This window comes from Triticum urartu, chromosome 5 (assembly GCF_003073215.2).
Source record: "Triticum urartu cultivar G1812 chromosome 5, Tu2.1, whole genome shotgun sequence".
Classification (NCBI taxonomy): Eukaryota; Viridiplantae; Streptophyta; class Magnoliopsida; order Poales; family Poaceae; genus Triticum; species Triticum urartu.
Window position 1 is genome coordinate 516,990,330 of NC_053026.1, and position 72,089 is coordinate 517,062,418.

At 46.4% G+C, this 72,089-nt stretch overlaps 3 protein-coding genes across 3 annotated transcripts; all 3 read left to right on the forward strand.

Annotated features, from left to right (window-relative positions):
* The first annotated feature begins 26,059 nt into the window (after positions 1-26,059).
* LOC125510265 (putrescine hydroxycinnamoyltransferase-like) lies at positions 26,060-27,784 on the forward strand. The gene has a single exon (XM_048675387.1). It carries the CDS (start codon positions 26,274-26,276, stop codon positions 27,597-27,599), a length of 1,326 nt encoding a protein of 441 aa, XP_048531344.1. The 5' UTR covers positions 26,060-26,273; the 3' UTR covers positions 27,600-27,784.
* Positions 27,785-32,293: 4,509 nt separating this feature from the next.
* Positions 32,294-34,035, forward strand: LOC125556519 (putrescine hydroxycinnamoyltransferase-like). Its single transcript, XM_048719237.1, has one exon. It carries the CDS (start codon positions 32,472-32,474, stop codon positions 33,789-33,791), a length of 1,320 nt encoding a protein of 439 aa, XP_048575194.1. The 5' UTR covers positions 32,294-32,471; the 3' UTR covers positions 33,792-34,035.
* A 24,056-nt stretch (positions 34,036-58,091) lies between these two features.
* On the forward strand, positions 58,092-58,328 carry LOC125507267. The gene has a single exon (XM_048671903.1). It carries the CDS (start codon positions 58,092-58,094, stop codon positions 58,326-58,328), a length of 237 nt encoding a protein of 78 aa, XP_048527860.1.
* Positions 58,329-72,089: the final 13,761 nt, after the last annotated feature.

Consider the following 72,089-nt stretch of genomic DNA (forward strand, 5'->3'; position numbering starts at 1 on the left):
TCTTCTGAGCTTTTATCTATATGAGTTGTGTTATGTTGTGATGCCATGTTGTACCTCACATACTTGCATGTTATGCATACGTGTGACGTGTATTGCTATGTGTGGGATCCGACAATCTAGTTGTTTGTCCTTGGCAGCCTCTCTTATGGGGAAATGTAGTCTAGTGCTTCCTTGAGCCATAGTAGTCCGCTACAGCCCGGTTCACCGGAGTCCTGCTAGCCCAGCACTACTGTTCAGGACACTTGACTGGCCGGCATGTGTTTCACTTCGTTCCTGTGTCTGTCCCTTCAGGGAAATGTCACGCGGAGACATCCGGAGTCCTGTTAGCCCAGTGCTACAGCCCGGATTCACACGCTGCTGACCGACACGCTCGATGTGAATCATGTATGCCTGTTCCCATAGGTTAGTGCCGCTTTGGGTTCACGACTAGCCATGTCGGCCTGGGTTCTCTGTCATATGGATGCTAGCGACACTATCATATACGTGAGCCAAAAGGCGCAAACGGTTCGGGCCATGGTAAGGCGACACCCGTGGGGATACCGTGCGTGAGGCCGCAAAGTGACATGAGGTGTTACATGCTAGATCGGTGTGACTTAGAATCAGGGTCCCGACAGCTTTGGTATCAGAGCCTGACTGCCTGTAGGATTACCAAGCCAACCTGGTCGAAGTTGAGTCTAGAAATTCTTTAGTTATGTAGGGGAATTGATTGTGGAAGGGAACGTAAGGCTCTTTTTAGTCCTTATGCCTCATGCCTTCTGATCTGAGTCATCCTATCTTTCCTACGGGGTTAAGGAACTAGGCTTTCTCTTCCGTCTATCAGGATCACGTGTTACTACTCCGTAGTCTCTAAGGTTTGGTTGATCTGAGTCATATCCCAATTCGAGTATCTCCGGTGTAGCCTGTTTAGTAATATCTCAGAACCTTGAGTGATGATGTTGAGTATGGTGCTACTCCGTCTTTTGCAGAATGTCTCATTTCGAGCATTTTACTGCCGTTATGCTGCCGGAATTGTCCTAGGACTTCAAGAGATAGTATTTTCCTCGTACTATATTCTACATCCTTATGATGATGCTGAATCCATCCTTGTTTCCTTGGTTGGTTCTTCAGGATGTTGCCGGTTAACCGAAGTTCTGTTGCTCGTATCCGGATCCACGGAGATGGTAGGGATGAGGATCCTCCCGACCAGTCTTCGTTGGTAGCATTCATGTTAGAGGTTGAGAAGAACAAGCGAGAGTCTAACCGCTTGTTAGCACGTATTGAGGAGAACACCTCCCATCAGCACAAAGAGTTTGTGTTCATCCATGACTTCATCGGTCTGAAACCACCTACCTTCCATCATTCCATTGAACCACTCGATGCAGATGACTGGCTACGTAGTATCACACACAAGCTGCGTTCTGCGAACGTAGCTGAAGGTGACAAGGTCACCTATGCTGCTTATCACCTGGAAGGTCCTGCTAGTATTTGGTGGCAGAACTATGAGGCTATGCTTCCAGCTGGCCAGAAAACCACCTGGAGAGATTTCACTGAGGCTTTTCGCGAGCATCACATTCCTCAGGCTCTCATTGACCGCAAGAGAGAAGAGTTCTGTAGTTTCACTCAGAGTAAGATGGCTGTTGATGCTTATAGTAGAGAGTTTGAGAACCTCGCCCGCTATGCTACAGAAGAGGTGTCCACGGATGCCAAGAAGCAGGCTAGGTTCCGGAAGGGTCTCAACCCCAAGTTGCGTCGTGATCTCCACTTGCATCATTGCAATACATTCCAGGCTCTTGTGAACAAGGCCATTAACGCAGAAACAGCTCAACTCACTTACGAGGAGTCTCGTAAGCACACCAGAGATCTGGGTTCTTCTTCCGGTTCTACTTCACAGAAGCGCCAGATTTGGGTTCCGAACTCCGCTCTTCCACCCGGATATTCACCAAGGCCATCTTACGTGGAGCCTCACCCAGTTCAGTTACATACTCCACCCAGGCCTATTGGTGGACCGCTTGTCAATGCGGGTCCACGTCCTACTTCAGGGACTTGTTTCACATGCGGAGAGCCAGGACACTATGCACGTGACTGCTCTCAAACCAACTATGCTCCACCCCAGCCTGAGAAGTCTGTTGGCCGTGGTAAGCCATCACGCAATATGATTAGTGTCAAGTCAGCTCCCACTGAACATGGATGTGTGCATCACGTCTCAGCTAAAGACACTCATGATGATCCGGATGTCGTTCTTGGTACACTCCTTTTCAGCTGTCATCCAGCTTCGGTTCTGTTTGATACCAGAGCATCTCATTCCTTCATTTCTGAAAGTTATGCCAGCTTGCACAACATATCCTTTTGTGATATGCCCTCTCCACTAGTAATTCAAACCCCTGGATCCAAATGGCAAACTTCTAGTGTAAGCCATGGTAATGAAATCCTTGTTGACAGACTTGTATTCCTTGCGTCACTTATAGCCCTCAAGTCTACGGATATTAACATCATCTTGGGTATGGACTGGATGAAAGCTCATTATGCCAAGATTGATTGTTACACAAGGTCTGTTCAGCTTACACACCCATCTGGCAAGATAGTCACCGTTTCCACTAGAGTTGCAAAGCGTCAGCTCTATTCTCTTAATGCCAACCCTCTTCCAGACCTTGAAGATATCCCGGTAGTCCGTGACTTTCCGGATGTTTTTCCAGAAGAACTGCCAGGTGTTCCACCTGACAGAGATGTGGAATTTGTTATAGATCTTATCCCAGGAACCGCCCCAATTTCTAGGAGACCTTACAAGATGGCACCCTTAGAGCTAGCTGAGCTTAAGAAACAACTCAATGAATCCTTGCAAAAGGGTTTCATCCGTCCTAGTTCTTCTCCCTGGGCTTGCCCCGTTCTCTTCGTCAAGAAGAAGGATGGTACGGACCGAATGGTTGTAGATTATCGTCCCGTTAATTTGGTCACGATAAAGAACAAGTATCCGCTCCCCAGGATCAACGACTTGTATGATCATCTCGCTGGATCCTCGGTCTTTTCCAAGATGGATTTGAGGTTAGGCTACCACCAAATCAAGATCAGAAATGGGGACATTCCTAAGACGGCTTTTGTCACTCGTTATGGCCAGTATGAGTATACCGTCATGTCCTTTGGTCTAACCAACGCTCCAGCTACATTCTCCCGCTTGATGAACTCGATCTTCATGGAGTACTTAGATAAGTTCGTCGTGGTTTACCTCGATGATATCCTTATTTACTCGAAGAACGAGGAAGAGCATGCCGAACATCTTAGACTTGTGCTAGAAAAACTCAGAGAGCACCGCCTTTATGCCAAGTTCTCCAAGTGCGAATTTTGGTTGCCAGAAGTGACCTATCTCGGCCACGTAATCTCTGGTAAGGGCATTGCTGTCAATCCCGAAAGAGTTCAGGCCGTTCTTGATTGGACTCCGCCTGAAACAGTTAAGCAAGTTAGGAGTTTCCTTGGTCTAGCCAGTTATTGTCGCCGATTCGTTGAGAACTTCTCCAAAGTGGCCAAACCTCTCACGGAACTTCTCAAGAAAGATAAAAAGTTTGAGTGGTCCCCACAGTGTGAGCACAGTTTTCAGGAACTGAAAAGACGCCTGACTTCTGCTCCCATACTTGTGCCACCGGATTTCACTAAGGACTTTGTTATCTATTGTGATGCCTCACGACAGGGACTAGGTTGCATTCTTATGCAAGATCACCATGTGATTGCCTATGCATCTCGACAGTTGCATCCACATGAGGAGAATTATCCTACACATGATCTAGAGCTTGCAGCCGTAGTCTATGCACTTAAGACCTGGCGACATTACCTTCTTGGTAAACGTTGCGAGATTTACACCGATCACCAGAGTCTCAAATATATATTCACCCAATCAGATTTGAACCTTAGGCAAAGACGTTGGCTGGAGTTGATCTCAGATTACGACTTAGGGATTACCTACACCCCAGGCAAGGGGAATGTCATGGCTGATGCGCTAAGTCGTAAGTCCTATTGCAACAATCTCGTGTTGCAGCAGGGCCAACCACTTCTCCATGAGGAATTATGCAAACTTAACCTTCACCTTGCTCCTCACGGATTCCTTTCTACCTTGGTGGCGAAACCTATTCTTGTGGATCAAATCATCTCTTCTCAGAAGCAGGATACGGGAATTTCCCGAATCAAGAGAAACATTAACAAAGGATTTGGTGGTAGTTTCTCTATAGATGATCGTGGTGTTATTTTCTTTGAGAGTCGCTTGGTGGTTCCCAAGAATCAACATCTTCGACAATTAATCCTTAAGGAGGCGCATGAATCTCCTCTCACGATTCATCCCGGTAGTATTAAGATGTATCAGGACCTACGCCAGAGGTTCTGGTGGACTAGGATGAAGAGAGAAATTGCTCAGTTTATTGCTAACTGTGACGTTTGTCATCGCGTTAAGGCAGAGCATCAAAGGCCTGCTGGCACCCTTCAACCTTTAGCTATTCCTGAGTGGAAATGGGATAAAGTTGGTATGGGCTTCATCACCGGTTTTCCCAGGACCAAGAAAGGGAATAACGCTATCTTCGTAGTCATTGATCGTCTTTCCAAAGTGGCTCACTTCCTACCTGTTCGAGAGAGTATCACTGCTAGTCAGCTCGCTGACTTATATATTTCTCGAATAGTGTCACTTCATGGTGTTCCACTAGAAATCAATTCAGACCGTGGTAGTCTTTTCACTTCTCATTTCTGAAAGAGTTTCCAAACTGCCATGGGCACCCATCTTTCTTTCAGTACCGCTTTCCATCCTCAATCAAGTGGTCAGGTGGAAAGGGTCAACCAGATTCTTGAAGACATGCTTAGAGCTTGTGTTATCTCATTCGGTATGGATTGGGAGAAGTGTCTTCCCTTCGCCGAGTTTGCTTATAACAATAGCTATCAATCCAGCCTCAAGAAAGCTCCTTTTGAGGTTCTGTATGGACGAAGATGTCGAACACCTTTGAACTGGTCAGAAACCGGTGAAAGACAATTCTTTGGACCAGATATGATCCAGGAGGCAGAAGAGCAAGTTCGCATCATTCGTGAGAATTTGAAAACAGCCCAATCCCGTCAAAAGAGCCAGTATGACCGTAGTCATAAGGAAGTGGCTTATGAAGTTGGCGATAAAGCTTACCTTCGGGTTACCCCTTTGAAGAGTACCCATCGATTCGGTATCAAGGGCAAGTTGGCTCCTCGTTACATTGGTCCCTTTCTCATTCTCGCTAAACGAGGAGAGGTTGCCTACCAGTTGGAACTACCACCACATCTTTCTCGAGTTCATGATGTCTTCCACGTCTCTCAACTCAGGCGTTGCTTCTCGGATCCCATCCGCGGAGTGGACCACGAAACGCTTGATCTCCAAGATAACCTCACATATCGAGAGTACCCTGTTCGCATCCTTGATCAAGCAGAGCATGTCACCCGACGTCATAACATCAAGTTCCTCAAGGTTCAGTGGTCTCATCACTCCGAGAGAGAAGCTACTTGGGAGCGTGAAGATCGTCTTCGACTGGAGTACCCCGCTTTCTTTCCGCCAACCCCTGAATCTCGGGACGAGATTTCTTCGAGTGGGGGCGAGTTGTCACATCCCTAGTTCTGGTATGTCCTAGACCAGCTAGCCATTTGTGCATCATGTTTAAATTCCATTTAAATTTGAAATGGGGATTTGTAAAACCCTTAGAATCATTTCTGGAAATGACCCAGATAAAAATTTCTCCAAAAAGGTCCAAGAAAATGTTCATGTCTCTCTCTGAAAATATTGGGCAGAGGTAAAATTCAAGCCAATATTTTTAGGGGCTCATAAATATTTATTTTGGCCATTTGGAATTAATCCGGTAATTATTTGCATTGGATAAACATATATATATATATATAATATTGTCCAATAATTCTGAATTTTGGTGAGGGGCTTTGGAATAATCCCTTAGGCCCCTGCAAAAAATTGTCAAAATTAAATAAAATGATTTAGTATTTTTATTAAATCAAAACAAATGTCAGAAAAATAGAAAAGAAAAGAAAGTAAGGGAAAGGCTTACCTGGCCTTACCTGGCGGCCCAGCTGGCCAGCCCACCTGGCGGCCTAGCCCACCAGGGGCAGCCCCGTCTTCTACCTCTTGCCAGTAGGCAGAGGAGAAGACGGGCACGACGCATGCCGCGGCCACGTCTTCCGCCACCTCCTGCTTCTCCCCCTCGTCGCCTGGATCGCCCGCAACGTCGCCACGACGCCCCGCACCTCTCTCCCTCTCTCTTCCCCGAACGCTCTCCCCTCCCCTGTTTCTCTCGCACACAGCCACCGAGCTGAGCCGTCGCCACCATCGCCATTCGTCGTGGCCACCGACCTCCCCACGCCCAGCCATCCCGACCACGAGCTCCGCCTCGCTGCCGTGCACCTCTACGCCGAACCACATGACCCCGGACGCCCTGAAGCCTCGTCATTGAGCTCATCTTCTCCGCACGGCCGCCGGAGATCGCCACCGACGTGCCTTCTGCTCCGAGCCTCCCCCGAGCCCATGGCGACGCCTCTGCAACCACTGTGAGCTCTTGCATCGGAACCCCCTCTCCCCGAGCTCGATTACGCCCTCTAGTCGTGCCAGCCGCCGTAATCGAGCGCCGCCATCCGCCATGGTCGTTGCTCTGGCAGCCACCGTGCATCTCCGCTCAAGCTTGTGCCTCCGGCGTGCTCCTGGAGCAACGACGAGTCCAACGCAGCCCCTAACTAGCTCTCCCGTGCGCTGGAACCACGCGCCCGCACTTGCCCGAGCTCCGGCCGCCGCCGCGAGCTTCGCTCCGGTGAGTTCCGGCCATCCCCGCTGCTGTTGCATGCCGCCCTGGATGCGGGTGAGCCTCAGCTCCTCGCCCGTGGTCTTCGCCGCCCGAATGGTCGCCGGAGGGCGAATCCCGCGCCCTCCGCCGCGTCTGCTGCCGCCGGCGGCTAAACGCCGGCGTGTTAGCCCCAGTTGACCAGGGGGTTTGACCTCCCCTGGCTCAATGACAGGTGGGGCCCGTCCCTGCTAATTCTAGTTTAGGATTAGCTTAAATTTAATTAACCTCTGTTAATTAACCATGACACTGACGGGTGGACCCCACGTGTCAGATTTGACCTGGACAGCCGCGTTGACCCGCTGATGTAGTGATGACGTCATGCTGACGCAGTTATTCTTTTTCTGGAATTATTTTTAAACAGGAAATTCCAGAAAATGTTCAAAACTTCACAAATTCATATTCAACCATAGCTCAGATTGAAATAATTTATATATGAAAAATTATCATAAAAATTCAATCTATCCATCTGTACCATTTTCATGCATGACAAACCAACCTATACATGCTGTATATGTGAAAACACACTTATGGCATATTTAAGAGCTTATTTTGGAGTTGCATCTGAATCTTTAGTTCAAATGGACTTTAACCAAATGAATGCTAGTTGCATTAGCTCAAACAACATCACATCTTCATGCCATGTTCATGCATCATAATGTTGCATATGCTTGTGTTTGATTGTCGACACCGTTCCTTCTCGATAGGTACTACTTCGGAGACCGTTCCAGAGTACCTGTCTGAGGAGCAGTGTTTTCCTTGTTGATCTACCAGGCAAGCAACCCCCCTTGTTCATTCCGATACAATCCTACTCTCTTGCTCCTGCTCTCAGTTATTGCATTAGGACAACAACGATTCAACTGCTACTTTATGCTGCGGTAGTTGAACCCATTCCTCTGCATGACCTGTCATTGCCACAGTAAATAGTTAAAACCCACTAGCATGTGTAGGAGTTGATTGAGCCATGTTGTGTTCTTGCCATGCCATGCCTGCTATTGCTTAGAGTTGTGTCAGGTCTGATTCATCGGGAATGAATTGGAATGTTATGATATGTTCTGGTAATGAGAGTTAAGCGTTTGAACACGTTTTGGTAAAGGTAGCGGTGAGAGGCCATGTAGGAGTACATGGTGGGTTGTCTCATTGGGACCGTCCTTAAGAACTGAGTTCTGTGTAAGTTGTCCAATGACTAGCTACTACCACACATTGGGCTCCGGGCGCTCCAAGCTCTCTCGGCTTATTAACCGCCTTGATCTCTGTCCAGGAGTTGCAAATAGTTTCTGGTGTTTGTAGGTAGTGCTATTTTTCTACCGAGTGGCACCCGGCAGGGTGGGCTCGGGACAGACTAGGCACAGGTGGCACGGTGTACCAAGTGGCACCTGGATGGTGGGCTTGGGAACCCTGCTCACATCGTTTGGGGCCGTGAGCGACACCCCGGCCGGATCTCCTTGCGGATGGAACCCAAATAGGTGATAAACCTGGACTAGAGTCTTGCGTGGTTAGTCAGGTCGTGGCCGACACCCTCGCCAGGCTTTCGCTTGAAGGTTTCCGAGATACATGACGTGTACATGGTGATAAGTGGTGAGAGCATGTGTGATGAAGTACACCCCTGCAGGGTTATCATGATCTATTCGAATAGCCGTGTCCTCGGTTATGGACTTCTTGGATGCTTACGTGGTACATAGACAACTTAAAGTGGATACTCTAAAATGCTCAAGATAAGTGTGAGTGCTATGGATGGCCTTCTCGTAGGAGAGACGGGGATGAATCCATAGTAGTGTATTGATGTGGTGATTAGTGGACTCGTGTGCGCTGCCTCACCTCAGAGGAGTTTCTCATAGTCGTAGAACAGGATAGCCACTGAGTCAAAGCTGGCTTGCTGCAACTAAACCCCACATTACCTTCTTGATACAAATGCATGTATGATAGGATCTGACGTAAGTCTTGTTGAGTACCCTTGTACTCACGTTTGCTTTATTTACGTTTTGCAGATGAGACATCTGTCTCACTAGTAGTACCGCTTGGACTTCGACGAGTAGCTTGTTACCTCAGCTATGATCTTGGTCCGTTGGGATGGACTTGTGGATAGTCAGGCTCCTCGGCCTTTTTCTTTTGTAGATGTCTGTACCCAGACATGTAATGCTTCCGTTGCTTGTATGCTTTGAATGATGGGTCATGTGACCCCTGTTTGTATTTATGCTATGTGGCTCTTCTGAGCTTTTATCTATATGAGTTGTGTTATGTTGTGATGCCATGTTGTACCTCACATACTTGCATGTTATGCATACGTGTGACGTGTATTGCTATGTGTGGGATCCGACAATCTAGTTGTTTGTCCTTGGCAGCCTCTCTTATGGGGAAATGTAGTCTAGTGCTTCCTTGAGCCATAGTAGTCCGCTACAGCCCGGTTCACCGGAGTCCTGCTAGCCCAGCACTACTGTTCAGGACACTTGACTGGCCGGCATGTGTTTCACTTCGTTCCTGTGTCTGTCCCTTCAGGGAAATGTCACGCGGAGACATCCGGAGTCCTGTTAGCCCAGTGCTATAGCCCGGATTCACACGCTGCTGACCGACACGCTCGATGTGAATCATGTATGCCTGTTCCCATAGGTTAGTGCCGCTTTGGGTTCACGACTAGCCATGTCGGCCCGGGTTCTCTATCATATGGATGCTAGCGACACTATCATATACGTGAGCCAAAAGGCGCAAACGGTTCCGGGCCATGGTAAGGCGACACCCGTGGGGATACCGTGCGTGAGGCCGCAAAGTGATATGAGGTGTTACATGCTAGATCGGTGTGACTTAGAATCGGGGTCCCGACAGAGTAGCTGCAATATTTGAGCAGTTCACTCAGTTTCATGAAACATGCGTTATTGGGAAACTCACGTGCAACAGCAAAATGATTTGGTTGAATATATGTGGACACATGTTGGCAATCAATAGATGTATCTTCTTTTATTTGTTTGCAAAACTATGTGAAACATTTTTATTTTTATTTGGCATGTAAAACTATACTATTTATTCAGGCGGCTAAACTATTTTGCTTATTAAATTTTCATTTCACAATATGTTAAATGCAATGTAAAATTGGGCGGCTAGCCGGTCACGCCTACACATATGGGTCGGTACATTGAACGCGCTGCCGATCCATATGAAAAATAAAGCAAACGCCGAACGGACGGCCGATCCAAACGAATAAAAAAATAAACGAAATCGCAGTCCGTTTGGATCGACCCGTTGGAGTTGCTCTAACAGACCAGACAGGGAGTGGCGCGACCGCGCGCATTGCAACGACGACCATCCCCCACTTGGCAACATGCATGCATGCAGAGAGAAACGGGACAAACTGAACCTACTACCTCAGTCGGCCGATCATCTCCATCCTTGCTCTGGTCGGACATGCATGTTCCCTCGTTCAACGATACTGCTGGCACACTGATTGCTAGTCAACAAGCTGACAGGACTTGAAGCTGCAAAACCTACAGCATGCTAGCTGTAGGAGTATACAGGTGCACCGCTGCAAAGTAGTGAATCAAACTCGCCGACTTTGGCGAGAGTCGGAACACGCAGATCATTCGATGGATCGACATTCCTTGACCTCCGGGCACCAAACGAAAAGGTCGCACTCACTCGTCACCTAGCTAGCAAGCAAGCAAGCAAAATATCAGGCTTCACGGGTCAAAATGGATACAATTTATATTTAGTAGTACTAGTACAACATGGGGACGCAGCTAGTATGAGCTCGAGCTCAAATGAGCTTGCATGTACAGTAAAATAATAATAAAAAGTCTGATTTTTTTTTGTGTGAAACATTGACAAAATTTTTGGGTACTTGTAAAATCTCATCATGAAATCACATTCGTGAAAGTGATGGTAAAATAACAAAATCGATGCTCAAAAATGCCATTTCCAAAAACATTTTGAAGTGCTGATTTTGTTTTTTTACTGTGACTTTCACGAATGTTGTTTCGAATTGAAAATTTACAGGCTCTTAAATCATTTGTTAAATTTTATCACAAAATAATTTTAGATTCTTTTTTCTAAAACATTACTGTTTACCCAAGCTCATTTTAGCTCGCGAGTAGACGGACACTTTGGTAGAACATGCGTGCTTTGGTTCAGCTACCTGCCTTATCAAGATGGGTAGCTTTGGTTCTTCTGGATAAGCCACCTAGCTAGCTAGCTGCGTACCATAACACAAAGTGAGAGCCTATAATCGCGATCCATCGATCCGAAAGATAGATGCACATAGCTGACTGGCACACGTACCGCTGGCACCTAGGGGCCGAAAGCACCAATATAGTCCAGAAGTCGTGCGTCGCCAACACTTGAAAGATCGATTTCAAGCAAGAATGATGCGAGTAGTAAAGTAAAAAAGCGTGTTGTTATCTTGCTTGAACAGTCAGCGATACATGCTTACTCTTTGATTTCGCGTAAATATAAATATATTCCGTGTCCTGTCCGGAACGGTCAAGATCTAACCACCACCTACGTACGTTCTCGATCTTGTCTTGGAAAATGGAAGCACTTGGTTCACACCTGCCCGGCCGGGCCAGCCAGAGCCAGGAGCGTCGGTCCGGCACTGCTTGTTTCCAGAGCGGCGGCGAGCAACGACAAGGCCACGATGGGTGACCCCGGTGCTGTGGCCGCCGTTGCCGCGACCGCGATCTGGCCGGCCAGGAGAGGCATCTACAGTCAGTCAGACTTTGTAAATCCCACTCCTTATACGTTCTGCGTGCGCGTTTGTTAGAGCAACTTCAATGGATAGGCCCAAATGGATGACGATTTCGTTCGTCTTTTGTCTATTTGGGTCGGCCGCCCGCCCAGCGTCCGCCCTGTTTTCATATGGATCGGCAGTACGTCCAACACGCCGACCCATATTTGCAGGCATGGCCGGCTGGCCGCCTAATTTGCATTGCATTTAACAAATTGTGAAATGAAAATTTATAACAAATAAAATAGTCCGCCCAAATAAATAGTATAGTTTTACAGGCCAAATAAAAATAAAAATGTTTCACATAGCTTTATGAACGAATAAAAAAAGATACATCTATTGGTTGCCAACATGAGTCCACATATGCTCAACCAAATTATTTTGTAGTTGCACGTGAGATTCCCAATCACGCATGTCTTCATGAAACTGAGTGAACTGCTCAAATGTTGCCGCTACTCCATGCTCAGGCACAACATTCTCACCCTGAAACTGAAAGCCTTGATCGTACAGACGTTCCAGACGCTCGTCTTCTACGATCATATTGTGCATGATCACACAAGCAGTCATCACCTCTCATAGTTTCTGCGTGCTCCAAGTATTAGCAGGATACTGAACGATGCCCCATCGAGATTGCAGAATACCAAAGGCACGCTCGACATCCTTTCTAGCACTCTCTTTACTCTTGGGCAAATCTTTTCCTTTTCTCCCTAACAGGGTTGGGTATTGTCTTTACAATAGTGGTCCACTGAGGATAGATACCGCTACCCAAATAGTACCATTTGTCGTAGTTGTGGCCGTTGACAGTAAAGTTCACCGGTGGGCTGTTGCCTTCGGCAAGCCTAGCAAACACCGGCGAGCGCTGAAGCACATTGATATCATTGTGTGATCCAGCCATGCCAAAGAAAAAGTGCCAGATCCAGAGATCTTGAGACGCCACTGGCTCTAGTATGACAGTGCAAGCCCTGACATGTCCCTTATATTGCCCTTGCCAAGCAGAAGGGCAGTTTTTCCACTCCCAGTGCATGCAGTCTATGCTGCCAAGCATCCCCGGGAAGCCCTTGCTAGCATTCATCGCCAGCAAACGGGCTGTATCTGCAGCTGTCGGCTCTCTCAAGTACTCAGGGCCAAACACAATAATCACAACCTTGCAGAAATTATACAGGGACTCTAGGCATGTAGACTCGCTCATACGGACGTACTCGTCAATGAGATCATCGGGCACTCCGTATTCAAGCATTCGGATGGCGGCAGTGCATTTCTGATAAGAGGAGAAACCAATCTTGCCGACGGCATCCTCTTTGCACTTGAAGTAGTCATCATAGCCGACCACTCCCTCTCTAATACGGTTGAAAACATGCCTACTCATACGGAACCGGCGGCGGAATTTGTGATGTTTGAATAGCGGGTTTGTTGTATCAAAGTAGTCCTTCCAGAGAAGGAAATGCCCGCTCTCTCGGTTACGATTCAACGCCGGAAGGTGGCCCGGAATGGAGCCACAGAACAACGGCCGCTGGTTGTTGAGGTGGTGATGGACCAACACGGCAGCCAATATCCCCTCCTCGTCGTCGGACGACGAATCGTCGGAGTCGCAAAGGAAATTGTGGAAAAAGAACTCGTCGGCGGAGTCCATTTTCATACCTTGGCAAACTGTCGAACATCTTGCGGGCGTCGAAGAAGGAGACGGCTGGCGAGGGGAGATGAGGCGCCCACAGACCAGCTAGCTGCCCGGCCGGCGTCCGACGAGCGTGCCGGTCGTATGTGGCGGGGGCGGCGAGGCGCCTTCTTGGTCGTGGGCGGCTGTACGGTGGGGGAAGCGGCGGCGGGAACTAGTTTGCTCCCTGGAGGCGGCGGGTGACTGGGGACAGGGGCGGCGTTGCTGGGCGGATGTGGAGGTGGCGGCAGCTGGAAGAGTCGCCGCAAAAATGGGCGGCGGCGTCGGTGACGGAGGAGGCGGGGGCGAGGGTTGCTTGTTGGCCGGGGGGAGGAAGGCCAATGTGCCACAGACCAGCAGGCCCGGGGACAGGAGTAGGCGACCGCGCGCGCGTCCGTCGCTTGTTCGCGCCGACGCAAATCAGGCTAAAAAATGGGCCGAGAATGGGTCGCCCGCGGACGAAAAACAGACGCGCGTCTGTTTGAGTCGGCGCGTTGGGCCGCCTTTTCTGTCCGTGCCGACCCAAACGGACGGCCGCGGACGAAATGGGTCGCACCATTGAAGTTGCTCTTACGCCCGTCATTCACATATACGAGTATTAAATCTGAACTTTCAAATTCATGTAAATATATGCATGTCCATCACACATGTCAAGTTCATATTCTGATTTGCATCTTGATCTTTCAGGTTCTAAACTTGTTCTTCAAGCGATTCAAAATCATTGTTTGAGCAACACCGTCATCCTTATTCTTGATAATCATATTGTACAAAATAACACAACATGTCATCATCTGCCACAAGGTTTGTGATTCCCACATCTTTGCAGCTCAACGAACAATTCCGCAACGAGCTTGAAGCACTATGAATGGCCTCTCCACATCCTTTCTAGTTGCTTCATGCATTGTTGCAAAGTAGCTTGTTTGCTGCCGTGTGGTTCAGATATTGTCTTCTCATTGCTTCCTGCATTATTGCAAATTAGCTTTGTTTGTTGCCGTGTGGTTCAGATATCGTCTTTTAAACACCGCTCATTAAGAATAGATGTTATTGGCAAGATAATTGGCATCAATATTGGTTTGCTAACAATATTTAGCCAGCCAATGTTCGCATTGCAAAATATTGACAATACCAATACTCGCCAAATATTGACATCTTTATGTGACATAGGCAAGACAACTTGATAATCAACCAATTAGTAGCAAATATTTGTCACAATGCCAAACTTTGGCATGTCCATTTTTGGCACCAAATCAACTACGCTCCGTATCACATGTTGTACTCACGGTCATTGACAGTTTAATTGCACTACGACAATTCCTCATTACAAAGTCTTTTGAACATCAGAGATCGTTGAAGCACATTAATGTCTTTGCCATAACCCAAGAATTACGAGTCGATGAGTCGTTCCGAGATTGAGACTCATAGACTAATCGGATTAGTCTTAGACTAGTGCTGGACTAGTCGACATAGTATTGTAGTACTCAACTACTAATACACAGTAGCAGTATGGAGTAGTATGTAATAAACTGTACAACACATTACAGGCCAGCAGTGCTAGCCAACACTAGTCAGGCCCAGCCCAGCCCAGCGCCACACAGCACGCCCCCACCAGCTGGCTCATTTGGGCCCAAGTGGCTAGCCTATACTTAACTCACGTCCCAGCCACTGGAACCCTAAGATCCCAATCGATTCCAACTCAGCCGCCAGTGCCAACACACACGGGAGCACGTGCGCGTGCCCCGCGCCTCTGGCCGCTTCTGCCGGCGAGCTCGCCGACCACCGCCGTGCCTCCTCCTTTCCTCTCCTCTCTCTCTTTCTCTCTCTCTCTCTCTCTCTCTCTCTCTCTCTCTCTCTCTCTCTCTCGTCTCAGGGCCGCACTCGCCTACGGGTCATGGCCACGGCCACCGCCCGAGCACGAGCTCCAGCCGGCGGCCGCGCCTGGCTGCGACATCCGCCGTCCCGGCGATGAGTGGCGGCGGCCTCGTCCAGCAAGCTCATTTATACCTCCAAAATTTTGAGTCGCTCGACTCGATTTGGTTGACTAGCCCAGACTAGTCGTCGACTAGTCCATCCACGGCTCGACTCGGTCTGCTAGTCTACACGAGAAATGCAGTCGACACTCACTTTGCGACTCGTCGACTAGTCGAGCGACTAGTCTAGACTAGTCGTTCGACTCGTAATCGTTGCCATAACCCCATATCTCAAAGAAAGCATACAAAATCAACAAATCATGTGATGTCACTGTTTCAAGTATGATGGTCGCCTCTTTGGTATGACATTGATACGTTTCCCGCAAAACTTTGGGACAGTTCTTTCAGTCCCAATGCATGCAATCAATTGCTCCGATCATTCCTGAAAATCATCTGATCTCTCTAATAGCCAACCACTTTTCTGTGTCCTACACATTTTTCTCTCAGATACTCTGCTCCTAACAACTACACCACGGCTAGTCTTAAGGCAAGTGCTCTCTTCATCCGGACTATCTCACCAAGTGCGAGCATCCCGGGCGTCCCATATCCGTCTCAGATTTGGCTGAATATAAAGGGTGTCCGTCAGCCCAAGCGTTTAATTAATGCATGATTAAGGAGCCCGTCTGGATCCTTTTTGTGATCATCCATTGACCAGGCCGTCCGTCCGAATGTTTGAGACGTCTTCGGATGCCCGGCTGTAGATGATTTAAGCTGGTTTAACACGATATGTACGTGCGCTTGGATTATACAGAAATGGAGCGACATGCACCAGTCGCACATGCACGGCGGTGCTAGCCTGATGATGATGGGTGGTGGCTGTAGGCTTCTTGTGCTTGACTAAATGGAAGTTGAGTACAAGTAGTGAAGTACAAACCCGATTCTTCGTCGGGCTACTACCACGGAAGCGTAAACGTGTTCGGGTCGCTGGCGCGGATCGCATCGCGATCGACATGTCTCGATCGGCGAGTCTCCCGCCACAGAACCGAGCGAAGAAGGCTACCCGCACTCCCCGGCCGTCGATCCTTTTGCTGCTCCCCGTAGTCAAGCCGCGGTTGGTGCATGCATGCGTCGGCCGACGGAGCCACGTCATGCACTATTCCACTCTTGATTTCGGTTCTCTCGGACATATTCCCAGGGACGAAGCCAGGAACTTAGTATAGGGAGGCGAGCTCCACACTTAAGCTCTTGCAGACCCGTGAGGACTGGCCAAGCCAAAATATTTCATATAGCATGCTAAGAAGCCTAGATTCGAACTCATGTTTTCATAGGTGTAATTAAAGACTGAAAAATTACTACCAAATCGCTCATTTTTGACACAAGAAATTTAATTCCCAAATAAGTTATATACTAACTGACTTGAAATACAATTTTCATGTCAATCAAATCATTCATATTAGGCAACAAAAATGTAAAGATTTGAACCCGAGGTTAATTACGGGAGTGGGCGTACCATAGAGACAGTAAGCCCTGTGGTCGGTCATGGCAGTGGTGGTGCTTCCCCTAATCTTCTCCATGATGGTTGATGACGGTGATCAATTGGGGATTCGTAAGGATAAAGACAAACCATGCACCAATGCAGCCATGAAGGATCATAATTAGTCTTCTTCTGATCTTCGCTTAGAGGCCGAAGCAAATTTTCCCTAGCGGCGGACCGGCGGTAGTAGGCAGAGACTCACACGGTGTAGGCAGATCGCGCGATGCATTTGGCAGCGATAAAATCGCGTTGATCGCAACAGCTGGGAAGCGAGCAACTGCATGCGTGGTTGCGTGATGTTGTGGGGCTAATTTTTCTTGGACCCTCGATGGGTGGTAGTGGGCTACTTCTTCTCTTATGTTTTGGTCCATTATCTGCTATATACGCAATGGCTGGGCCTGCTCCCAGGGAGGGCCTCGCGTTGTTACACGAGATGGCCTCGATAGGGGGGGGGGGGGGCAAAGACTAAAAAAACACGTCAGGAAGACGACTACCTAATAGCTACAAGGGATCAGGAAATCGTCAGGGGGGGTCTCGCCCCCCCTTAGATTCGTCCCTGCATATTCCTTTCGTCCGAAAATACTTGTTGGATATATGGATGTATTCAGACGTATTTTAGTGCTACATACATTTATTTTTATTCATTTTCGCGACAAGTAATTTCGGATAAAGGGAATACTATCTGACTATCTGCCCAACAGTAAATGTCAATGTCCTTTTTTTTCTTTCTACTTGCCACGTAAATACATTTGTGTTGTGTTTAAACTTGGAGTTCACGTGATAGTAATGGTAGTTACCATAGCGCCCTTTTAGAGTTCCTTAAAAAAAACTTTCATCATAACTTGGTTTCGGTGCAAGTACGTACGCAGCATGGATGTACATACTCTGTCCACTGCACACATACGAAATACAAGCAGCGTGATACTCTCTATCTTCAGCAACAATTGCTCGTGGCTCGCAGTAGCGTTTCGTTAGAACGAAGAAATAATAGCACGCTAAGCCACCGCTTGAATGAGTGAGACATCTTCTTTCTTTTCCAGGAAATGAGCGAGACATCTAATCGATCGATCATACTACATAAAGACAAGGGGCAATGGGATACTACTAATCAAACGTTGGGACTTTGACTGGGTTTGATCGACCACATTGATTGTTTGATCTTGATGGATATCCATCGCCGGACCGCCGTCAAATCCGCTGTAGCCGGAAGGGATCAAGCAACATTCCCCGCACTAGCTACGTACGTACCTACGTTTTCAACATGCCGGCTATATTTTGTTCTGGATAAGCCACCCATCATCTACGAGATCGGGGAGGTACATCTTCCCAATGGATCATAGAACATGGAAGAAATGGACAGATAGTGGCTTTGCATGCGTACACGTGAGGACCGAATGTGTTGGCAGCACTCATCAAACCCTGGCGGTGGCCACCGCCAGAACCTTCAAGCTGATCCGCAAAACCTGCACAGTTTAGCTGGAATCCATGATTAATGATTTGTTCAGTGTATAGTTAGCTAAAGATTTGGTGTTGAAAACGGGAGCACGTCGTTCACAAAATGGCCAAGGCCAACGTGCCAACGAGACGATCCATGGTTGGAATTTCCAGGGGGCAGGAGATTCGGCACTTGTAGCCGCCATATCCCACGACTCGTTGCGTGGTCGGAGTAGCCTGGTAGACCCATTGGTCATTCAGTCAGTTAGTGCAGGTAGGCGTCAACAAGATCACAAGGCGCTATAGAACCATCGAGTAGTTGCTGCTGGCAAGAAGTGTGAACTGTGAAGGCTTTCTCTCTTCTTTTAGGGGAAGTGAAGCCTTTCTCGATCTATTTTTTTCTTGGTTCTGAAGTATTAACTTTCTGGAAAAGTTAACACAAAATGGCGCTTCCCTAGAAATATAACCCCGTCGCAGGCCGGCTGTTGGCAAGGGAGGCCCGGATCACCCCGCAACGATGGCGGCGGCCACGCCTGGCCGCTGGAAGAGAACAACCACAGTGAGGACAACCATCCCGCACCTTGAGGGAACCACAACACATTGTACCAGCCCCTCGCCTCCGTGTTAGATGACACGGGGGACTTCTCATGTCCACATAGTATGGTTTCTTTATATGAACACCTAAATGATCATATTAAATAAAACCTTCATGAAATGAACGTTTTTACTTTTATGTTTTATTTGATATCCCGTTGAGCGCCTTCTCAATGGGTTCTCAAAAATTTAAGATAGAGTACAAGAGTAAGACTGCAAAGCCTATACAAATTTAAATTAGCAGCTGCACAACTGCACATTTTGTAGTGAATCACAAAGCACCAATTATGACAAAAAATTGTGCTTCTGATAAAGGCGAAGTCGCTTCACAAGTAAGCTCCAATAAAGTACAAGTACGAAAATGAAAAGAAAAGCCCCATGAGGCCACTAAAAACAGAAATGTGCAAGCATGCGATAGGACATACCCTGTTTCTAGTAGTCACCCTGTCACTGCACATACAAACTAGAAAAAGAAAAGTGAAAGCACACAATTGGACATATCCTGCTTGTAGTAGCAACTCCAACCGGCCAACCTAAACGGGCGCGCGTTTTATTAGCTTTTTGTCTGTTTGGGTCAGCCTACCAGACATTTTTCTTCGCATTTTTGTTTTGGGTCCATATATGCGCCCAACGCGAGCATACCTTCGAGCAGACATAGCATTTCCTTTGGAAAAAAAGAAACAACCAGAGCTGCCGGTGCTTCCTTGGCCGGGACGACCGGCGCCTGCATGCCTCCGCCTGAGGGGATGAGCGCCGCCGCGGAGGAACTCCTGCGGGGGCGAGAGCCCGTTGTTGTCATTGTTTTCTTGGAAGAGCAGAAGGCGGGCGGCCATGCTGACGCCGAACGAACTGGTGCGGATCGACACGACGCACACGGAGAAAAAGAAGGCAGCCAAGCACGAGAGCGGGATCTACCATGACGACAGCTTGCTTGCGCACGTCGAGAAGCACCGCCGGCGTCGCCCACTTCGTCGATGAGATCTGCCGGGGACCCAGCCGGCAGGGACGGGCTCCTGCAGGGATCCAGCCGGCGGGGTCGAGCTCCGACGGTCGTAGCAGCGGAGGATCCAGCCGGGGAAGACGAGCTCCTGCGGCTCGGTGGGTGGGTGATGACAGATGGGAGGGTGGGCCAACAAATAAAATAAGGAAGGAGAGAGAAGTGTGGGTGGGTGACAGACGGGCCAGGCCCGGCCTCAAGCGGATGAGGGGGGCACAGAAAACGTTCGTTTTATGTCCGCCTTTGATCCAAATCGGTCCTCAATTTAATACTGAAATGGGTCTGGACGAACAAAAACTGCACAGAAGATGAAAATGAGTCTGCGCGTTGGGCCGTTGTTTTTGTCCGTTTTGACTAAAATGAACATGCGCCGACAAAATTGATACGTGCGTTGGAGTTGCTCTCGCCACGTCACTGTACATACCAGACTAAAAAAGGAAGAGTGCAAGCACTCAATAGGGCGTACCCCGGTTTCTAGTAGTCATCGTGTCACTGTAAATATCAGACTGAAAAGAGGAAGGTGCAAACACGCAATAGGATCGCAAAGTCATCTTCTACTCACGAGCTCATTTAAACTTGTGATGAACTGTAAAATCCAAAAAAGAAAGAAAAAGAATTCAAACAATTATGTTTTTTGGGCGAACTACCATGCTTTCAGTGGCGAGACTACCACTTGTTTTCCAATTCTTTTCGGATTTTGGTTTTAATCTGAGCTCGGAAACACCACGTCCCAATAGGACATACTACTACTACCATGTTTCTAACAGTTAGTACCTGTCACTCTACATAACAAAAATACAACGTGTGGTATCCTGGGCGACAAGTAGCTCGATCACGCCTCGGAAAGAAATACAGAAAGGAAGAACAGAAAAGAATAGACGCAGGTTGGACCGGCTTGGGTGAGATGATATGATAAACTGATCATGCAAATTACTAATCAAAGCTGCGGACTTCGAAGATGGGTTGAAGTTTGAACATGTACTACATCGATTATACTGATCCATCCTCGGACCGCCGTCAAATCAATAGCAATTTTTTTTGAGAAATCAAAATCAATAGCAATTAAGCACGTATAGGACTGGGTTGCAAGCGATGACCGCCAGTGAGTAGGCAGATAAGTCAGAAGGGATTACTGCTGGTCTGCTTTGCACCAAGTACGTGCCGACCTTTTCAATACGTACGGCGGCTAGCTAAGCTATGTTCGGTTTTGGATAAGCCACCTACCACAATGCGAGCCATATTCGCTTCGGTTAATTGCCAGGCCGCCTACCAGAAAGCCACGGTTGGAAGAGCCATGTTCAGTTAGCATTTTTTTTTTTGAGACAACCATGTTCAGTTAGCTGACTGACTGTATTGTGTATTTGTGTCACCGGGTCGCTTCAACGGTCAACAGTTAGCATGGTGACTGAATGTACGTGTTGAAACGGGGGCCTTGATCGGGCAGTGTCCCTGGTTGTATCCGGAACATGTGCACGTTTTGGCGTGGAAATTAAAAGGGAAGCACATCGAGTGGACCACAAACAAGGGCGTGGGCATGGCCAAGAGCAACGTGCCAACGACAAGATGGACACTTGGAATTTTCTCGGGCCGGGGACGCGGCGGGAGATCCTGCGGGTCGCACTTGTAGCCGCCGTAGACAACGAGAGCTAGCTATGGAACTCGACGATGGTCCATAACCGGGACGAGATCAGCGCTGACGATGATGGTCCATCGTTATCATCATCGGCGAGTCGTGGTTGGCGGTTGCCTAATACAGGTCGATCTGTCGTGAATGGTGAAGCAGCACAAACCCGACTCTACTACTACGTATACGTTCAGCCGGAAACCGATGGATCGAGGTCCACGGGTCGGGAGCAGCCACTGCGCGCGCCGGCCGGACCAACGCTCGAGGTCATACTACGTGCTCGGGTCCCGGCCGGAGCGCATGCATCGTGCTCCAGCTTCCGCCACAGAACGAGTGAAAGCTGCCACGCCTCTAAAGTTTGTTTTCTCTCTCTAGACCCAAGCACAGGCAGTGGCACAGCTTAGCATGCAAAGAATCAGATACTACTCTACGAATATATGCTCTGGATCGGCTAAGTGTAACCTTTTAACGTGGCTAGCTTTAGTTTCGGATAAGCCACCTACTTAACCATAAAGCAAGTGATATACAATCACGATCTATGGGGCTCCGGACACAGATAGAGGATCAAGTACACGACACATAGTGGCTTTGCACCTGGGGACCCAACGTGTTGGCACCAACTTTAGCAAACCCTTGGGGTGGCAGCAGATGCTAGAACCTTTGAGATCCGGCACGATAATTAGGCCACGTGTACAACAAAGTAAAAAAACAAATGAAAATATGTACGCAATAGTTTTGAAGGATGGAATTTTTTATAGGGATTATTACTTTGGTACTGCCTAGAACAAAAACAAATCTATCGTATGTTCCTTTGAAATTCGGTAGTCACTAGAAAATTTGGAGGAAACCAAACATGCATGAGGGACCTCATGTTTCTCCTCCTGGGGTCCACAATTAGTGTTTTTCCTGTGAAACAATAGTCTTGGAAGTTTCATGTGATTTCAGTTTCCAAGGAATCTAGGATACATAACATTTCAGTTCCTAAATTTTCCTATCCCTGCATTTTCAGTCAATGTTTTAAAAATGGGGCCTTGGAAGCTTTGTATAAATTAGGGTTAGCTGAATCACTATCGACCTTCACAAGTTGCAGGGGCTAGTTCGAATTTCCGAGGTCCTGCAATACTAGCTCACAAGCTTTAAGAAACTGCCGGAATATGCATCAAATTATGACGTGTTTTCATAATTATATGTTTCCTTTTCAAAAACTACTTTTTATTCATCTGATTTTCTAAAAAAAAATCATATGCAACTAACTCAAGTTCATTTTGATATTTCATGTTTTGTCAGTCACAATTTATTTGCATGTGAGTTAATGCAATTGTACCTCGCCAGTTTTGATTTTTCACATCGTCCGTAAATCAGTGGATTTTTCTACAAAATTTTGCTGGCACACGACTCACTCCAATATCTTCACGCCTGATTGTTTTTGGAATTTTTCAAACTTTTCAACTTACTTTCTGAATTTAGGACGGAGGGAGTACATCTTGAAACGGCAGCCTTGATTTGTTATGTCTTTTTCTGAGGAGAAGCAATTATTCAGTGTTATTTGTTCTACTAGGAACAACTAAAATGGAAATGTAAGAGTTGATAATACGCTAAGCACGTTTCCCGAATTAATTCCTCGTCAACTCACAGCTCCAAATTGTATAAACAGATACGGGATCAGAACGGAAATCAAAATGTAAAGCCTCACTAACTAAACACTACACGTTCTTCATATACGACGATATACAATGTAAGATCTCACTAGAGAATACCCCACATTATCCACGATAGAGGACCAAATAAAAATGAAGAACTCGCTAGATAATGTTCCACATTCGCCACGATGCTTGAATCGTCAAAGGACAGCTGCTTAACAACATGTACTTGAAACACGAGGGATCAATTGGGTACTTCCTGTTCTATCAGGAAAGACTAAAATGGAAATAGGAGTACACAGGACAGGAGTAGCAAGTGTACTCCACGTCCGTGGTTCCCATAAAATGAAGCACGCGCTTGATTCAGCACATGCCGAAGCAAAATGACCAGGATTTTGTGGGTCATGAGAGATGCACCGGTCGGGTTGGGCAGTTGTTTTTAGAGGGAATGAACGATCGAGTGAGGCAACGAGCCAACGACAAGGTCGCGCGCCGTAACCGCGAGCGAGCTAGCCTTTTGTCCACAGGTAGGAGTACACCGAGACTGGTCTCTATATATGCATGTGCTGATGTGCATGCATGTGACTAGGTGCTACTGCTTGTCTGGTCGGACCCTTTGGGTGCTTCTTTTAAGGGTAAATCGTATTGGATTCGTCAAAGCATAGCTTTGCTTTGGGGGGCACTTTAGCATGTGCAGAGCTCGTTGGCGTTCGGTGCGGCCACAAGGAAAACTCCATCTGCCATGTTACTGCTGCTGGCGCTACCAAAAGGCTAGAAGTGGTCTGATGTGAGGTGGCGAACCTTGTCCCAAAAAAAGGAGAGAAAAAGATATGTGTGCACTTGGCAAGTGGCAACTGCGATATGCTGTGAAGCTGCAATTGTGTCTACGACCCGTTTGACATTGAGCGAGCGAAGTTGGTCGATCGGGTGTCAATCAATACTTATATAACATGAGTTGGCGATTTCCTTCTTTTTCTTAATGGATTTCTTTCTATCTTTGGTAGTAGCTACACGCGCTTGCGTACGTCGGGAAAATATCAGCAGTTGATACAAAGAGTTACTAGTTTTTTGTCTAGAAGAAGTCGTGGGAGTCGACATGGATTTTTGTATGAAGAAGGTGAGCTCGCTCCAGGCCGTCAAGTCTTGCCACTCGCCTCGTGTCTTCACATTCCGAGCGCACGCACCCGATCGCACTTGCGCGCGGCTGGTTGGGTAACGTTGAGCTACCGATTCGGGGCCGAAGAAGGGTCGGGGAGTGCGGACGGCACAAACCAAGCCAGCCGCCGGCCGCGCCCCACGGTCTCGCCCGAAGCGTGTACGTGTTGGGGTCGCCGTGGTCCCGTCGAGTTGCCGCCACAAAGCTGGATGGCCGCCGGTGTATCCACGAGCTCTCGCGGTGGTCCGGCTCCCCGCAGTCAAACCGCGGGCGTGCGGCGCATGGCCGCCGGGCTGTCGATATCCCCCATCCACCCGGCCCCAGCAGCACGTCCCCTGCGTGTACCGGTGATGGATCGGCGTCTGGTCTCGGCGACACAGGTGACCCACGCACGCGCGGGGGGGCGCCGGAACCTGCCTCGTTCCACCCCAAATGGTCGATGTAAAACGACCCCAAGTGTTGCATCGCTACACATGCAACAGAGGGCAAGACTTTTCACGACTAGGATAGTTTTGTTGGATGATACCCGTCGCTGTGCCACCAACTAATTCGTTGTAACATCGATTATAATTAAGGTCATACTCTACCTACAAAGATTGCTGTCTTGATTATATCTTGACGTGGTCGGAGAAATTGATGTATCTACACGTATTTCAATTCTACATACATACATTCATTTTTTTTTTCATTTCTCCGTCGAGTATTTTCGGACAGAGGGAGTATTAATTTTTGTGATCTCCGGTGTTTTCTGTACTGTTATGATTGACTATGAGTAGATCATATCTGTAAAAGAAATAGAAGTAGATCAAAAGTTCCTTCATACACAAAAAGAAAATACCACTACTAGTATTGTTCCACCCTGTTATATTGGTCTATCTATACATACTAATAAAATAAAAAAAATACTTATGCCTGTCCGTCCGATTCTTATGAAAAACCTTGTTGTTTTTCAAAATCAACCCGCTGTACTTTTTGTTTAGAAAGCCCGGTGATCTTTTGGTTACGCGCTGTCCTATTTTGTGTGAGAAACAATGGTTCTTTTTTTAGAAAACCCGGTGATCTTACCCATTGTCCTATTTTCTGTGAAAAAAGAATGCTTCACTTTTTATAGAAACTCCCCCTCATCTTTTGGTTAATCAATCCATGGGCCTGTTGTAGGTGAGTCCAGAATACATTTCACATTTTATAGAAAACCCTCCGATATTTTAGTTAATCTACATGTGTCCTATTTTAAGCGACTTTAAATGCTTTTTAAAATTATTTATATCTTTTAAATCATAACTTTATTTTTAACATATTATATACGAAAATTGATTACAAAAGAATATAGAATCAGAGTATCATGCTGTTTTACATATTAAACATTTTTATAATGCTATTTAGAGAGCAACCTTAATCAATAGCTCACGATTTGTCTTTATTTCGTACCGGTGTAGATCCGAATTGAAAAAAAAACACGGTTTAGATACGCAACAAACCATCTATAACCAAGCATGCATGCCTCGGCCACCGTCGACGAGGATGAGAAGGACGATAAGCGGCGACACAGATGTGATGCGTGTGGACCTGTTGCAACGCGCGGGCTCTTTTGCTAGTAGTATTAATAAATTACTTTTGAATGTAAACATACGTATTCATACACGTCATACATACATATATACTCCCGATGAATTGGCCGGTTATGCGGAAGACGTCAATGTGTGTGCAGCTGTACACTAGCTGCACGTACCCGGCCGTATAATTTTATTTACAATAACAAGTGCGATGAGATGCACGGCGGGGAAGCTCGCTAAAGAGCGTGTCAACGTTTTACTCCGGGGACCTCGACACTGTGATTTACTAATTGTTACCGCGGCAAGATCCAACTGCAAATATACAGTAAGCTACCGCCGCACAAAAGGACCCCATCCTCTGACCAAATCCATGACATGCATCGTTCATCAACTGAACCACTGGCTTTCTCGACCCAACGGACTAGGAGTTCATGTCGACTGAGCCAACGGAGACACGACCAGCTACCCCCGTCCCCGTTCACGGGCTGCCTATTTATACACCGCGTCTTCGCCAGGGAAAGTGTGTGCCCGCTCGCTTCATCGATCCATCGTCTTCTTCCTCTGCTCGCTCGCCAGCAAACACTCGTAAGTGCACGTACTCACGGTACATCGCATCAACAACAGAACAATACACCAACCTTACTTGGGGAACATCGTACGGTGACCATGGAGGTGAAGGTGCTGAGCTCCAAGATCGTGAAGCCGAGGTACGCCGATGGCGCGGCACGGCCGGACACCACGGAGCACGTGCCGTCCTCGGTGTTCGACAGGGTCACCTACCACATCCAGATGGCCATCATCTACGCCTTCCAGGCGCCGGCGCCCTCCACGGAGGACATCGAGCGCGGCCTCGCGCATGTACTGTCCGTGTACCGCCTCTTCGCCGGCCAGGTCCGACCTGGCCCGGACGGCGCGCCGGGGGTGCTGCTCAACGACCACGGCGCGCGGCTCGTCGAGGCGCGTGTGGACGGGGCCACACTGGTCGAGTTCGCGCCGCCCAAGCCGTCGCCCGTCGTGCTGCAGCTGCACCCGGACCTGGAGGGCGACGTGCAGGAGGTGGTGCAGGTGCAGCTCACGCGCTTCGCCTGCGGCTCGCTGGCCGTCGGGTTCTCGGCCAACCATGCCGTTGCTGACGGCCACGCCACCAGCGACTTCCTCGTCGCGTGGGGCCGCGCCGCGCGAGGGCTGGACATCTCCGGCCCGTCGCCGACGCCGCCGCCGCACAACCACCCCGATCTCTTCCGGCCGCGCGACCCGCCAGTCGTCAACTTCGAGCACCGCGGCGTCGAGTACTACCGGCCGTCGCCCAGCAACCCCAAGCAGAGCGAGGGCGGACACCACGGCGCCGACAACGTGGTCATCCACAAGGCGCACTTCACCAAGGACTTTATCGCCGGGCTGCGCGCCAAAGCTTCCGAGGGGCGCGGCAGGCCGTTCAGCCGGTTCGAGACCACGCTCGCGCACCTGTGGCGAACGATGACGCGCGCGCGTGGGCTCAGCCCCGGCGAGACCTCCACCATCCGCATCTCTGTCGACGGGCGGCGGCGCCTGGCCGCCCCGCCAGGCTACTTCGGCAACCTCGTACTCTGGGCGTTCCCGCGGTCCACGGTGGGGGACCTCATGAGCCGGCCGCTGAAGCACGCAGCACAAACGATCCACGACGCCGTGGCCCGCCTCGACGGCGCATACTTCCAGTCGCTGGTGGACTTCGCGAGCTCGGGCGCCGTGGAGCGGGAGGGGTTGGAGAAGACGGCGGAGCTGAAGGACGTGCTGTGCCCGGACCTGGAGGTGGATAGCTGGCTGACGTTCCCGTTCTACGAGCTGGACTTCGGCGCCGGCAGCCCGAGCTACTTCATGCCGTCCTACTTCCCCACGGAGGGGATGCTTTTCCTGGTGCCGTCCTACCTCGGCGACGGCAGCGTGGACGCCTTCGTCCCCATCTTCCAGCACAACCTCGACGCCTTCAAGCAGTGCTGCTACTCCATGGACTAAAGATAAACCAATTAAGTTATATGATCATCGAGATAATTAAAACCGGCGATCATATCGCTTGCATTTGCGTGCATGCATGCATTCAAGTAGTAGAGTATTCTTCATCTCCGTGTATCGATTGTATCCCTACATATGTGTATATGGTGTACATGCATGTAATACGTAATGGTGTACATTTTGCTTCATATTTGGACTGGGTTGTTTGTTTATTTTTATATTTTTGCGACTAATGTTTGCACAGACGATTATGGACAGGTTTTCGTTCCATGTTCTATCTACTCATTTACTCCCTCTGTTCCATAATATAAGTCTTTTTAAAGGTTTTAACAAGTGACTACATACAAAACAAAATAAGTAAAAAAGACTCTGTATTTCCATTAAGAAATTAATGAAAAGGAGTGAAGTCCGGTTGGAAAAGTAGTATTTTCTATTTTCTCCTTGTCCAATCAATTTGAAGAAGCTTGAATGCTCCAAGGATTGTCCTTAATGGAAATTCTCTGGCCGTGACATTTCAACTGTGAATCTTTGCTGCGTAGTTTGTAGGTTTTTCTCTGGGGAGGAACATTCGTAGATTGTCGCTCAGATGGTATGGGATGACACTTATAGCAAAGAATGTAAACATTATCAAAAATTTAGAAATAAATAAATAATACAAATATTACTGCCTTCAGGGTATTTCCAACGTTCAGTCGATTTGATCTTAGCCAATGATTTTTATCGAATGTTTCTCCTTGAGCAGACGCAGCTTCCTTCCTAACGTTGCTCCCATGCCCCCTTCCCCGCACCGCCGGCCAAACCACCTGCATATGTCATCCGCAGCCAACGGATGGTACTGCGTGCCGCCAATCTGTCCCACCCTGCTCGAACAACCACCTCCGATGTGCCTTCACTGCCCAGGCCACCCCTCTATACCTCACCAGGCTTCGTCGCCGATGATCTTTTTGCACCCACCGCACCTGAAATCGTGAAGCCAGTGACTCGCCTCCGTGACGCTCCCAGGGAGCCCATGACGGGGGACGGACGCCGCGCCCAGGGCTCGGCTAGTCCCCGTGGAATGGAATGACTCGAAATTGACAAATAGCAAAACCGGATAACAAAACTCATGCACTTGCCGATTTCCCATTTGTAATGTATGACTCGTTCACATCTAGCTTGGTCAGGGTCAATACATATATAAGTTGGCGATTTCTTTTATATATTTTATTAATTTCACGAGCTTGCATAGAAAAAATCTTCAGAAAAGAGAAACAATTCTTTTTTTAGAACAGAGAAATGTAGTACTACTACCTGTTGGGAATCTCGGTGTGTTTGGTTGCGTTCTCCTTTATGCATGCACAACTCAACACCTTTCTTCATGCATGCTCTTAGTGTATTTGTGTTAATCTAGTGTGGACGCATGCATCCTTTATATACTCTATCAAACACCCAAAAATGGATCGAGAAGAGAACGATTGGGCTCATGTACCCTTCATACACCCTACCAAACATACTCTCATTGTCAGTCGGGGTCGTGGCTAGTTTTATTGAGACAATGACATTCTCGTCATAATAATTCAATAAAAACTTTATATAACTATATACAGTGTCACGTTGTGGGATGTATTTGTGCGTGACAGTGAGCTCGGCTCGGTCAGGGCCTTCGAGTCTTTAGCAGTGTTTTGTCCTCGCCTGCAATGGAGCGGCCAGCGGCGTGCATGCACACCTCCGGCCTCGTGTTTTACGCTCGCACTTGTGCCCGCGGTTTGTTGGCTAAAGTTTCGTGGTGGATCACAAATCGTATTCCTGGGTGCTGAGCTGAGCTATCGATCGAGACCCAAGGGACTGGAGTGCGTGTACGTGTTCGGGTCGCGGAACGCAACGTGATCTCGGCGAGTTTCCGCCACAGACGCGAGGGTAAAAACGTGGTTGAGCGCGACAGCGCTAGCTGCCTCCCATATATCCCATAGTCAAGCCGAGGGTCTTGTATTGATATCCCACCTGCACCCAGCACGTCCCATGGCCCATGCGCAGCGTAGCCAACGTCTGGTCTCGGCTCGGCGTCGCACGAACGCGTGCAGGGGCGCCGGAACCCGACCACGTCTCTAGGCCACCGATGGCTCCCTGTGTCGTTATTCCTTTTTTATTTTTTATTTGGAAACCCTGGCTCGTTGCACGGAAATGGTCTTTTCATGTAAACGATTTTTTTTAAGGGATGATGTAAACGATCGGAAGTGTTGGATCCCTACATGCAACAGAGTACGGAATCGAGGCACTCTCAGAATTTTTCTCTAAACCCGTTGAGTGAGTAGGGGCCAGTTCTTTTGGCCAGCTTAAAAAATAAGCTGCCACTTCTCAGTTTAAAAAATAAGTCATCCTTAAAATTTGTTGACCCTTCTATATTAATAATTCCATAACAAGTTCAAAAGCCCCAATAAACTAAGAAGGCAGCTTATAAAAAAAGCTGGAGAGGAGATGACTTATTTTCTAGGGAAATGATTGAGATCACCCGACGGATGATCATGGGTGCGTCCGCCGCCTTCGTGATCGTTGGATCAGATTTTAATCAGATCGCTAAAAGCGATGTATTGTCTAGACTAATTTTTGCAACTGAGTGGTTGTTGCAATCTTTTCCACCGCAACAACTGGTAATTGCGGGATATGCATCTGGATCCCACGAGAGCAGCCACCACTCGTGCTCCTCCCAAGCTCCCGCCAAACCAACTCCTCGCACTACTTCGACCGCCGCTGCCGCTCTCCACCGGCAGCATGCGACAAGGTCGCCGGCGTGGGCGCCGCCGCTACCGCCCACCTTCACCATGAGTGGGGAGCACCAGCGTCTGTGTCCATCGCGGGGAGCTGCGTACACCGTCGCCCCACCGCCCCGACGGAGCACCAGCCTTTATTTGAATCGACGTGGTCGCTGCTCGCTGTCCGCTACAACGAGTTTCTGCAACAAGGTCTCTGTTGCAGAAAAAATTGTAATAGACCCTGCTGCAAAAAAATTGCAAAAACCGCAACAAGACATCTGTTGCAAAAATAATTTGCAACTTCACATATGTTACAAAAAATTCCGCAACATAAGCCGTGTTACAGAAAATTTTCGCAACACGACATGTGTTGCAATGGTGGAAGATGACCCCCGGCTGCTCAATCGCCAGATCAGATGGCTCGCTAGGTGGCAGATCTTTTAAAAAGATCTGCAAGCCGACACGTAGCAGTGCCCTCTTGGCTTCTACCGGCAGATCGCACGCGAGCATCCGACGGCTCGTCTATAGGACACGTGTCCCAGGGAGCGGTCGTTTTTCTTTCTTTTAGTCAACGTGGGCACGGCTCGCTACTCGCTACTTAATGTCCACTACGACGAGTTTCTGCAGCAAGGCCTCTGTTGCAGTAAAAACTGCAACAAGACCTCTGTTTCAGGAAAACTAAATTCACAGTGAAACCTTTGTTGCAAAAAAACTAAATTGCAACAAGACCTTTGTTGCAAAAGAATGAAACAAGACCTCTAAAAAAACTAAATTGCAACAAGACCTCTCTTGCAAAAAAAATTGCAACATGACTCGTGTTGCAGAAATTTCCCGCAACATGAACTATGTTGCAATGATAAAAGGGTGACGTCAGTAGCTCATTTCGTCGGATCCGTTTGCAATTTCTTTTCTGAAACAATGCCTCTGTTGCCTGGAAAACTGTAACAGAGCTTTTGTTGCAAAAACCTATTATTTTACAACAGGCCCTCTATTGCAAAAAAATAATCTATAACTTGATCTATGTTGCAAAAAGTTCCATAACATGACCCATGTTGCAGAAATTTTTCGCAACACCACCTGTGTTCCAATAATAGAGGATGATGCTCAGTCACTAAATCTGCCTGATCCCACGGCTTGCGAGGCAGCGGATCTTTTAAAAAGATCCGCCGGCCGACGCGTAGCGTTACCCATTTTTTAAGCCGCCAAAAGAACTAGCCCTAGGTTTGATGGATTATTCCCCTGTTTCACCAAACAAATGGATGGTTGTAAGATTAACAAAAGTTTATACCTCTAGCAAGATCACATCATACTAGTATTGTATTTACAAAAAGCGAGAGAGGAGTAGGACTCTCGGATCTAAATTTCATCGTGTAGATCCTATAGGATTACTATTTTTTTATGCGGGAATGTAGCATTTTACTCTACGTATATACTCCCAGTAAGTTGTCCCGTTCTGCAGAATAGGTCAGTGTATGTGCAGCTGTACACTGCACGTAATATAGTTTACATTAACAAAGTGAGACGAGGTAGACTGACCGTGTCGATGTGTTAGTCGGTGACCACGACACTCCCCGATTGATAATTACCGTGTCAAGATCCGACGGAAATAAGCTACTGCGCCGCACAACAGGACCCCGTCCCCATGCCATGATTGGTTAAGCCAATTATTCTTTTTTGGATTAGATTGAATTGCTTATCACATATGTCACGTGGTAAGCCAATCAGTTTTGCTAAGTCTTAATCGACATAAACTTGGTTATGTCTCAGTCGATGTTATATTCGTAAAATCATACATTAAGATCCGTGTAAAATTTTCTTTACATATTTTTTATTTTTATTTTTTAATACATACAAGCCCACCGACTAATGCAACGATCGGCTAAACCACCTACCCCCCTTCCCGTTAACGTTCCCGCGCTGTCTATATATAACCGCGCTCCGGGCATGTAAGCAGAGCAGTGCCAGTGTCTGCTTGCCCCCCTTCGATCTATTAGATCGCCTTCTTCCTCCATCGTAAGTGCACTGCCGGTATCTAGAATTCTAGATCGAGCACTCAAGACATCAACAACAAAACCATATATACATCGATCATATATATACTTGGTAAAGAAAGAGTAAGCTACCTTTTGCTAGCTAGCCGGTGATCATGGAGGTGAAGGTGCTGAGCTCCAAGATCGTCAAGCCACGGTACGCCGAGGGCGCGCCGCGGCCGGACACCACTGAGCACGTCCCGTCCTCGGTGTTCGACAAGATCACGTACCACATCCAGATGGCCATCATCTATGCCTTCCAGGCGCCGGCGCCCTCCACTGAGGACATCGAGCGCGGCCTCGCCCAAGTGCTGTCCGTCTATCGCCTCTTCGCTGGTCAGGTCTGCGCGGGCCCGGATGGCGCGCTGGGCGTGCTGCTCAACGATCACGGCGCGCGGCTCGTGGAGGCGCGCGTGGACGGGGCCACGCTGGTCGACTTCGCGCCGCCCAAGCCCTCGCCTGTGGTGTTGCAGCTGCACCCGGACCTGGAGGGCGACGTGGAGGAGGTGGTGCAGGTGCAGCTGACGCGCTTCGCCTGCGGCTCGCTGGCCGTCGGGTTCTCGGCCAACCATGCCGTCGCTGATGGCCATGCCACCAGCGACTTCCTCGTCGCGTGGGGCCGCGCCACGCGAGGGCTGGACATCTCCGCCCCGTCGCCGCCGCCCCACAACCACCCCGACCTCTTCCCGCCCCGCGACCCGCCGATCGTCGAGTTTGAGCATCGGGGCGTCGAGTACTATCGGCCGACGCCCAGCAACCCCAAGCAGGGCGAGAGTGGGCACCACGGCGCCGACAACGTGATCATCCACAAGGCGCACTTCACCAAGGACTTCATCGCCGGGCTGCGCGCCAAGGCGTCGGAGGGGCGCGGCAGGCCGTTCAGCCGCTTCGAGACCACGCTCGCACACCTGTGGCGCACTATGACGCTCGCGCGTGGGCTCAGCCCCGAGGAGACCTCCACCATCCGCATCTCCGTGGACGGGCGGCGGCGCCTTTCCGCCCCACCGGGGTACTTCGGCAACCTGGTGCTCTGGGCGTTCCCGCGCACCACGGTGGGGGACCTGCTGAGCCGGCCGCTGAAGCACGCGGCGCAGACGATCCACGACGCGGTGGCCCGCCTCGACGGCGCATACTTCCAGTCGCTGGTGGACTTCGCGAGCTCCGGCGCCGTGGAACGGGAGGGGCTGGAGAAGACGGCGGTGCTGAAGGACGTGCTGTGCCCGGACCTGGAGGTGGACAGCTGGCTGACGTTCCCGTTCTACGAGCTGGACTTCGGCGCCGGCAGCCCGAGCTACTTCATGCCGTCCTACTTCCCCACGGAGGGGATGCTGTTTCTGGTGCCGTCCTACCTCGGCGACGGCAGTGTCGATGCCTTCGTCCCCGTCTTTGAGCACAACCTGGAGGCCTTCAAGCAGTGCTGCTACTCCATGGACTAAAGATCAGCTAATCATCAAGCAGCAAGCCAGCGTGCGGCTACATATTACTGTATTATTGAGTGATTAAATCAGCGATTTGAGCTTAATCATCTCGCTTGCAATTGCGTGCGTGCGTGCATGCATGCATGTAATTATTATCTCTGCTTACCTCCGTGTATCTATCGTATCACGTGTATATGTATTTGATTATTTTTAGGGAAGTATATATGTATTTGATGTACATGCATTTGTTGTTATTCGTAATGCACGGTATATATGTTATGTACTTTTGCTTCGTCCTGTGCTGTGTTTTGGTTGCTGTTTCTTTTCCATTTGTGATTGATTTGACATGATTGATCACCCCCCTCGATCATGGACGGATTTTCCGTTCTTTTCTGTACTGTCCTATGTTGCTTCTGTTGTCGCGTACTGTAGCCTAGCCATGGGAATCAAATGTCGTGTTAGATGTCCAAAATGATCGACCTTTTTGCTTTGCAGTGGGTACGGAACAAGACATCACGGTCCACTTTTCTTGTGTTTTCTTGCATGAGATGGGACAGAGGATCGTCTGAATTCTCGGGACGATGATAGCATTTTCTATTTTCTCCTTGTCCAATCAATTTAAAAAGGCTCTGAATGCTCCTAGGTTTGTTCCCATTGGGAATTCTCTGGCTGTGGCATCTGATATGCGAACCCCTGTGATTATGAGCAACGAGTAGGAGAAAGTACGCGCAGCCGAATCACAACCAAAATCTTGTGCAAATTGATCGTGTTTGGAAGTTTCCAAAAATTCTCAAAGGAAAAACATTGCATGCTAGTGCTGTTTTGTAGACATGTGGAATTAAAAGTTCAAACTCATAAGTATTCATTTGGAAGACAAGAAAAAAAAATCGTGCATGAGAAGTGATGTTGTTTTGCGCGTCACTATCCATTCTTATTTTGGTTTTTCAAACTTCCTGAACTAATTTAGTTTGACCTAGAAAATTTGTATGTTCGTTAAACATCTTGTATTTTTTAGATTTTTCTAGAAACCTTGAAACATAGTTTCTTCTCGTTTTCATCGGTTTCTATGTATACTTGATTCCCATTGGATATTTTCTCACTAAGTATCGCGGCTAGCGCGTTTATTCAGAGTCAAGGAATTCAAGACATTAATCAATCAATCAAATCGCTGCACCGTTGCAAATCCCCCACGCTCTTGTTGAAATTGGATATCGCCAGCGCGTTCGATTCAATATCATGGCCATTCTTGATTCAAGTTTTGTAGAAAATACGTTTCAGGCCTTGTTGGTGTTCATGGATTGTTTTATGCTTATCTTCGGCCAACACCAAGGTATTAATGGTCATTCGGATCCAATAATAGGGCTTGCTAGATGGTCGAGGAGGGGGCCCCCTCTCCCCTTCTCTTCCTCTTGATTATGGATGTGCTCAGCTCCATTGTGTCAAAGGCCGAGGAGTCCGGGGTCTTTGCGAGCCTTGCTCGCTAGGGAGTGAATCACGGTTTATCCTTTTCCGCGGACGATGGAACACTCTTTATCGAACTAGTAAAGGAGGAATTGTTCGTGCATCACAAACTTCTAAAGTTGTTTGGCCAGAGTTCTGGACTCAAAGCAAATATGGATAAAATCTCTCTCCCTGATTCGATGTAATGAAGTGAACTTACACGCATTGGCGGCCGTCTCTCCCTGTCATGTAAACCCTTTACCTTGCACTTATTTGGGTCTCCCCCTCTCTTCCTCCCCTCTGTCCAATGGGAACTACAACTGCTCATCAACAAGGCTGCAGGAAGGCTTGGCACTTGGCAAACTTCTTTGTTGTATATCAGCGGCAAGGTTGTTCTTATCAAGGCCGCGCTATCTACTATTGTGGTTTATTACATGCTTTCCCTGGACCTGCCCCCATGGCCGTTCAACTGCCTCCCACAAATATCCTTGCTTAAGAATCATACTTATGAGTTGGTGAATTTTCCCAAGGGCAAGAAATTATTTGAAGAGCAAGTGGGTCTACAAAGTCAAGCAAGAAGAGCACACATCACATCCATGGTGCAAGGCCATGCTAGTTGTACAAGGATTCGGCCAGAGAAATGCCTTGACTACAATGAGATATTTTCTTTGGTTGTGAACATGACATCCATTAGAGTAATCCTTGGCATGGCAGCAAGTCTCAGCTTGGAGGTTAGGCAAATGGATGTGAAGATGACATTCCTTCTTGGTGAGTTGGAAGAACAAGGATACATGGAGCATCCTGAGGGGTTTCTTGTGAAAGGCAAGGTTTCTTGTGAAAGGCAAACAAGACTATGTGTGCGAGTTAAAGAAAAGTCTATATGGCCTAAAACAGGCACCAAGACAATGGTACATGAAGTTTCAAACTATCATGGGGGAGTAAGGCTACAAGAAGGGTAGATAAGAACATTATGTGTTTATTCAGAGGTTCTCAGTGTTGGAAATATTCCCTAAAGGCAATAATGTTGTATTATTATATTTCCATTTTCATAATTAAGAATTTATGTTTGATGTTATAACTGCTATGATCACGGAATATGTGATTCAGTGGAAAACTCATATACATGTGTGGAATGATAAACGGTAAAGAATAGGTTCCAAATCTTGCCTCTAAGACTGGCTCAAGTGTTGTTGGTGATCAAGTTTTCTAGATCTTATGATATCATTAAGTATATGATATATAGTCCTAAAACAACATTGAGAGTACGACATTAGAAAAATGATCATACTGAATCGACCCAAACTTGTTTGTTATACTTTGAGATAATACCGTCTGAAATCAATTGTTATAACACGAGTGTTAACATGTGTTTTAGTTTCTTAGACCATGAGAGTATCACAATCACTTCTTACGAACTTTGGGGTTGCTCAAACGGCATCTGTGAGACTGTAACACAGTGATCATAACAACAACTTACAGGTTCATCGGAAAGTTTCACAAGGGACTAGATAGCTCGAGAGTGGGATTTGTTCCTCCGGTGATGGAGAGATATTCTTAGGGCCCTCACGGTGTGACGGCATCCATCATTGTCTGGCTGGACACAGGTGACTATTTTCACGAGGATGTTAGAACATATCAACGAGAAAGAAGTACAAAACCGATAACGAGGATAATAGTATAATGAGCATGTGGATGACTCAAGAGGATACCGACACTCCTCGGTTTTGTAAAGTATCGTGAAGCAAAGGGAACATCACATGTTAACCAAAGGTTCACTGGAATATCATTTGTGTAATCATAGGAATCTATATGGACGTCCACGGTTCCGGTATCATTCATTGAACGATGGGGTTTCGTTCATGTCTACAGTTTACCGAACTTACATGGTCACAAGCTTATGGTAATCATGATCTGCTGAGTGTTAGTAGAACGATAGTATCTCGGATTAATTTGTGGAATTTTTTCATTAATATTAGAAATAGTTTCAAGAGGAACCAGAAGCATTCTCATGTCATCGGAAGGATTTCAGAATTTATTGGGCAATACCGAGTATTCCCGATAAATAATATATAGGTGGAAAATATTTCCGGTGATGTTAAATTAATAATAAAAGGCTCTAGTAATTGTTATGAGGCTTTTATATTTAATTTAACTAGCAAAGTGGTCCGCTCGATGCGCATGCTAAAATTTTATAATTTTAATAATATGACCAAATGTTTTGCTCGTCTAAAGAGAAATCGGAAATTATGCATGTTGTACCAATTGTAATTTCTATGATCAGTCTTGTTGCTAAAATTATATTTGTGTAATTTCCCTGTCATTTTTACCATGTCGCATTGTCATATTTTTTATTTGAAAAAATATTTTATAGTTTGATTGTTTTCATGTAGGCATATGTAAATTTGCTAACACGTGCAAGATTGACATATTCTTATTTTAATGATTTTTGTTGTAAGTGATTTATTTTGAACTTGGTCTATGAATTTATAGAGCATTTATATATACTATATATGCATTAAAATGTAATTTTGTGTTAGGTATTAGTTTACATTATCATTTGATTTAGTTGATTTAAGACACGTACAATAAGGATTGATGTTGGCTCATATATTTATCTAAGCAAAGTTTGACATAACTATCTACTCTCTAGAATAAAAACATCGTTCATACTACTTGCCTAAAAGAACATTGACCACTCTACTATGTACAGAACACCAATGCTTTCATGGGTCGCACCAGGATGATCCTTCACTTCCCCTTTTCTTGAGTCTTCTGGTCTTCTTATTAGCTCCCAACCATGAAAGTTGACAATCCAAATTGGATATACAGCTTGAAAGCACCAGGATGATCCTTCACTTTCCCCTTTCTTTAGTCTTCTTCTCTTCTTATTAGCTCCCTTTCATGCAAGTAGCCGATCCAGTCGGATCCAGAGCTTGGGAGCATCACTCAAAAGGTCCCCTAGTTTTCCATTTTTGGTGGCCCTTACTTTCACATAGTCTGCGGCTCGGGTCAGGTGTATAGCCATGGGTTGGCCTTCTATGGCGACTTGTTAGGAAAATAATCCGCAATTTTCAATCCATTCTGTTTACTCTCACCTTCAATATTCTATCAGGTTTTGGGAGATGTGGAATCGTATCAACCTCCTCATGTAGTTTAGGTATCTTCTTTGTTAAGTTTGTGTGTTCTTCATCGTGACAACATCTAGATGGTTGAGATGGTGTCTAATGGAATAAGGTCTTGTGGCTACATCAATGTAATATTGTGGCTATTGTGGTCTACTCTATTGGTTACCATGACTTGTCATATCATGTTTCACAAATGTGAGGGTGCTGTCTTTAGTGCGTTGAAAGTTTTCAAGTAATGTTTTTGGTGTTTCGCAAAAATAATATTACATGATGGGAAGTAAAATTATTTTGCCAAATGTAATATCACTTCTGCCACATCTTTAATAATAAATATGTGTGCAAATAAGTATTATGACATTTCTAGAAAGACCATTTGTGTCAATATTGCATTCGAGTCGAACACACGTGATATTACATAGTGAGCTCGCTAGTAGTTTTTACGTGATGTTAAGTCACTAGAGATAAAGTTTAGATTTTAGGTCACTGTTTGTTAGTATACAATTATTAAATTATGTGTTTTGAGGTCTGAACAATAATTAAGGCCCACCCGAGCATTAACATAACCAAAAATAGCTTTTCCAGGCAATAGTCATATGTACTTATGAAGATCTACTAACTATCATCAAACAGTATAATTAGGTTACAATGAAAGCAACTGCCACAAGAGATGTATGCTTGTGATTTATTAAAATACTAAGGATCAAACAAATGAATGGTAGGCTAATGTTGTGCACATGACAAATGCACATATAAGTTGTGGTACCATAATAATAATCTTTGACATATCAATTAGTTATCGGTTATAGTGGCTTAGTATGTTGCTTTATTGTTTATCTTCTAGCCCAGTTACCTTTTTTTGGTTGATCATGTGAGATTTTAATATAATGAGTGGTTGGTGAACATGTGTGAGTCATTATACTAAAATCATAGACATACAAAAATGTAAGATTGTATTAATATTTGTCCAAATAAGTAATGAAGCGAATAGAAAAATGACTTTAAATATGTTGGCATAGATCAACAAAACATCAATAAGTTTTATTTCCCTTGGATAAGTCTTTATTCCTCTCATTTAATCCCTCCATTATGAAATAAGTGATGTTTTATGCATGCTCCGAAGTTCCAAATATGAAAGCTACTATTTTAAATGAGTATGCGACAAAATAATAGGAAATATTTCTCAAAGGGGAATTAGTACTTACATTAATCAGTTATGTTATTTCATTGCTATATTGATATGCAATAGTCAAAGTTAAGCAAGTTTAAGTGAAATCTTTCTACATATCATCAAAATATTGAACGAATGCCAAATTCGGATGATTACTTGTGACAAGACTTCTTTAATGTCCTCAAGAATAAAAGTAACCACTCACAAATCATATTCATGTTCAGGATCAGAGGGGTATTGAATATCATTAAGGATCTGAACATATAGTCTTCCACCAAATAAACCAACTAGCATTAACTACAAGATGTAATCAACACTACTAGCAACCCACAGGTACCAATCTAAGGTTTTAAGACAAAGATTGAATACAAGAGATGAATTAGGGTCTGAGATGAGATGGTGCTAGTGAAGATGTTGATGAAATTGGTCCTCCCACGACGAGAGGATCATTGGTGGTGACGGTGGCTTTGATTTCCCACTCCTGGAGGGAAGTTTCCTCGACGGAATTGCTCCGCCGGATTGCCAAAGTGCTCCTGCCCAGGTTTAGCCTCGAGACGGCGGCGCTTTGTCCTGAAACCTTCCTTCTCATTATTTCTAGGTCAAATGGCACCATATAGGAGAAGATGGGTCCCGGAGGCCTGCCAGGGCCGCCACAAGCTCGTGGGTGCGCCCAGGGGGTAGGGCGCACCCCCCAGGCTTGTGGCTGCCTGGTGGGTCCCTCTCTGGTATTTCTTTTGAAAGATCGTGGATGTCGCCTAGAGGTGGGTGAATAAGCGCTTTAAAATAATTACGGTTTAGGCTTGAACAAATGCGGAATAAACCTAGCGGTTAATTTGTCAAGCACCAAACCTACAACAACCAGGCTCACCTATGTGCACCAACAACTTATGCTAAGAAATATGAACTACTAGGTGATAGCAAGATATATGACAAGAAACAATATGGCTATCACAAAGTAAAGTGCATAAGGGCTCGTGTAGGAGATAACTGAGGCACGTGGAGACGACGATGTATCCCGAAGTTCACACCCTTGCGGATGATAATCTCCGTTTGGAGCGGTGTGGAGGCACAATGCTTCCCAAGAAGCCACTAGGGCCACCGTAATCTCCTCACGCCCTCGCACAATGCAAGATGCTGTGATTCCACTAAGGGACCCCTGAGGGCGATCACCGAACCTGTACAAATGGAAACCCTTGGGGGCAGTCACCGAACCCGTACACTTTGGCAACCCTTGGGGGCGGTCACCGGAACCCGTCAAATTGCTCGGGGCGATCTCCACAACCTAATTGAAGACCCCGACGCTTTCTCGGAGCTTTACACCACAATGATTGAGCTCTGAACACCACCAACCGTCTAGGGCGCCCAAGCACCCAAGAGGAACAAGCTCAAGGGTACCAAGCGCCCAAGAGTAATAAGCTTCTCAACTTGTAACTTCCACGTATCACCGTGGAGAACTCAAACCGATGCGACATAATGCAATGGCAAGGCACACGGAGTGCCCAAGTCCTTCTCTCTCAAATCCCACCGAAGCAACTAATGCTAGGGAGGAAAATGAGAGGAAGAACAAGAAAGAGAACACCAAGAACTCCAAGATCTAGATCCAAGGGGTTCCCCTCACATAGAGGAGAAAGTGATTGATGGAAATGTGGATCTAGATCTCCTCTCTCTTTTCCCTCGAAAACTAGCAAGAATCCATGGAGGGATTGAGAGTTAGCAAGCTCGAAGAAGGTCAACAATGGAGGAAGAACACGAGCTCAAAAGATAAGGTTGAATGGGGAAGAAGACCCCTTTTTATAGGAGCTCCCGAATCCAACCGTTATGTGCTCAGTCCGCGCACGAGCGGTACCTACCGCCCGGGCGGTAGAACATGGAGAGCGGAGCAAAACAGAGGGCGAGGCAGAGCCGTATGAGCGGCACTACCGCTGGAGCCAGCAGTACTACCGTAGGACGCAGCGGTACTGCCGCTTGGCACAGCGGTACTACCGCTGGGACCGCGCATAGCGCCTACCATGAGCACAGGGAGAAGGAACAGGGAGGAGGGCTGTCGATGTCAAAACCGGCGGATCTCAGGTAGGGGGTCCCGAACTGTGTGTCTAGGCCGGATGGTAACAGGAGGCAGGGGACACGATGTTTTACCCAGGTTCGGGCCCTCTTGATGGAGGTAAAACCCTACGTCCTGCTTGATTAATATTGATGATATGGGTAGTACAAGAGTAGATCTACCACGAGATCAGAGAGGCTAAACCCTATAAGCTAGCCTATGGTATGATTGTTGTTCGTCCTATGGACAAAAACCCTCCGGTTTATATAGACACCGGAGAGGGCTAGGGTTACACAGAGTCGGTTACAATGGTAGGAGATCTACATATCCGTATCGCCAAGCTTGCCTTCCACGCCAAGGAAAGTCCCTTCCGGACACGGGACAAAGTCTTCAATCTTGTATCTTCATAGTCCAGGAGTCCGGCTGAAGGTATAGTCCGGCTATCCGGACACCCCCTAATCCGGGACTCCCTCAGTAGCCCCTGAACCAGGCTTCAATGACGACGAGTCCGGCGCGCAGATTGTCTTCGGCATTGCAAGGCGGGTTCCTCCTCCAAGTACTTCGTAGAAGATTTTGAACACAAAGGTAGTGTCCGGCTCTGCAAAATAAGTTTCCACATATTGCCATAGAGAGAATAATATTTACACAAATCTAATCTGCTGACGTATTTCGTAGCGTGACATCACACCACGACCAAGTCTTTATTCAAATCGTTTTACTGTCCCACCTCAGTGCGTTTAGCGAGGCGGTTTCCTTGGCATGTCTTGTCAAAGCAGAGATCGTGTCCCCTTATTCCAGGATTCTCATCAATACAGGCGTGGGTAACCCAACCGCGCCATTGATTACGGCGCTCGGGAGATAAGCGAGTTTTACCAGGCTGGTGGGGACGCATAGTCGCGTCTACCCATATAAGGGGATAAGGATCCACCTTTTCATACACGCCTTCTTCCTCCTTTGCCTATCCATTTCCGCGCACTCGAGCTCCAGCGCCCAAGTCCGCACACCCCACCTCAACCTTCTCCAGTCATGTCCGGAGCGGGAGGCAAGTGGATGGTCTCCTCCGTCACGGAGGGAAACATAAAAAAACTGAGAAAGGCCGGATACTTGTCTAACGACATTGCGCACCGGCTTCCCGAAGAGGGGCAGCTCATACCCACCCCTAGGCCCCATGAGAGGGTGGTGTTCCTCCCCCATTTCCTCCGCGGACTGGGCTTCCCTCTCCACCCATTTGTCCGGGGGCTCATGTTCTACTATGGCCTGGATTTCCACGATCTGGCCCCGAACTTTGTCCTCAACATCTCGGCGTTTATCGTCGTGTGCGAGGCCTTCCTCCACATCCGCCCCCATTTCGGCCTATGGCTCAAGACTTCCAATGTCAAGCCGAAGGTGGTGCGCAGCACCGAGGCAGAGTGCGGAGGCGCCATGGTAGGCAAGATGCCCAATGTCCTATGGCTCGAGGGCTCCTTCATGGAGACCCTAAAGGGGTGGCAATCGGGATGGTTTTACATCACCGAGCCACGCGACCCTGAATGGGTCGCAGCCCCCGAGTTCCGATCCGGACCCCCTACGCGGCTCACCTCCTGGAAAGATTCGGGCCTATCGTGGGGTAAAAAAAGGAGAGCTGACCGGACTCCAAACATGCGTCCAAACTCTGGTGGACAAGAAGCTCAAACTTGTCAACATAGTCCAGGTTATGCTCATCCGCCGGATCCTCCCGTGTCAACAACGGGCTTTCAACCTGTGGGAGTTCGACCCGGCGCAACACCGAACTCTGAGCAGGCTCTTCGACACGATGTACGAAGATGCATGGAAGGTGCTTTTCAAGGGCGCCAAGGCCCCCGCATCCGCTACCGAGGATCGCGGATTCAGCACGCAGCGTCACGCTCGTGCAATGAGCTGTCTTTACCTTTTACAGGGTATTAGTTTTTCATAGTTTGACTCCATGTGGGATCTAAGCTCCCTTATCTTTGACAGGATTGGCAGGAGACGTCCGGACAGATCAACTGTCTGGCTCCTTTGCCTGAAGGCCCAGCGGACGCTCACTTGGCGAGGCTGCTGGTACCGGCACCCTATGTGGTGCCGGAGAAGAAGGCCAAGAAGAAGGCCACGGGGACTCGAAAGAGTGCCCGGCGCCTGGCGGTGTCGGATTCATCATCCGACGACTCCAAGACGCACTCCTCCTGTGAAGACGAGGAGGAGGAAGAAGAGACCTCTCCCCCTCCAGCGGGGGAAGGGAAGAAAAGGAAGGCCACCCCAACTGGGGAGGCCGAAGGGTCAAGAAGGGGAAAACCCTTCCTCCGGACTACTCCACCAACGTCGACGATGGCGAAGGGGAGTGGCCACTCAGGGCCAAGCCCCTAGCGAAATCGTAAGTATCCGGATACCAGAGTGCTTCATAGTATTCCTCCATTGCACAACTTTTCCTTATGTCGAACATGTTTGTGCAGTCCACCCAAAGACCGGCTCGACGTGTCGTCGAGCGGTTCCCTGGATTCGTCGGATGTGAATTCGCTTCCGACGGCTACCTCCCCCCACCCTACGGACGACGCCGAGGTGCTGTCCCAACAGGTTCCAAGCCAGGAGGACGTGGTCCTGGAGGCGCCGCAAGGCGACCTCCCGGACTCCAGGCGCAAAGGGGATAAAACCTCCAAGGGCTCCGAGTCCGGCCTTGAGCCGAACACCGCGCCGGAACCTTCAACGGTTCCGGACTCCGGTAGGAAGCCTCCTTCCAAGAGGAGCAAGCCTACCGAGCCGGCGACCTCCGTCCAACCGGAGGCACCGGACAATTTGCAGGAGGTGCTTAACGGTGCCTCCATCGACGAGGAGCACCGCACTATTATGAGTGCGGTGATCCAGAAGGTTCAGTCCGCCAAGAGCGGACTGACTGAAGTCTGTGCCAGCCTTCTAACAGGCTTTGAGGTAAGTGAAGGATATGTAAAAATATTACCGCATAGACAGTAGCCCCTGATGCTCTGTTCGGCGTTCGGAAAGAAAAGCCGAATAGAGGATCTAATAACAGTCGCAGGAGTCTAACATAATCAAGTCAATATGCGTATGCAGGCTTCGCTGCTGGCCTCCGCCGCACTGACTGTGGAGGTGGATACGCTGAAGCAAAACCTCGCGCGGTCCGAGAACGAGCTCGGCCATGCCAAGAGGCAACTCGAGGAGAAGGAAGGTAAGTAATACCTTGCGCAAGTATATAGAGAAGATGTGGTTGCAAAAAATGACAGGATCAACGTGCTATTATAGGGGCCACGACCGAGGTGGCAACCCTTAAGCAAGCGCTGTCCGAGGCCGAAAACAGAGCGGCCGCGGAGCGCACAGAGAGAGGGAAGCAGGAGGCGCGGGTGGAGGAGGTGCAGAAAGAGCTCCAGGCTCTCGTGAAAAAACACGAGAGTTTGGAGCTTGATTCAAAGACGCAAGCGTCCGAGCTTGCGGCAGCCCTCAAAAGCGCGAAGTCTGCCAAGGCCGAAGCCCAGAAAGCCCTCCAAGAAATTGAAGCGATGAAGAAGATAGCGGCGGGTAAGGCATTCATTATGCAAAGCAAGCACATGAAAGTGAATTACTTGTTACTTACCCGAGTCCGGAGCTCTCCAGGAGCATTCGCAGATTTGCCCCGCAGTGCGTCTGATGCCGCCGCCTACTACCGATCCGATGAGGGGAGCTCGACGGAGAAGGTGTTCTGGTCTCAGTATGCTGAGGCCGAACACCTGGTGCCTTTGAGCGACCAGCTGAAGCAAATGGTCAAGCTCCACAAGGTGGCCGAATAGGCCATAAAGGGCCTCGTAGTTCAACTTTGGCCTAGAGAGGCTCTGCCTGGGAGCTACTTCGGGCTGGTGAGGCGGCTGGTGGATACCTGTCCACGACTTGAAGTAATCAAGCGCTCCGCCTGCATCGAAGGTGCCCGTAGGGCGCTTGCCCGTGCTAAAGTGCACTGGGGCAAGATGGATGCGGAGAAGCTGGTGAAGGACGGGCCGCCGCCGGGCAAGGAGCATCGCGTCCCGGAAGCGTATTATGAGGGCGTCCTGAAGGGTGCCCGCCTTATAGCGGATGAATGCTCCAAAGATGTAATTTTTGAGTAAACTCGCATTTGTGATCTTGTACGCTGAAAACTTGTTCATATGCGCTAAGAAACGCTTTTGAATTTAAAATATTACCTTCTGTGCGGCCGTTTATCAAATTTGAGAGATGGCGAGTCGTCGGCTTCTGCCCCCATGCCACGAGTGCTGGGGTGTTCGGGATAAACATGAGCGCTCTTTTTCCCATTCTTGGGTCCTTCGAGGGAGGCGCTGAACACAACGAACAAGGCAATCGGACTATAATGCTTGAACACTCTCACTTAGCCATAGAATTCTATAATTTTAAATTTCGGCGAAGCCCCTAGTGTTCGGAAGACCGAGTTCGGGGCGCTATCCACGCCTAGGCCGGACAAAGCCGACTCCTCGCTCTAAGCGGCATAAGTCTTTAGGGACTCAAAAACCTCTCGAACAGCGACCAGCTCTCGTCTCATCATGACGGTCAGTTTTAGCTTTCTCTACTGAGGTGCTTAGCCCAGCTCAACTGGGGCACAATCGCAGTAGTTCTCCTAGTGCTACATTAGCCGATATAAAGGAACGTAAGGTACCAAAACATAGGAGCCGGGCAAACCCAACTATTGACCCAAGACATGATTCGGAGCCGATGCATATAATGCTATAAGTTCGTGTGCCGCACTTGTGAAAGTGTTCAGACTTCTCACACTGTATTGTGGGGTACTTAAGCCCCTAGCGTATTGGCCATACCAAAGTGTATGGGTGCAACATGTCATTAATGAACATATATTCGTAAAAAAGGTAATGCAATAATAGATGAAAGCTATGCATTGTTTATTTTAAAAGGCTGCGATCAGAGCAGAACGATACAAATAGTCCAATAAGCAAAAGATGGGACTATTTAACATGTCCTTTCCAGGGGCGGGCTGCGGAATGGTATTTGAAACAGGTATACTGCTCGTTATAGAGACCACCTTAGAGTTCCATAGTGCGGCGTAGCTTTCTGCTTCCCTGGTTGTATCGTTTGTGCGGCAATTGTACTGCCGGACAAGCCTTCCGAAGAATGGAGTCCTGAAAATAAGAGAAAATTAAGAAATCAGCAGCCCCTAGTGCGGTTTAAGCCGCGTTTCGGGCGTGCCGTGATGGTGCCCCTCCCCCCATGCCCATGGTATTTCCAGAGTGTAGTTATGTACGCGCGACACTGGTTTCGCAAGTTCGCGAGGGCTAGGGTTGGGGCCGCATTGCTACGCTTGCTCGGAACGTGTCAGGCGGTCTTGTTGTAGGTTACTTCGGGCGCGCTTGACGGTGTCCAGACGTTTAGTGGCCGGACTGGAGAATTGCCTTGAGAGGCTGCTTTGTACTTCCGCTGCGATAGCCGCCGTATGCTCCTCCGTTCGGAGAGAGCGTTCGGTGTTTCCATTGACCATGATGACTCCTCGAGGGCCTGGCATCTTGAGCTTGAGGTATGCGTAGTGCGGCACCGCATTGAACTTAGCAAATGCGGTTTGCCCGAGCAGTGCGTGATAGCCACTGCGGAACGGGACTATGTCGAAGATTAACTCCTTGCTTCGGAAATTATCCGGAGATCCGAAGACCACTTCAAGTGTAACTGAGCCTGTACAGTTGGCCTCTACACCTGGTATGACGCCTTTAAAGGTCATTTTAGTGGGTTTAATCCTCGAGGGATCGATGCCCATTTTCCGCACTGTATCCTGGTAAAGCAGGTTAAGACTGCTGCCGCCATCCATAAGGACTCTAGTGAGGTGAAATCCGTCAATAATTGGGTCTAGAACCAATGCGGCGAATCCGCCATGACGGATGCTAGTGGGGTGGTCCCTTCAATCAAAAGTGATCGGGCAGGAAGACCATGGGTTGAACTTTGGGGCGACTGGCTCCATCGCGTATACGTCCCTTAGCGCATGCTTCCGCTCCCTCTTGGGGATGTGGGTTGCGTATATCATGTTCACCGTCCGCACTTGTGGGGGAAAACCTTTCTGTCCACTGTTGTTCGGCGGCCGGGGCTCCTCCTCGTCATCGCTATGCAGCCCCTTGTCTCTGCTTTCGGCATTTAACTTGCCTGCCTGCTTGAACACCCAACAATCCCTGTTGGTGTGATTGGCTGGTTTTTCGGGGGTGCCATGTATCTGGCATGAGCGGCCGAGTATTCGGTCCAAACTGGACGGGCCCGGAGTATTTCTTTTGAATGGCTTTTTCCGTTGACCGGGTTTAGAGCCTCTGAATCCGGCATTAACTGCCGTATCCTCAGCATTGTCGCCGTTAATGCGGTGCTTTTGCTTGTTGCGACGCGACCTGCCACTGCTGTCCTTGGTATCTGAATTACCAGGGCTCTTGGTCATGTTATTGCTGCGAGCTAGCCAGCTGTCTTCTCCCGCGCAAAAGCGGGCCATAAGTGTCGTGAGGGCTACCATAGATTTTGGCTTTTCCTGTCCTAGGTGCCGTGCAAGCCACTCGTCGCGGATGTTATGCTTGAAGGCTGCTAGGGCCTCTGCGTCCGGACAGTCGACGATTTGATTTTTCTTGGTTAGGAACCGTGTCCAGAATTGTCTGGCTGATTCCTCTGGCTGCTGAATTATGTGGCTTAGGTCATCGGCGTCTGGTGGTCGCACATAAGTGCCCTGGAAATTGTCGAGGAATGCGGCTTCCAGGTCCTCCCAATAACCAATTGATTCTGCTGGCAAGCTGTTAAGCCAATGCCGGGCTGGTCCTTTAAGCTTGAGTGGGAGGTATTTGATGGCGTGTAGGTCATCACCGCGGGCCATGAGGATATGAAGGAGATAGTCCTCGATCCATACCGCAAGATCTGTTGTGCCATCGTATGATTCGATGTTCACGGGTTTGAAACCCTCAGGGATTTGATGATCCATTACTTCATCTATGAAGCATAGTGGGTGTGTGGCGCCTCTGTATTGGGCTATATCACGACGCAGCTCAAACGAGCTTTGTCTACTGTGTTCGGCCCGGCCGGATTTACTGTATCCGGCGTGACGAGTACCGTCTCGTGCCGTGGGGCGCCCACGTGATCTGTAGATCGATCTTGTTTGCTTTGCCTTGTCCTCCAATATATCTCGCAGGTCTGGCGCATTTTCCCATGCCTTGGTATTTTTTGAGCGGCGCCGGGGTGCGGCTTCAGTGGAGGGCCGAGAGGCCTCTCTGTCACGGCCACGGGGTGGCCGGTCGGCCGCATCATGCGCTGGTGATGTAGGTTTAGGTGCTTCCTCCTCTAATTGGGGTAGCAACCTGCGCTTTGGGTAGCTCTTGGAGGGGAGTTCGAGTTCATACTCTTCGGCCGCAAGGACTTTAGTCCATCTGTCGGCTAGCAAATCTTGATCAGCTCTTAGTTGTTGCTATTTTTTCTTGAGGCTGATCGCCCTGGCCATAAGCCTGCGTTTGAAACGCTCTTGTTCGACGGGATCCTCCGGCGCCACAAATTCGTCATCGTCGAGGCTTGCCTCGTCTTCGGAGGGAGGTGTGTAATTATCGTCCTCAACCTCTCTATATGCCGCTCTCTCATGAGGGCTGGCTTCTCCATCCTCCTGTGCTGAATTTTGCTGGAGGTGGTTGTCTTCGGCACTGTCCGGGGTATTATTATCTCCCGTGCCGGAATCACCGTTTTTGCTTTGGCGGGATTTAGAGCGGCGCCGCTGACATCGGCGCTTAGGCTGCTTCTTGGAGGGGTCATCCTCCGCTGTTCCATCGCCATTGCCTTCTATTGGGGTGTCCACCATGTATATATCATATGACAAGGTGGCTTTCCAGTGCCCTATAGGCGCTGGTTCTTGGTCGTCTCCTGCATCGGCGTCCATACCGTCGATGTCTTCGGAGTCGAAGTCGAGCATGTCGGTTAAATCATCGACAGTGGCTACGAAGTGGGTGGTGGGTGGGCTTTGAATTTCTTCATCATCCGCATTCCAACCTTGCTGACCATAGTCCGGCCAGGGCTCTCCTGATAAAGAGACAAACTTTAGTGAATTCAGAATATCACCGAAGGGCGAGTGCTGAAAGATGTCCGCGGCGGTGAACTCCATGACCGGCGCCCAATCGGGTTCGATCGGTAGGGGCGCGGAGGGCTCGGAGTCAGGAGAGGAGTCCGGCTCCTTGGAGTCACGGGCTTCGCAGAGAATAGGGCTGGTGTTCGGCTCGATCGCCGTAGAGATTGCAGCCCCCGAGGCAGTGTCTAACCACCCATCCTCGATTGGTGTGATCGGCTCCGAGCTAGGGGTCGGAGCGGACACAGGTGCGGCCTCCAGGGCACTGTTCGGCGGCAGAGCTAGACCATGCCCATCGTGACAGTGCGGCGCGCTCGGCTGTGGCTCGAATCCGTCGAAGATCAAGTCTCCGCGGATGTCGGCCGTGTAGTTCAAACTTCCAAATCTGACCTGATGGCCAGGGGCGTAGCTTTCGATCTGCTTCAGATGACCAAGCGAGTTGGCCCGCAGTGCAAAGCCGCCGAATACGAAGATCTGTCCGGGGAGAAAAGTCTCACCCTGGATCGCATCGCTGTTGATGATCGGAGAAGCCATCGGGCCTAAAAGTGACGACACAGAGGAACTCTCAGTGAAAGCACCAATGTCGGTGTCAAAACCGGCGGATTTCGGGTAGGGGGTCCCGAACTGTGCGTCTAGGCCGGATGGTAACAGGAGGCAGGGGACACGATATTTTACCCAGGTTTGGGCCCTCTTGATGGAGGTAAAACCCTACGTCCGGCTTGATTAATATTGATGATATGGGTAGTACAAGAGTAGATCTACCACGAGATCAGAGAGGCTAAACCCTAGAAGCTAGCCTATGGTATGATTGTTGTTCGTCCTATGGACTAAAACCCTCTGGTTTATATAGACACCGGAGAGGGCTAGGGTTACAAAGAGTCGGTTACAATGGTAGGAGATCTACATATCCGTATCGCCAAGCTTGCCTTCCACGCCAAGGAAAATCCCTTCCGGACACGGGACGAAGTCTTTAATCTTGTATCTTCATAGTCCAGGAGTCCGGCCGAAGGTATAGTCCGACTATGCGGACACCCCCTAATCCGGGACTCCCTCAAGGGCCATTGAGCGGCACTAGGGGCGGTGGTAGCCGCGGTACTACCGCACACGAGCGGTACTACTGCTCCTACTGCCGCTGAACCCGACACGAGAAAACCATGTCTCAAGTCGAGGCGGTACCAGCGCGGAACCGGAGCCGTACTACCGCTTATGGCCATAGGTGGTACTACCGCTTATGGCCATAGGCGGTACTACCGTTGTGGGACAGCAGTACTATTGCTTGTGCCGATACGCGGTACTGCCGCTCCAGCCTAGCGGTACTACCGCTGGCGCCATCCTTATGCCACTTCCACGAAAACAAGTATAGTCCAAGGAAAACCAGAACTGCCAAAACTTCTGCAAATGAGCTCCGAATTGAGAAAACTCAAGCTTGTTGGATACAAGATGACAAGTAGCATCAAAACAGCGGCTGGTTATAGAAAGAAGAGGCAGGGGAGGTATGCCTAACAAATGGAGGAGTTACACCTCCAACAGAGAAGAACGGGCATAACCTCCAACATCGAGAACATCATAGAAGAAGCAAGTGAACTCCGTTTTCGATGAACTCGAGCTTGTCATCAAGATGACCATAAGCTCCAAAACTCTCAAAGAGAACCAAACAAGAACCAAGAAAGATGATGCAAGGATGCAATGGTTTGAGCTCTCTACGAATGATATGATCAAGCTACTCATCGAGAGCCCCCCTTGATAGTACGGCAATCGATCCTATAACCCAGTCTCCCAACTACCACTATGAGACCGGTAAAATAAAAAACCTATCAAGGGCAAACCTTTGTCTTGCACATAGTCCACTTGAGCTAGATGATGACAATCTTGACTTCCTCAAGTTGGACCACCCTTCTTGATTGCGTTGGCTCGATGAAGACTAGTTGATTCCTCCCCCATACTTCTCTATGGGTGAGCCACTCTTTGGCATATCTTCATAAATCCATTGTTACCATAATGGACGGCAAGCTTCAAGCATTTGATCTCTTCATGATGCTCCACTTGAACTTGCACATCGCAACCTAACCCCACAAAGAACTCTCACGAAAACCATGGGTTAGCAAACAGAGCGTAATGGACAATGCTTACCATACCATGGGATCACTTGATCCCTCGGTACATCTTGTATGCTTTGTGTGTTGATCAACTTGATTCATTCTTGACTTAATCTTGATCAACCTTGAATCTTTCCAATTCTCTTCATTTGGATGATGTCTTAAAGGTAGGCATGAATGATCACACAATCTTCTTCTTCAAGACACACTTGCAATAAGCTCAACACTCACATGACCAATCTTTAGATAATTCCTTGAATAGCACCTTGGTTGACACAAACTCTCCTTGAAACCAACACACGGACTTCAAGACAAACCTATGGAAAAATCCTTCAAATATAACTCAAGGCAATCATTAGTCCATAGAGATTGTCATCAATTACCAAAACCAAACATGGGGACACCGCATGTTCTTTCATCTTTCGCCAATAATTTTTATATATTACAAAATAATTCTCCATCAATTTTCAGCTCATTTGGAGTTGTTCAGAAAAAGTGCCTCTGATATAGCCATTTTCGGTCTAGAATTCCAGCTGCCGCCAATCTCTCTCTTCATGTGAAACTTGCAAAAAGAGAGAAAAGACATTATAATTGTATTATAAAGTGAAATAACAGTCCATAAAGCAATAAATATCACTATAAAAACATGATGCAAAATGAACGTATCACTCCTCCTTCCCTCATTGGCCAGCGCAATGGGAGGGGAGTCCTTCTCCCCCTTGAGCCGCCCCCTCCTCCTCTCCAACCTATATATACTATTGGTTTTCGCACTATTGGTAGACACAAGTTTTGGAGCAATCTCTAGTTCTCTAATTCTAGTTCTAGTTGGTCCTAGTTGATCAATTAGAGCTTGACCTAGATCATGTAATTAAAAAACAGTATAATGGGGTGAGCTAGGAGCCTCCACAAAGCTTTGGCGTTGCTAGTCGTACGATCGCCTCGATTGCTCGTTGCCTGGACATCTTGGGTTGTGCTCCACGGAACTATCTACGTCACATGTGGTTGAACGGGCCTGGATTGTTTCTTGGGCCAGTGGACTGGCTTAAGCGGACACAACGTATATAAAACACAATTGTAAGTAGTTGTTTCTCAAATAAAAATTTAGGTAGTTGCATGTGAGCGGGGCATTATCTTTGGCCTTTGATCTCAACTTGTATCACGTGCAAATGGCCACATACTGTATGGAGGTGTTGAAGAATATGAAGGAAGAAAACCATTTTAGCTATGTTGCCATAGTTAGAAAGTTTATTTCAAAGAAAAAAGAATTTTTTTAGTGCTTCTTTATAACATGAGAGAAGAACTAGCAATGTTGAGGCTCACAACCTTTTGAAAGCCGCGTCTTCTTTGGGTGCAGGCCATCATGCCTGGCTAACATCCCCACCATCTATTATCTGTATTCCCCAAAACATTTTACAATAGACGATGGTTCTAAAAAAAGATTGTTGCTCACGTTGGAGTCGCAGCGTTACACAACATGAATGCGCCACTGCCTTCCTCCCTCACGTGCGCGTGGCAACGATGACAAGGTCTACCAATATGGTAATCAAGCGGCGCTAATTTGTTTAGGGGAAGCGACACTACTTCTTTTAAATGAAGGTAAAATATTCGATTAATTAAGTAGGAAAATTGCTGGGTTAATTTATCTTATCAATCGTGCTATTGACTATCATGTACGTTCTCTAAACCTATGTTACTTACTCATGTTTTTCTTTCCTAGACATTTTTCATAGACACTATTCATTTTAAAAAATTGGGCAATCACTTGCCTAATTATATTCCCTGTGACAATCGCAATATTACATTTTTTATCATTGTCTAATATACGGGTTAGTTCATGCAAGTTTAATTTCTATATTTACATTTTAAAAAATTACATGATATTTTATCATTCTATCATAAAATTGGCGGGCGCAGCAATGGGCGCCACCATGGCCTAGTCCTCATAATTAGAAGCCAAGTGTGATTCTAATCTCCCCCTCTAATTCTCCGGCGACGATTAGCTCAAGACGGTGAAGCGCTGCCGGATCGTGAAGACCGTACGCTTGCAAGCAAGTAGAGAAGCCGTGCTTTCGGTCTTTCGTTCGAGGGATCGCTTATGGACGGTTCGCGGGATCCTTCATCTACGGTTCGAGGGACTCCAAGTACAGTCTACACCAACTCATCTATTTCCGCTGCTGAGTCGGCAACGATTATGATCCAAACCGTTTATGCATCTTCATACGGTCTTTTTTCTACTACGTTTCCCAACACTTAGGTGATGATGTTGTCATATTATTCCTTTATGTTGAGATATCCTGATTGTTCACAAGAATCTCTCTAGGATTGCTAAGTTGAAGGACTTGAGCAAATATTTTGCTATCAAAGACTTAGGTCCAGCAAAAGATATTCTCGGGATGAGAATTGGGAGAGACGAAAATTCCAACAAGTTGTACTTGTCTTAAGAAGTTTATTGAGAAGGTATTTCAAAGGTTCAGGATCGACAATGCTAAAGTTGTGAGTTGTCTTCTAGTAGCCCATTTCAAGATGAGCACCAAGAAGTGTCCTACCACTGATGAGAAGAAAAAAAATAAACGCATAATGTTTCTTATGCTTCTGCGGCTCGGAGTTTGATATACATTATGATGTGTACAAGGCCTGACATTGCTCATGCGCTTCGTACTATGAGAAGATTTATGTCTAATCCAGAAAGACCTCATTGTGAAGTTGTGAAGTGGATTTTGAGATATCTCTGGGGCATCACTAATGTGAAGCTTTGCTTTGGTGGTAGCAAACCCAAGCTTATTGCCTTTTCAAATTCTAACATGGCTGAAGATGTTGACAGAAGTACGCCTGCTTTAGGTTACTAGATTATCTGTGTAGGGAGAGTGTTATCATGGTAAAACAAGGTTCAAAACGTGTGGCATGTGTCGGTGTCAAAACCGGCAGATCTCGGGTAGGGGGTCCCGAATTGTGCGTCTAAGGATCGAAGGTAACAGGAGGCAAGGGACACGATGTTTACCCAGGTTCGGGCCCTCTTAATGGAGGTAATACCCTACTTCCTGCTTGATTGACTTTGATGAGTATAAGGATTACAAGAGTTGATCTACCTCGAGATCGTAACGGTTAAACCCTAGATGTCTAGCATGTATGATTATGATTGCCTCTACCGACTAAACCATCCGGTTTGTATAGACACCGGAGGGGGCTAGGGTTGTACAGAGTCGTTTTGCAGAGAAAGGAATCTTCATATCCGAACGTCAAGCTTGCCTTCCACTCCAAGGAGAGTCTCATCCGGACACGGGGGGGGGGGGGGGCCTTCTATCTTGTATCTTCACGGCCCACCAGTCCGGCCCACGTCATATAGCCCGTTAGCCCGAGGACCACCTAATCCAGGACTCCCTCAGCATGGAATACAACTGAAGTTGATTTCATTGCAGTTACAAAGGTGAGCAAAGAGATACTTTGGCTGGAACAGTTGGCTTGTGAGCTCGGGTTTAAGAAAGACAAGTATGTGTTGTGTTGTGACAACCAAAATGATGTACACTTGAGCAAGAATGCTCATTCAAAATCTAAGCATATTGAAGTCCACTATCATTTGATTTGAGATGTGTTATATTCCAAGCAAATGCAACTTGACAATGTTCATACTTATGACAATGGGGCTGATACGTTTACCAAGGTGATGACAAGGAAGAATCTCGAAGTATGTCGTCGGCTCACTGGCATTGGTGCTGGAAGGCAGTGAGACCCTCCAAGGCTCCCAGATGTAGGGAGGGGAGTTTGTTGGGATAAGTCCCTCCACATGGAATTGTATTGACAGCCCAACATCAACCCAAAAGTTCAACACACGTGAGCCATTAATCTCATATGCATCCAACGGTTGAGAGTGCATTCTAGTGAAGGGAGTGGAGAAGAAAACCCTAGCCACGCCACCCTTGCTGGAGATGGCTTCCATTGTGAGAGTGAGAGCACACAAAAGAGGAACACAACATATGAGAGAGGGGAAGAGGAGGAGGTTATGTCCAAATCTACTGTACCTAATTAGACAGTGTTCAAGCTAGTGATTAGAGACTTAAACGTGCTTGGATTGGCGCCGAAGTTGGTGAACCCATTTCTTACTTTGAGTACTTTGATCCGGTTAGTTGGTTTGAGGATTCGGATAGTGGAGCATCAGATTTGAGATTGGCTTTGTGAGTTCAGTCTACTGCAGTTTCAGCATATATTAGTTTTGGGAGACGAACAAATTGGATAGGTAAACGTACCTTATTTAGCTAAAATTTTGAGGAGATCTCCGAAACTCGTACTTCTACTTGTCTGTCAAATTTGGTGTTGTTTGGTTCAGGAGTTTGAGAGCTATTTGTAGAATACTTGTCAAATGCGCATGTTGTATGGATCGGTCGGTCCATAGTCGTGGTTGTATGGATTGGTCGGCCCATAGTCGTGGTTCTCATAGTGAAGTTGTATGGATTGGCCAGTTCATAGCCGTGGGTTTTTACTCCTTAAATTGAGGAGGTTTTTCCATGTTAAATACCATGCCACATGTGCATGTTGTTTGCATTATCCGTTGCTTACTTGTTGGTCGAAGTTGTCCTCAAAATTTACTACAAATGGAGGGGCTTTTTATTGCATATTTATCGTGCAGGTGAATTTGTGCATCGCATGTGTGTTATCCAGCCCCAACATGCTTCATCTATTTTTGGATGCTCCTTTGTAAAAAGTAGATGATCACAAGGAATTCATTGCTTCTATATAGGCCCAAAGGAATGAAAAATATGTATCCTGAAGCAAAATCAAGCAATGAAGTTCTTTCTGGTGCTTCTTCCAGTAATGCAAATATTCATTTTTTTAAATGTAAATTGCCGACATTGGATGTATTGCAAAGCATTTGATGTGAGAACACTAGGTGTTTGATGTTAGCTCATTTTCTTTTGGTTAACGATTCCACCTTGAAATGGAATTTGGAACATGGGATAAATATCATTTTCATTTCATAAATCTTGTGTCAGCCAAACATGGAATTTGGAACTGGAATTCACAATCAACCAAATGAAATTATGACAGGGATTTCATTTCTAGCAAATGAAATGAAATCAGGGGAGCAAAACAAACCGTAAAGGTAATTAACCAGCACTGCCTGCAGCGAGTCGAGCAAGCAGCCGATCAATGGTTCAGAGCCGCATGGAAAGGGACGGGCCGACCGAGGCGAGCTCTAGCTAGTTACTACTCCTACTAACCTCGCCTCGGTCGGGCTGACCGTGGTGGTGGTGCCGCGTTAAATCTGTCGCGCGCGGGGGGCAGGTGGCGATGCGACTTGGCGAGACGACGACGAGCGCGGTGTACCGGTGGCGCTGCGACGTCGCGGCCAGGCCAAGGCCGCGCGTCCCGTCGGCACTCGGCACGGCAGGCAAGCACGACGACTCTGTCTCTATCGGGGAGGTTGAGGCGATTTCGGGAACGTACACGAACAAAGTGGACGCAATTCCAACTCCTTTGTCTCTCCGCGATTTGGTCAAAAAAGGGGATAGATTCTACTCCTCGCCTACTACTTTTGCCTCCCGATCACTCTTCGCAAGTCGTGCCGGTGCTTACCGACACGGCACGGCACATTGTCGTCGCTCAACAGAGTAACGAGATTGGCGCGACGCGAAACAAAGACTAGTAACATAACTCGGGTGCTCACCGACGGATACAGCATCACGACGTCATCATTCGACAACAGACGATGTTGCTTTGTCGTATCATGCCGACAGCAGTCCAATGCACGGTATGCACCTGCATGTCAACTCTTGAATCGATGACTCTTTCCAGCATGCTTTACTTTGTGTTATTTGTTCATGCACATATGTACTACAGTGGATATGTAGATTTGTACTCGTGAATGCAGGGTATGTAGTAAATATGTAGATTTTTACTTCATCCGTTCTGAATTACTTATCATAGATATCGATAAAAATGAACGTATGTAGAATTAAAATACATCTAGATACATTCATTTATGCGATAAGTAATTTTGTACGGAAGTAGTAGATGAGTGTTGTTTCAGACCTTCATGTCATGACAGCCATGCTATACCATGCAAATGTACATGCGTGTTCTGTTGATGCCATGAATAATCTATATTCTCGCTTTTTCTGACATTTTATCATGCTCTAAATAATCAAAACAGTCCCTCGCCGGTCGTTCGGTCAATACGATCGAGGAACAGTGGTAACCCGAACGCGGTGGCACCGGCATGCATGCAACCAATTGTCACCGCGCGTCGCCCGCGAAGCTCTCATGGCCGCCCACCGTCTCCGGCCGCCACCACCTACAAAAACCCGGCGGCGCCATTCCCGTCCAAGCATCGCACGCCATCAACCCTTCCGCCACCTTGTCTCTCTATCTCGCGAAAGCCCCGTCCACAGGTTACGTACGTACCCAGAAACGAGAACATGGCCCAGAGCAGGACCGCTGCCGTCGCGCTGCTCCTGATCGCCGTCGTGGTGGCGGCCGCGTCGGTGCCGGCGGCGACCGCCTTCGGCTGCTACGACGACTGCTACGAGCGCTGCGCCAACGGCGCCAAGGAGGACCCAGCCTGCACCAAGATGTGCGGCGAGGCATGCGGCGTCGGCGGCAAGGCCGCCGGGGCCGCGGGTGCCAAAGCTGGAGGCAGCGCGCCCTCCGCTTGAGCCGATCCCTACGTGTGCGTGCATGCATGGCGTCGCACGACTCAAAGACGCGTACGGTCGATCATTCGGAGGGAAGATGCGTGCATGCATGCTCCGTTCGTTCATTCATTCGTTGGTGACTAGCTAGTTACTGTTGAACTCATTTGCTCTTGTCCTTGATTTGCAACCCAGTGCGTGGATGCATCATAGGTACGGAATCACGTTCCCGCCAGTGTTGAGAGTTTATATTTTTAATTGATTTCATTATCTCTGGTTCCATGTAGATGTGTGAGCGTCGTCCTCATCTCTTGTCAATTGTACTCGCTGTAGAGAACCGAGCATGCTTCTTCTATGATCATATATATAAACCGCCAAGGCCTAGTCCTGGCTGGTCTCCTTTTTTGTTTATTCGTTGTGTCTCTTATATGTTGGTCAAGAAAACACATAATAAGCAAGTTGTGTACTCCATGCGGCTGGAAATATTCTCTGTTATCACCGAAAGTCATAGAATTTGCGATCGATGTTCAGTTTGGTGCTAGAACTTTGAAAATACGGGATTGCAGTCACTTAACTTGACTCAAGCGTGCATATACTGTCATAAAATGCATACGCGGGCGATCTATGAGTATGACCCCACCTGTCACTGAGAGATGGCACTCGGCTAGCGCATTCTTGCACAAAATGCACCTGTGTTTTTTTTTGGGTACAGCCGACCACTACGAAAATTCTTGCACAAAACCCCCTCACTTTTTTTATTTACAGAAAAACCGACCACCATACTGTTCATACCTGAGCAAATTCAGAAAAAAAATTAAAGCGGGCACCCCAAGTCTCAAGGGAAAAGCTTATATACGGCGCGCTGACGCAACTTTCTGCCGGTTGCGCTCACTTGCGCGCACAACACGCATATCACGGTAACTTTCATGTCATGTTGGCGCAGTCCCAGGCAAACTGCTCCCCCACGTCTCACGTGTACATTATGGGCCCGCGTGAACTGCCCTTCTTTTTCTCCCTGGTTATCTCTTGCCTTATCGGTTACCTTTCTTCTACCTCCAGCCACCGTAAGTTCTACTCTGCTACAAAGTGTTGCATCCGGCTGAGAAAAATGCTGCAACCGACGAAATAAAAGGCTGGAACCGACGAATAAAAAAGCTGGAAATGAAAGGCGACAGATTTTTGCGAAGTGAGATTTGCTGGAACCAATAGAGTCAATGCTACAACCGTGTAGGAAAGATGTTGCAACCGCGGAGGGCGGCGGACAAGAGTTTTTGCTGGAAGTACCGACATGAGCTGGAACTAGAAGTTGTTTTTGCTGCAATAGGTAATCACAAAAGCTACAACCGGAAATCACAAAAACTACAACCGGTGATCGATTTTGCTTCAATGACGAACGTGGTGGCGGCACCGGCTCAACATTTTTTGCTGGAACCAGCACAATATTTTGCTACTACCGGCTGACATTTTTGTTGCCACCAGCAAACCAGTACTTTTTCGCGAGCTCGTCGCCGGTGTGCTGCGACCGGCGACCAACGCTACCGGAGCTGCCACCGCCAACAAGGGAGTTGCAACCGCCAGCAAGGGAGTTGCAACCGCGGGTGAAAGTTGCTGCATGCGTGGGTCCGGCGAGAAAGACATGAGACGGAGACGGCAAGGTCGGCGACCGGCGGCGAGGCCGGGGACCGGAGCTGCCACCGCCAGTGAAGGAGCTGCAACCACAGCCGAAAGTTGCTGCATGCGTGGATCCGGCGATATGAGACGATGACGGCGAGGCCGGCGGCATGGGCAGCGATGGGCGAGCGCGTGGGGTGGTGCTTCGAGTCTAGTAGGTAGTTACTGGAGCTGAGGGCGGCGACCGGCGGCAAGGTACGAGCATGGAGGAGCGCGAGGAAGAAGAAGATACGGTTAAGAAGACTCAATCCAACGACTGAACGGCCCGAATCGAACGGCTGGGCAGCGACCGGCCCAAATTTGGACCGGTGCGTCGGCGCCTATCGCTGGACAAGTCTCAAACACGCGAACTAATCTAACGAGACGAGCTAGTGCAACCACAACACCAGTAACAATCATCTTCTATATCTAAATAGGGGCACCCCACTAGATGATTTTTCTGCCTTCTCGTGAAGCCACGTCACCCGAATTGTTATAGCCGTCGATGCAGTAGTCTACAGCCGTCCGATCAAAAAGTTGACGAAATTACAAAGACCTGCCACCGCTAAGTGAAGGATACCGCTTCGTTCTTTTCCTGGCGCCCCGCTCGCTTTCCAGTCGTCCCGCTCGCTAGCTGCGTTAGACTCGATTTATTTTGGTTGGGTTGTACACGTATGCTTTCACCAAAAGCCCATCAGAAGCCCTTACTTGAGGTCCATCGTTCACTGCGTCAAAAAGGCAGTGCCACGACCAATCCTTCATTGTCTCAAAAAAGAAAACGACCAATCCACGTAGCTATACCCATGGTGAGCAACTATATGAACCCACTAGATCGGCGCAAGCAATTTCAGCACTTGCGAAAAATTTCTCAAGAGCAAATTCAAAGAAGGGCAGAATAAAGAGACATGGCTGGGAGAAGTCATTGGAGGGCATGCTTAAACTGAATTTTGATGCTGGTTTTGATAGTGACAGCGGCACCGGGGCGACAGGTGCGATTCTACGGGACCATACGGGCTTCTTTGTGGCAGCATCATGTAGCAACATCCCATTCGTACAAGATGCGGCAACGGCAGAAGCACGGGGATTACGAGATGGACTCCTCCTTGCCAATGAAATGGGATGTAACAAAATTTGCGTAGAAGATGATTGCATGGAAGTTATTGAGATCATGCAAAACGGAGGAAACTCACTTGGTCCGGCAGCGGCAATTTATGAAGAATGCTCGTTTTTAGCTCGTAATTTTATTTCAATAGAATTTTCTCATTGTTCTAGGGAGGCCAATATGGCGGCAGATTTGTTGGCTAGAAATTCGGAGGTCTCTAGAACCATTGTCTGGAAATCGGAGCATCCGGATTTTCTAGTAGATGTATTGACAAACGATGTATCGATGTTTGCACATGAAATATAAACTGCCATAATGGCATTTCCCTCAAAAAAAAAAAAATTGAACCCTACTTCTTCTATCCAGCCGCCGCCGTCAAGAGCCCTTCCGGCGACTGTGTCACGAGCCCACAACCCACCCTTCCCCGGCCGGATGTTGTCGCCCATGATGCTCTACTGCAGCCGTCACCACCCGTGCTTGCGCCCCACCAAGCTGTCGAGGCTAACCCTTCCGCCGTAACCGCCTTCAGTCCCGGCGAGCAACCTCTCCAGAGATGCGTCACCAGCCCTTCCGCTGCTCGACAGATGAGCATTAATTCCATAAAATTCGTTCATCTTCCTGCTGCTGCTTTTATGTCGCAATCCCTTGCACCTCAATGCCACAAATGCGCAGCACTAAATCAGTAGGAACGGATGGATTCATGTCAAAAAGGAACTGATGGATTTATTGCTCCCTCCTCTTGAAGGGTAATCGACCCAGTGGCTCTCCTTTTAAGCAGTGGAGTTCATCCCTTCCCGTCCCCTCCCTGGGTTCTCATCCCAGTTTTCTCTTGGCGTCCGCTGATTCCGACCCTCATCTCAGTTTTCTCTTGGCGTCCGCTGATTCCGACCCCGCGCGCTACAGGTTTGGTTCTAAATTCTAGAACCGCATCATGTAGTTTTCTTGCTTGGTTTTTCTATTCTTATCTTGGTCGATGCGAAGTTTGATGTGACCTGCCTGCTGTACCGAAGGCCGACGCAAAGCTTGATGCGATTTTGATGCTGTACATAAACATAAGGAAATATTACTCATAAATTTTACATGTTTTGATATACCACCACATTGTGTCAGTTAGTTGATTTTTCCTGTATGTTTCTACGACAAGTTGTCATTGGTTCTTGCAATGGATTTAAATTTTGCTATGTAATATTTGTCTCATATGCAATCCGAGTGCTCTATATATCCAAGTCACATACCTGAGAACAATTAAAGGATGTTAATTCATTCAAGCTGCAGGCTAGCAGCTCTTTTTCATGTCTAGCGAACATTCGGAACTACATCCATAAGACAAAGATGAATAAATGTTCATATTGACATATCATCATATGTAACTACATACAAAAAATATACTGTGAAGGTTCCGCTAGCCTGAATGACTGTATGTACATCTTGGAAATAATACACACGTGACAAGTCTAAATGTGTCCTTGCTTCAAGCTTTATCTCTAACTTATCCATATGGTATATATAGTTTACTGTGAATGTTAGATAAGTCAACTGGTAAAAAATGAGATATGTGTAAAGAAGGGAAAAGAGATACAACCACAGATTAAGCAAGGGAAAACTGGGGCTCAACTCGCTTGGCTCATAGAACTTTTTTAACTTTTGCAAGACGTATACATCACCTTCAGCAGGGTAACAGTGAAATGTGACAATATTAATATAAACATGTGTTAGGCTGCCTGATGCCAAGTTAGTTAGCATGGGAAATGAAAATAATTATTCAATGGAATCAGTCCACTTAACTTGGTTTCCCTGGTGTATTAAAACTTCTCCTACTTCCTACTCTGTTATTAGTTTGTGTACTGAAATCACAAACTTGAAGCAGCACTAGGAGATTATGAATTTTAGTACTACCGTTTATTTGAACATCTTTCTTAATTATTCTAGAATTATCATCATTTTCTTTTTTGTGTGTGCATTAAACTGTTCCTCTGTATCCTATAGAAAATCATGGATGTACACCATCTGTTTAGTCTGTAGGAGGTAACAGCAAAGTAAGTCTGCATTTTATTTAACTTCATCTGTCAGTGGCAAGTAAGAGTGCATTTTATTTATCCTCACTTGGTAAGCAGCAAAACAGCTTACTATTACAACACACACATCTATATTAACATCATCCTGTTGTACAAATGGACAACCGAAGCCACAGGTACTCCTATTGAAATTAGTTTGCTATATATTTTCATTCCACTTCTTACCCTGATTGACAACATACTCCTATCTTCTCAAGGACGCCACCTCATTCTGCAAAAAGTAACATGCCAAGTTCTACTGCCGTTTCAATAAGAGAAGCTCAGAAGAAATACATGGATGCAACTGCAAAGATGAAGGGCACAGAAGACCCGGCGTTTATAACTTTCAAACGGGAGTCCAAGCCTCTACACATCACTAACCAACTGTCTGGTGACCATCCATTACATTGTCAAGTATGAAAAGAATGGGATACCATATATCCAGGTCATAGTAACTGAAGAACGTACACCTACAAACAACAGCATATATATCGAGTAAGAATATAGTACATGCTATAAGTTGATATAGTTTTACCATATGATATATGGTTCATGCTACAAACTGCTACGGCTTTATCTTATGGTACATATTTGTACCAACAAGAAATTTCAATCATTTCCTATATAAGTAATCTATCATTTTATGGATTGAAATTATTTTCTTCTTCAAGATGTTGATGTTACTCCAAAAATCCACAAACAAATTTCCGCAGCAACGCGCGGGGCATCATCTAGTTTGTCTAACATTGATAACAAATCTATCAAATGCCCCCCCCCCCCCCCCCCCCGCCCGATTTTCAGGGTGGGCCGGCGTCGCCTAATACCCAATTAGTGCAACCCACGTCAGCGTAGCCCCGTAAAACGCCCGTAAAGCCCCCGTGAATGTAGCATTGCTCCAGATATATATGTATTGATCACCGGAGGATGCATATGAAGCGGAGCTTAAATGGGCTGCAAATATATATGTATTGATCACCGGAGGATGCATATGGAGCGGAGCTTAAATGGGCTGCAAATACAGTGGCCTATTTTACATGCACTATATTTTTAAAGATATTTCTAAAACGTAAGTAATAACGTTATGCTCAAATATTTGCGCCTTAAAAATATGATACATGCATACACTGATTAGTAAATATAAACATGTGTACTATGTGAAAACAATTTAGTAAAACGAAAGTAATAAAAACATTTAATATATTTTTAAAAATATTTGTAAATGTAAGTAGTAAAATTGCGTTCAAATACTTGTGTGTTAAAAATATTATACAATCAAATGATGATTAGTAAATAAAAACATTTAAATATACACCTCCTTACTATACAAAAAATATTTAGTTAAAATGGACATTGAAAATGTTTATTAAATTAATATGTTTAATGAATCCAAGAAAATTTATATGCTCTTGGCTTATATTTCAATTATAAAATAATTACGAATACAAAAAAATAATAAATATTTCTGATATTCACTTGTTTAATTTTTTTACTCATGACATATAACCAAGAACAAATATAATTTAAATATTAGCCATGATTGAATATTCATACCAATAGTTTAAATTTTAAATTACTAGTACTATTTTTTATTATACAAATGTGCGTGTAATTGCTGAAATGTTTTTATGATTAAGCTAATATTTTTGAAAATATTTGTATTATTTCAATAATAATGTTTTTTAACAAATCATAAATATCATTTTAAATATATGAATATTTTTAAAATAATACATGAAAATTTTAAAAGTAAGTCATTTTGTTTGTATGTAAAGTATTTATAACACATAAATATTTGAAACTTATTTTTATTACTGATATTATATTTTTGGTCGTAGACAGATGGTGAATACTTTTAGTTTCCGTTTATTCCTTGGTTTGGCTGATGTCCACGCGAACGCGCTACTAAAGAATATCAGTATGTTATAGGAGCAGTAACTAGTTCCTGGTCGAATGGTTAGTGCGTGCGCTAAGTACTCTACGCTGAGGTCACTGATTCGAGTCATCATGTTTTCATTTTTTGTTTTTAATTTCCCAAGCCACTCTGGACTTAGGTTTGGGCTTTTTTCAAAAATAAAATAAGATGAGGGGTTTCTTTAAAAATACATTACGCCCTGCACCATCGCTGGCTGCGCCAGTGGGACCATAAGCACGTGGCACGCCACGCAAGCGGCTCATACTTCCGTATACGTGTTTTGTGACCGTATTTGCACACGATGTCAAGTTCAATGACCACAAATCCGTATTTCGAAGTTTTAGCACCAAACTGAACATCTAGCACAAGTTCTATGACTCCTGGTGATATTACCTCTTTTAGAAACACCGATTGCAATGGGACGCGGACTTTTGGCTTTAGGGTGTATACGATCCATGGTGAAGAGTAAATTTAGAACAAATAGTCAATAAATTTTAAAAATTCAGAAACTTTTTTGTAGATGTCCGTGTTAGTGTAACAAGCGTGCTTTTCAAATTTCATGCAAAACAGGATATGATTGCTTTGTCGGTGAAAATAACTATTAAGTGTAACATTTGGAGGTAACATTTGTCGTTTGATTTCTTTTTCACGGGTCAAAATGCTTAAGCTTTCCGCCTAAAAATTTACAGGTAGCCTTTGGGTGTGACAATGAACACATCTTTTTTTGTCAATTTTTTTGACATTGACTAATTACAATTTTGTCACGCAGAAGCATATACTCCCTAGAGCCAAAAAGCAATATCTGATTACAATGTTGAGTCTCACACAATGTCTACTTTAGTGGATCTAGGCCAACCCCGTTGGAGCTGTCTTCGGCTCTAGGTTCTTTTTTGCTGGGCCGAAAGCCCGAATACTAAAACCTACTGCTTCTGTACACTAATATAAGACATTAGGGAGTGGAATTTAGTGAAAATATAGGTATTAATATATTATATATTTGAAATGAATAAACCGATTCTTTTAATTTGCTTTTAAGAAACACATATAAATTAATTCATACTCCCAACCATTGAGGTACATTCCTTTGGAATCCAAGATCCAAGAAATTACAAAGTACTCCCTCTATAAATTAATATAAGAGCGTTTAGATCACTAGTAGCGTTTACATCATTATAGTAGTGATCTAAACGCTCTTATATTAGTTTATGAAGGGAGTAACTCCTAATATTAAGAAATATAATAAAATCTGTTGGAGACATCTTCTCCGTGGTACCAATCTTTGCAAGATGAAATGCCGCTAAGATTTCAGCAAATAGACTGCAATTGGACTGGAGCGGCTATAATGCAACTCGTTCACCTACACAAACTTGATTACCGATAAAGATATTTCCTCCTTGAGTCTATCCAAAAAAATAGGAAGTAATGAGGGATGAAAGTACTTGGGCCGAGAATGATCCCCTAAAAATGTAGGCCATCAAACCACAAAATAAATTCACCATAATGTCAAGGAAAGATTCCAACATCACAGAAACTTAAAGCAACAAAAATCAACATGATACAATAACATAAACTTATCATATTCGAATAATTACTTTGTAAGGACACATGACATATCTTTGGCTCCATGGCACCCCGACAAAGATCTAAGGTAATTTTATTCGCAAAACGACCACGAAGACTACTGGATGCTAAAAAACCCTATAAATAAATTTCTTAATGATATGTGACATATGAGGGGCCCCACGTCCTAATCGCAAGATGGTGTCTGGTGGCTGAGGGGGCCAAATTACTCCTCCGACGGGGCGGCTGCTAATTGATGTTATTAATTTTTCAGGTCGGTTTGGGATCTTAGGGTCAGGCATTTTTAAGCTTCTTCCAAAAAGCCCAGCCCGAGGAATACATACGCCTAGCCTATAGTACTTAAGATCAGAGTCGCATAGCGTCTAAGATTAAGAGGCTTTGCTCAAACAAAGTCTAAGACCAAGAGGTACAAACACTCTCCTGATCATCCAAACACATGCTTCTTTATTATCAAAGAAGAAATAGACCCTCCGTTCGGAGATTTGTACTAAAACCACGCCAGTTATTTCCGAACGAAGGAGTGGTATATTATTATAGGCTTGTGTATGTCCTCTGCATTTTTGTCTTCCACTGTCACAAGCAAGAAAACAATACTTAGCCAGAGTCCACTGTCCACGCGGAGGGGGCATGGTTTTTGGTGAACACGCATGATTCAGAGCGCATAAAACACAAAGACTCGATGGTGCATGCCCCTTTGAACTTCGAAGTATACTCCACAAAGACAGCTCTGCTTTTTCAAACGTTTCAAAACTAAATAACAGCATGTGGACGCCTATAAACATTTACACACACACACACACACACACACACAGAAAAAGCGCACGCGTGTGTGCATGAAGCCATGAACCCGTCTGCATCGCTCGGACCGGATCGCGAGAGCCAGATCGGGCCGGGCGTAGGCGGGATGACCTATACGCGCGGCACCGGCCCCATCCATTGCCCAACGGCCGACTTCACACAGAGAACTTCCATTTGCGGCAGTTCGGACATAGTACTCCTACCATACTTCAGGATCAAGGTCGCCGTGTGCGCAATTTCAACGGGCGACGTACGTCGGGCGGACCGACACAAGCAAAGCAAAGCATATGCTAAACTTAATCCCGCTCCTAACCTAATAATTTACCTACCCCACCCAACTAACCTAGTAGTTTAATTAACCCCGTCGAGACGGAGCATATACGCGCGTTTGAACGAATCCAGGGTCGGTGACTTTTGCACAAAAGGAATATGAAATGGCGGCAGGAAGTTGTGATACATAGCTAGCTAGCTGCTCAGTCTTTGTCGATCGGTTAGCTGCTTCTCAGTTCCCTAATGGAGACGCCAATGTGGAATGTCGGATGAGATCAACCTTACTTTACGTTTGTTTTAATTCGGAAGAATAGTCAAACATCTTTGGAAATGATCAGCTAACCGATCGCCAAAGACTGAGCAGTTATATATCACAATTCACAAGACGCAAAGTCTCCTGCTGCCATTTCATATTCCTTTTGTGCAAAAGTCACCGACCCTAGATTACCTGCCATGAGGTACGAGCACATTGCAAATCAAACGTTTTTTATGACAATTCTAGTGACGCAATGATGGTAAGTTAGTTGACGCACATTACAATTTTTTGTCAAAAAATAAACTGAAGCACAAAGTTATCATGTTTGTCAACTAAAGTTGTCATCTTTGCGTCACTAAACTTGACATCCTCGCATCACTAAATTTACCATCAAAAACTTTGATTTGTCATGTGCTCATACCTGACGTTTGGGTGTTATCAGATTCCAATGCGTTGCTACCATTTATTTATTTATTGCAAGAAACGTTGGTACCAACTCTAACCGCCCTCTATCTTCAAACACACAAATACACCAATCGAATCCTACGATATCTGGCAGAGTGCACCTTTACATGCCCTCCAACAACACTAGATGCACCATACGAAAGGGAGTCGGACGTGTGAGACATAATTTCTACTGAGGGACATCACCGTGGTCACACAACTCCAATCAAGATGTTCAACCTAACAAGAACAACTACGTGGTTCCTACCGCCAGGAGGGGCCCGAGGTCCGCCGCACCTCCACGACCCAAAGGCCATGGGAGGGAGGCGGACCGGCGGCATCATCGACGGGAGGATGGGAAAACCTAATGGCGTGGAGTCGTCTCGTGGGGTGGATGAAACATTGGGGTGTTTTTCTTTTGTGAGGATAACATTGAGGTGTTCTGGTCGATTTAATACTTCAATTTTACAAACCTGCATATTTTGAATACCTTGGTAGGTTTGAAGTATAATAACAAAAATTTACTCTCGATTTTATTCTAAACCTTGAAATGCTCGCTATTTTCACATATGTGGGTAGGTTGTGAACCCTCATTTTTGTAGCAAGGTTGCCTTTGAAGCATCACACTACTAGAAACCTGAATTTTCCATGTGATGACCTGTGTTCTTGTGCGAACCAAAGCATCGCACATGAATTAAAACTTTCCTGGGGACGCAGAGTTTCTGAGTAAAATTGAAAAAAAATCAAAACAAATTCAAAAAAGTCTGGATTTTTTTTGTGACAAAAGTTTCAAGTGCTTGAAACAATTCGTCATGGAATCACATTTCTAGAAGGCATGGCAAAACAACAAAATCAGTACTCTGAAAATGTTACTTTCAAAAGCATTTTGGAGCACTGGAAATTTTTTTTGCCATGCCTTACAGGAATGTGATTCCATGACGAATTTTTTCAAGCACTTGAAACCTTTTTCAACATTTGTCACAAAAAATCAGTTTTTTTACTTCTTTTGAATTTACTGTTCATCGAGCTCGTTTGAGCTCGGGTGCAGAAGGACACTTTCGGTTTCCTGGCAGGTTTACTTACGCCGTGAGGAAAATAGTACATTTTGCATTAAGATTGTGTTAATTGACTAGATATTTTCCTGATGGTAGTAGGAATTTTCCAGTTAGTTTTTGGCCGTGGGGGGAAGTATTGCTTCTGATAGTGTTACTGTGTCAGACATCTAGGGGTTTCTCTGTGCTCTCTCATGAAAAAGATAAAGTTTGACAAGTGAAGTTCATATTGGAGCGCTTAATCAAAACGAAAGTATATGTGAGCACACACATTATTTGATTATAATATTTTTAGAACAGCTATTTACCGACCTGCATGAAAGCATAAATAAAATACTAGTAAGTCATTTTAAAAATACTAGTAATATAAATAGTGCAATCACCAAATGCCCCACGGTTGTGCTAATATTGCATTATACTGCAGAGTTTGTAAACCGTGTTTTTCATTCATGATTATAGTCTGAAATATTGTATGTTTCTTAAACTGTTGTCGTTACATCAAAATTGTTGTATTAAAATTACTTTGTATCCAAACAGACCAACTTTCCGGGGAGCACCTATATGACGCACTTTACGTCAAACAGGCGTCGCTTCGCACAGAGCGTCCCAGTGGCGGCCCGCTGGCCTGATTTCTTCGCTCGAGTTTCTTTTTTTGTTTCTTTCCTCTGTTCGACTAGTAGCGGCTTCTGTTTCCTCAAAAAAAAAAAAAACTGCTTCTGTTTCCTCAAAAAAAAAAAGCTGCTTCTGTTTCTGTTTTCCCCCTAAAAAGGTTGCTTCTGTTTCCGTTTACTGGTTGGACTAGTAGCTGCTCGTGTTTTTGACTCGACGCACACCTAGCATCCCATTTCTTTGACTGCTTTGGCACTCACTAGCGAATAAAGTTAATTATTTTTCTTCTGAAAATACAGCCATGAGACAGGAACGCAAACACAAAATAGGCACAGAAACATAAAGCTGGCTCTTGCCACCGTTTCATTGCTACAAGAAACACAAAGTTGGTTCTTGGATTAAAAAAAATGCTCAAGGCAGTCAAAATTGTTCACAGATTCAAAAATGTTCACAACACTCAGAGAATGTTCTTGAATTCAAAAAATGTTCAAAGCATTCAAAACATGTTTTTGGCAAAGTTTTTCATGGATTCAAAAATGTTCAAGCCATTAAAGAAATTGTTCTTGGATTGAAAAAATGTTCAAGACATTCAAAAATTGTCATCAATTCAAAACAAATCTTTGAAATCGCCTAATATTATTAGATTCAAAAAAGCTCAAGACATTCAAAAATTGTTCTTGGATTCAAGATATATTCAAGGCATTAAAAATATTCTTGGAATTTAAACTTTGTTCATCGATTCAAAAAATATTCCAAACATTCAAAAAGATATTCTTGGACTAAAAAATGTTCTAACGATTCCAAAATTGTTCGTTGTAATTTTTTCTTGGATTCAACATATGTTCAAGGCATTAAAAATGTTCTTGGAATTAAAAAATTGTTCGTGCATTCAAAAAAGTGTTCTTGGACTGAAAAATGTTCTAGTGGTTCCAAAATTGTTCTTCGAACTTGAAGTTTGTTCTGCGATTCAAAAATTGTTCAAGTAAAAAATTGTTCTTGGATTAAGGAATTAAAAAATTGTTCAAGTCATTCAAAAGTTGTTCCTTGAATTAAAACATTGCTCAGGGATTCAAAAAAAATTAGAGGCATTGAAAACATTGTTCTTTGAAACTGAAAAATTGTTCATTGATTCAAAAGAAAATCATGACACATTTAAAAACTATTCCTGCAATCATAATTGTTCATGGATCCAAAAATGATTGACGCATTCAGAAAGTTGTTCCTGGATTAAAAATGTTCTAGGGTATTCAAAATTTGTACTTTGAATTTGAGAAGTTGTTCTTGGATTCAAAAAATGTGTTTTGAATTAAAAATTTGTTATTGGAATTTAAGTTTTGTTCTTGGATTCTAAAAATGCTATTGTACTCAAAAAATGTTCTCAACATTGAAAATTCATTCTTGGAATTCAAATTGTGTGCTAAGATTCAAAAAATATTCTTGGAATTCAAGATGGATGTATAAGATGCTATAACAGATGACAATGCATGATACAGATATGCTTGTACAAATTCATTTGGACAAAAAAGTTTGAATAAAATTGCATTAGTTAATTCACACTCTATTCGTGCTTAATTTATTTTGGACGAAATTATTATTAGATGTTGAATCAACAACGTATTCATTCTCAAATAGGTAGTTATGAAAGATCTATCCAAATAGAACAGAAAAACTTCATTAATATAAATTTAGAACAAAATATATATTTCTGACGTGATATTGCAGTGTCAGGTAGATAGGAAAATAGCAAGAAAAACAAACATGCAATCGTTTAGCACACTTGCACACTGAGAACAATTTTTTCCGCCATAGGAAGTAGACAACAACATGCTTTCTGAGGTATACGTTGATCAGACAAAAATGGAAATACACATCATCAATGTAGCATCTCTTTGTTGAAGCATCATCCAGTGCCTCCAAGTCTATCTCATTCAGGTCGAACTTCGTCATTTTGTAAGCAACAATCTGCCGAAATTGAGGAATGATTTTCTAAAACAGTAGAAAAGAAGAAAAAAGTTTGTGTCAAAAAATATAACAAAAGGTGTATGAATAATTCTCAA

Coding starts and splice junctions, on each gene's coding strand:
- LOC125510265 (XM_048675387.1), top strand. CDS start 26,274: ATGGAGGTGAAGGTGCTGAGCTCCAAGATCGTGAAGCCGAGGTACGCC.
- LOC125556519 (XM_048719237.1), top strand. CDS start 32,472: ATGGAGGTGAAGGTGCTGAGCTCCAAGATCGTCAAGCCACGGTACGCC.
- LOC125507267 (XM_048671903.1), top strand. CDS start 58,092: ATGGCCCAGAGCAGGACCGCTGCCGTCGCGCTGCTCCTGATCGCCGTC.